The sequence below is a fragment of the Melopsittacus undulatus genome, chromosome 18 (genome assembly GCF_012275295.1).
Source record: "Melopsittacus undulatus isolate bMelUnd1 chromosome 18, bMelUnd1.mat.Z, whole genome shotgun sequence".
Classification (NCBI taxonomy): domain Eukaryota; kingdom Metazoa; phylum Chordata; class Aves; order Psittaciformes; family Psittaculidae; genus Melopsittacus; species Melopsittacus undulatus.
The window spans coordinates 3,444,677-3,500,111 of record NC_047544.1 but is presented as its reverse complement, the minus strand read 5'-3'; the positions used below and the strand labels follow the sequence as shown (position 1 = coordinate 3,500,111).

The 55,435-nt window shown below is 54.3% G+C and overlaps 5 protein-coding genes across 6 annotated transcripts; 1 reads left to right on the top strand and 4 right to left on the bottom strand.

Annotated features, from left to right (window-relative positions):
* Window positions 1-1,741: 1,741 nt before the first annotated feature.
* Window positions 1,742-7,727, bottom strand: GPAT4 (glycerol-3-phosphate acyltransferase 4). Its single transcript, XM_005140630.3, has 12 exons — window positions 7,299-7,727; window positions 5,496-5,565; window positions 4,970-5,267; window positions 4,738-4,812; window positions 4,480-4,569; window positions 4,288-4,381; window positions 3,782-3,897; window positions 3,555-3,610; window positions 3,213-3,298; window positions 2,944-3,072; window positions 2,787-2,866; window positions 1,742-2,601 (listed from the first exon to the last, which is right to left on the bottom strand). The coding sequence occupies exons 1-12, from the start codon at window positions 7,461-7,463 to the stop codon at window positions 2,493-2,495; spliced, it is 1,368 nt and encodes a 455-aa protein (XP_005140687.1). The 5' UTR covers window positions 7,464-7,727; the 3' UTR covers window positions 1,742-2,492.
* A 2,153-nt stretch (window positions 7,728-9,880) lies between these two features.
* Window positions 9,881-14,744, bottom strand: LOC101881725 (protein phosphatase 1 regulatory subunit 3C-B-like). Its single transcript, XM_034070398.1, has 2 exons — window positions 11,554-14,744; window positions 9,881-11,123 (listed from the first exon to the last, which is right to left on the bottom strand). Exon 2 carries the CDS (start codon window positions 11,094-11,096, stop codon window positions 10,236-10,238), a length of 861 nt encoding a protein of 286 aa, XP_033926289.1. The 5' UTR covers window positions 11,097-11,123; window positions 11,554-14,744; the 3' UTR covers window positions 9,881-10,235.
* On the bottom strand, window positions 10,986-16,902 carry GINS4 (GINS complex subunit 4). The gene is made up of 8 exons (XM_034070399.1): window positions 16,408-16,902; window positions 16,218-16,304; window positions 15,888-16,001; window positions 15,624-15,721; window positions 15,233-15,321; window positions 15,024-15,114; window positions 14,846-14,944; window positions 10,986-11,123 (listed from the first exon to the last, which is right to left on the bottom strand). The coding sequence occupies exons 1-7, from the start codon at window positions 16,510-16,512 to the stop codon at window positions 14,848-14,850; spliced, it is 681 nt and encodes a 226-aa protein (XP_033926290.1). The 5' UTR covers window positions 16,513-16,902; the 3' UTR covers window positions 10,986-11,123; window positions 14,846-14,847.
* A 97-nt stretch (window positions 16,903-16,999) lies between these two features.
* Window positions 17,000-21,105, bottom strand: GOLGA7 (golgin A7). 2 transcript variants are annotated; one of them, XM_034070401.1, is made up of 5 exons: window positions 20,918-21,105; window positions 19,820-19,972; window positions 19,406-19,507; window positions 19,054-19,117; window positions 17,000-18,294 (listed from the first exon to the last, which is right to left on the bottom strand). In XM_034070401.1, exons 1-4 carry the CDS (start codon window positions 21,026-21,028, stop codon window positions 19,070-19,072), a joined length of 414 nt encoding a protein of 137 aa, XP_033926292.1. In that variant the 5' UTR covers window positions 21,029-21,105; the 3' UTR covers window positions 17,000-18,294; window positions 19,054-19,069. The 2 variants fall into 2 exon arrangements, with proteins under 2 accessions (XP_033926292.1, XP_033926291.1); XM_034070400.1 differs by having other exon boundaries at window positions 17,000-18,291; window positions 20,918-21,104.
* Window positions 21,106-32,516: 11,411 nt separating this feature from the next.
* Window positions 32,517-46,439, top strand: SFRP1 (secreted frizzled related protein 1). Its single transcript, XM_034070540.1, has 3 exons — window positions 32,517-33,126; window positions 36,862-36,939; window positions 42,738-46,439. The coding sequence occupies exons 1-3, from the start codon at window positions 32,601-32,603 to the stop codon at window positions 43,058-43,060; spliced, it is 927 nt and encodes a 308-aa protein (XP_033926431.1). The 5' UTR covers window positions 32,517-32,600; the 3' UTR covers window positions 43,061-46,439.
* Window positions 46,440-55,435: the final 8,996 nt, after the last annotated feature.

Sequence of the window (55,435 nt, the reverse complement as noted above, 5' to 3'; positions counted from 1 at the left end):
GGCTGACAATTTTTAATGTACTAACTGCCTGGTCCAGTGAGCTGATGGATTGGTGCTGAGCAGATCAATAGGAAACAGAAAATTAAAACAATTTTAAAGTGATTAAGTACTTTAACACCTGTCTGATGCCACGTCAGGGCCGGGAGACAAATAAAGCAGGTGGCAAAGGGCCTGCTGCAGACACGCAGACAAATCACAGCCGCATCCCTGCGGCCGCATCATCCCCGAGTGGGTACCAAAGGGATGCGGATGCACCGTGGCTGGGTACCAGCACAGAGCCTGTGTTAGTGATGAGCACCAGCACCGGCTGCCCCAGCACAGCCGTTAGCCATGGCCCGGGGCCGGTGGGTGCAGCAGGGCCTGGCAGGCAGATGGATGGCAGCTCCGCTTCAATTCCGCATCCCTTTTCCCACAGACAAACCCCGTCGGATTTCCATAAATCAAAGCACCACACTGTTTAATAAAAATTTATTGACTTACAAGTGATTATTTATCAAAAGGCCATTAATAGCGGCTGCGGGAATGATGTGCTACTGGGTGGTGTGTGGAGACTAATAGCAAATCAATGCCAGCAGCCGGGCAGAATGCATATGAAGGCTCCCGGCCCCAGTGGGTGCATGGCTGCTGCAGCCGGAGCCGGCAGCCCCTACCCCGTGGGCCGCCCCGTGCCCCCCCCCCCCGGTTATTTATTGCTTACAAATGAAATGATCGATACTTTTAATCTAGAGCTAAATTTATTAACTTTCTCATCGGAGAGAGACGTTATTGACTGGGGGTGCTGGGGGGGGCGCGAGCCAGGATGGATGGATGCGGGGCTCCGAACCTGGCTCCCTGCGCGGCTGATGGGGATGGTCCAATGCTGGAGATGCTCTGGTACATCCCCATGGATCTGTGGCAAGGAGCACTTGGGGCTGCTGCAGGACCCCCAGCAAAGGGGGAGCAGGGGGGTGAGTGCAGCAAAGCTAAGGCAGGGCTGGATCATTGCCCCTGTGATGTACAGTACAGGCCTACTGTGGAGGGCAGTGGTAGCTCTTTGGGCAAGCATAGGGCTCAAGAAGGAACTGGAGCAGCACAGAGAGCTCCTATAACGTGTGGTGGAAGGGTACAGGTAAGTCTGCAGGCAACACACACTCCAGGTTAACATCCATAACACTACACCCAGTGTTCCTTATGCAGGTGAACGGTGATGGTCAAAAACCCAGCTGACAACGAGCCAAGGGCTGCACAACAGCCTCAGCTGGTAACAGCTATGGATGGAGGGGGCTGAGCTGGTGGTGGGAGCTGGGTAAAACCAAAGTGAACCTAAAACCTGGTAACAGGCCCCTAATGCCACAATAAACTGATGAGGCAACTGAGAGTGTCAGCAATGAGTACGGGAACATCAGCAGCACACTTCAACCCATTGGTGTTACCATGGTGTAGTGTGAGGCGTACCTGCTCATGGCAGGGGGCTGGAACTGGATGATCTTAAGGTCCTTTCCAACCCAAACCATTCTGGTTCTATGATTCTATCATCTCCTGCTTGGTTTTACTGCTCTGGGTTTGGTGTCTTAGGTGGAAAGGAAAACTGAATGGCACATTCGTGCAGGTAATGCATCCCTCTGTGTAGTTACCTAAAGAACCATACTTTGAGCACTGCAAGAAGCAAAAGTGAACCAGTTCAGTATAGAAGTATCTCCCCAATGTTAACAGATGCAACATAACAAAAGGAAACATAAGGAAAATCAGGTAGTCCATGGGATGGATGCTCAAATGTGAGCTGTTTTACTGAGTAATATACGCAAGGGGTCCCACCTCCAGCACAAGACTTCAGTTTCCTTGCAACAAGCTGAGATGATGTCTGTGCATGTTGGTGGCTTAACAAGATCAGACCCCACCATGTCCCTCAGGAAGCATTGGGAAGGGGGCTCTTGCTCCACCACTTGAGGAACCCCAGCAAAGAGGCTGTTACTCGGATGCTGGAGCAGCAAAGGCCTGGGCCAGGCTATGGCAGGAGGTGGCCAAAGGGAAAAAGAAAGGAAAAGGTTTCTCCTTCTGGAAGTTAAGCTGGAAATGGCCTCAGAGGCCACATCCTGCTCCTAAGGAGCTTCTGCTGCAGGCATGAGAGGCACAGGCTCACGCAGAGCCCATGGTTATCAAGGCAGCTGATTCCAGTGCAGTGATTGACACTCGTGCACATCAACAGCAGAGCTCCTGGGGCCCTGCACATACCACATGGAAGCGGACGACACCAGAAGTGTTTCATTTAATACTGGCCCCCTCAAGGGGCTTCACTGTACCAGTAACAAGAAGGCATCTTTGCCACGAGCCGCCCAGGGCCCCGGGGCTCCAGGCATCAATAATGGTGCCTCTGGGGAACAACAGCCAGAGGATGCAGGAGCAAGTCTAAGCAGCCAAAGTCCAAAGATCCGGAGCTGCTTCAGTCGAGCCCTGGCTCGTGCTGCAGGCAAAGGGCTCGGGCCAGGCCCAGGAGCAGCGCTGGAGGGGAGGGCTCAGGAGCGGCTCCGGTCCTCGTGGTTCCCTACAATCATTTTGCTGTAGAGCTTCTGCTGCTCCTCCTTGAACGTGTCCTTCACCTTCTCCCTCTTCAGGCCTCCATCCCTAGGGAAGAGTCACACCATGAGAGGAAACCTCAGCCGGGGCTGCTCGGAGCAGCTATGCTGTACCCCCCATTGCCAGGGCCTACTCTGCCCAATGCAAGACAAACTTAGCTCTGCAGCCCACAAGCACATACCAAGGTGCAGGATCAAGGAACCCCAGCACCAGAAACTCCTTCCTGGACTCACCAGAGCAGGTCCACAAGGCCTCCCTGCCTGGCAATGGCTGACTTCACTCGGTTGGCAAACTGCACAGCATCCTCTTCAGGCTGTGGAGAAGAAGAGTGGTTCAGCAGGAGCAAAGAAAGAGGCAGCAGATGAGGGAGCCCAGCGTCACCACACTTACCTGCCTGGTCATTGGAGGCAAGTACCAGACGCTGCAGACGATGGCCCAGCTGGTCATCATCCTCAGGAGGTAGGTCACCATGCCATACTTGCTGCTGTTCCAAAAGGCATCTCCAAACTGTGGGTCATACTGCAGAAGGCAGAAGAGCTCCTGAGAGGCTGGCACCCTCCTGAGGCTCCAAGTTCCCTCTAAGCCCTCCTTGAGGCCTCGACTTCCCCATCGCCCTGGACCAGGCTGTTGAGCCACAGCTTGGGTGTAAGGACATTTACCTTGATGGCTACAGGGTAAACCGTGGCTCCGATCTCAAAGCTCCCCTTTTTGAACATCATCACAGATGTGTTGTTGATGCAGGTCCCTGGAAGAGGTAAAGCAGTTCACAAGTCTAAGCTATATATGCACAGGCACCCAGGAACCACCCCCTCAGCCTCCAAACCCTGCTCTCTCTGTGCATGGATGTCACAGGGACATCGAGTATCTGACCTCACATTCTGGGCTCAGTCAGCTCTAAATGCCCCCTTTGCCTCAGTGAAGGGTCCCAAGGCCCTTGGCTGCATGAGAAGGGAAGGAACAGGGATGGTGATGGCCCTCTCCATCCTTGCTCCACAACTCACCTTCTGGGAAGATAAGGATGGGCAGCTTGCTCTTGTCCTGGACGTGCTCTGTGAGCCTAAACAGAAGAGTGGCACCTATTAGCACAGGGCACAAAGCCACTGCACAGCATAGGCCTTATCCTGGAGTCTGTGGGGCAGCAACACAGTGTCCCAGCACCCAGGAGGAGAGGCAGGGGCTGCCCCCCCTTTTCCATCCCTCAGACCCCCCCAGTGTGCAGCTCTCCCACCTTTTTGCCACGAGGTGACGGTCTTTGACCTCGGAGCGCTCAAACCAGACGTGGGGACAGGCCTTGACCATGGCTCTCTGTATCACCCCCATGAGCCCCCCATGGATCTGACCCACCTGAACAGGGCAAGAAGACACAGGTTACATGAAAGCACACACGAAAGCCAAGGCAGCTCCTCAGCTTCACAGACAAGCTGAGGTCCATCCTTCTACCCCTGCCCTGGAAAGGCTGAAGGGAGAAGTCCCAGGCTCTGATGGAAGGAAAGCCAGATGTAGCAAGCCCCAGTGCTTCCCACACTGCAGGGGATCCAACTGGGAAGTGCTTTGCTCTTCCATGGATAGCAAAGCCCAGAGCTCTACTTGCAAAGCAAAGCCTGGTGCTTTGAGTCCTGTGCACAGGGGCTGAGAGCACCCTGCAATGCTCCAAAGCCTCTTGCTGCCTACTCCTTGTCCCATGCCATGTGCTTGGTGCTCTCAGTGCAGGCAGGGCTGGGGAGCAGAGCTTACCATGGCATAGTAGCCATCACTGGCCAGGATGATCACGTCGATGGGAGAGGTGTGATTGGCCACGCAGATGCCTCCGTTTCGGGGTCTGTTTTCTCTGCATGCAAACCAAAGGCACAGGTGAGGAGGCAGGAAGGAAGTGTAAGGCCTGGCATGGGGCTAGGAAGGAGCCTGCAGCAGCCAGGGCCTCCTTACCGGTCATGGTAGGTGATGATGGCTGTGAGGGCACGCACACAGATCCGGTAACACATCAGGTGGACGTGCTTGCTCAGGAACTCTTTACACCTGCATTGAGGACAGCGACCATCACCCCCTGTCCTGCAACCCCCAATGTAACAGCACCATCCAGCCCCAGGCCACAGCATCCAGCCGAGCCTTCACATCTCTCCCATAGAAACACATCTCATCCAGGATTATGGATCCCGTCCCCTCCTCCCTCTGAGATGAACTCACCTTCCATTTGGCAAATATCCCACCACTGTAGTACCAGTCACCAACAAGCTGATGCCAGTGAACGCCAGGGCTATCCTGCAGAAAGAGGGAAGCTACACACTAGTACAAGGCCATAGGTGCTGCTCATCAAGTAGCCTGTCTCTCCTGCTCATGTTGAACAGGGTCCATGGGGCTTGGGGACCACGTGCACTTGGGGACCAGCCTCCAGCCCCATCCCTGCAGCACCACTCACCTGAGGGGCAGAAGGAAGCAGTAACGGATCAGCACACCCAGACCCCAGAGCACAGTGAGGCGCAGGCTGATGTACTGGAAGTTGTAGTTGGTCCTGCTGAGTAGATTCCAGGATTCCAGCTCTTCAGCTGAGAACCTTTTGGTCACTTCATCATCCATGATGGTCTCGATGCCTTTGCGGCAGAAATAGAAGATATCTGAGAGCTCAAACTCGGGGGTATCCAGGGATTTGCCGCTGCCGCTCCGGCGGAGCTCCTTGATCTCCTCTTCCAGTGATGTTGGCTCCTTGGCAATGATACCTGCAAGACAAGCAGCTCTGAACAGTGCTCAAAGACCCTCCATAGGTTCCCTTCCTCCTCCAGCCCTCCCAACCATCAGACTATTGAGCATTCCCTGTTTGCTTCCCACCCCTTCCTCAAGAAATGGACCTCTCCATAGCTCCCTCCAAGCCATCCACATGGAAAAGGCTTCTCAGCTCAGAGACCCCACATTTACTCCATGTGTAGCCACGCAGAGCAGGATCTTACCATTGACATAGGGCTTGTATAACGGATGGTTCTTCTCCTTGGCACCACGCTCTATTCTCAGTGTTGCCCACTGCAAGAGACACACAACAAGCAAGATTCAGCAGGCCTGTAGCTCCAACTCCTGCTAACCTGGTTTTACACTCAACTTCCAGGAAGACCATGGGTAAGGGGAGAAGACGGGGCTAAAGCAGCTGAGCATGCAAGTGGTGCTTTCAGCCCTCATTCCTTCCAAGCTCAAAGCAGAGGCTGTTTTCAGGCTGATGACAAGACGGGATCCTTCCATCCTGATTCAGGCACCAGCTGCTGCTGTTCCTCAGCTCAGCAGTCAGGACACAGACAGCTCGCTGCCAAATCCCGTGCCCCTTATGTGATTAATCCCCTTATCCATAGGAAACTCCCTCAGCCCTCAAGGGCACCACAAAACGTGCAGGCTGCATTTCTGGCCAGTTTTCCTGCCTGCCCTCCAAGTCACCTTCTCAGCTTCACACTCTGCTTGGCATTAGAAAGGAGAGGAGAACAAGCTCCTAAAGGAGGACGTGTGTACAACACACCCCTGGCTCCAGGCTACCTGGCATCCTGCTCTCAGCCCACGCCAGGGTTAGGGTTAGGGTTAGGGTTAGAGGAACTGCAGGGGTGCAGGAGCTCATCTGGATGCAGCCAGCCCAGAAGTCAAAGAGGAGCAGGGCAGACTTGAGCACTGCCAGGGATGGGGCAGCCACAGCTCTGCTGAGCTCCCTGTGCCAGCGCCTCAGCTCCTGCCTTGTCTCCAGCCTGACCCTGCTCTGTTTCAGTGTGAAACCATCACCCCTTGTCCTGTCATTACACCCCAGAGGAGCCATTGTTAAAGCTTAGCTCCCAGCTCAGTCGCTACATTTAAAGTCAGGACTTGAGGCGTCTGTGTTAGCAAAGCACTTTGTCAAGCCCAAGGTCCTCCCATTCAGACCTCAGGCTATTGGGAGGACTCAGAGCTTAAAGAGCTGAACCCTGCAAGCTCCAGGGCTGCCTTCCCAGTACAGACACCCCTGGGGCAGCAGCTGTACCACAAATCCTTCCTGAAGGATTGAAGGACACATTTAAGAGCCTAAAACCTCCCTATGAAGCACAGGACATCCCTTTTCCTTTAGCCTGAGCTGCCAGGCTGGTGCAGGATTTATGTACCAGGAGTTTGGCCAAACTTCTGGCCTCATCAGGAGCTTGTTCCATGGAGGAGTGTTGACTGGGACACAGGCCATGAAATCAGCTTGCCAAAGGCAGGCAAGGGACAGCACGAGCCCAGGCTGGAACATTCCACTTGGGATTTTGTCTACAGACAAAATGTAGGGTCTACAGGGTCACAGACATGAGCAGAAGGATGCTGAGAGCTCTGGGTTCTGCCCACAGACCACTCAGGGATTGCAGTGCAGCAAGTCCTGCTCTGCCTCCTGCTTCTGCTTCATCCAAACATGCCCTGGATGGAGCCTTGTCCCTCCCCATCACATCCTACACCCTTCTGGCTTCTTTCCACACAGAACTGCCTTGCCTGGGACATTAACCCATCAAAGCACACTCCTCTCAGCACCCTACCGTGCTACTGCATGCTTATGGGCCACACTCCTGCCACTTTACTTGAAGGCTTATGGATTAATTACAGGGAAACACAGACCCATGAGTAGTGGTTTAGAAATTGCACTGGGCTCATATGACCCAAATGGCTCACGTGGCACCAGCCCATCACCAACAAGCAACCTCAGTGAGGTGTAAAAGCCTCCCCCCCTCGCATGCCAGACCCTACAAAGCACAGCAAATGCTGCAAATGGGACTCACCTGAAAGATCTTTAACAACGTTTTCATGTAAACCTTGCGGATGCCAAAGGAGACCCCAAAAATGGCTGGCACAATGATGAACACCAGGAGCAGGGTGAAGAGGACAGTTATGGATATCCCCAAGAGGTTAACAACCAGGCTGTCAAAGGGGAGCAGGAGGAACATGGTGAAGGGCCCAGGCAAGGCTGGTGCCCTGCAGCCAGACACACGGGCTGCCCGCAGCGCTCACCCAGTCCCCCTGTTAGGCAGCAACAGTCTCACACGCACACTGAGTCCGCAGCCGGCTCCCAGACCCCATTCCAATGTTCACATCCTCTGGGGGCTCTGTGAGAGAAGGAACTCAACCAGAGCAGGGAGGGAAGATGGGGAAGCAAGCACAGAGTCTGCCAGGAGCCTGGTGAGTTCAGACAGTGCAGGCTGAGGAGCTCAGACAACAGGGAACACACACACCGGTTCCATGGGCACTGCAGGGACACAAGTGTGGGAGCCGATGTCCTCCTAAGGCGCCGTGGAGCGAGTCCTGCAGGAGGGCAGCTTGGGAAGGAGCCGGCAGCAGGATTCCTGTGTGGCTGCTGAGGGCATGCAGGGCCTCTTCACAGGGACAAGGTGGAGTCCATCCCTGAGCCGGCATTGGAGGAGAATGGAGGGAGTTGGCACTTGCAGGACAGTATCTGGAGCTATTCTTGTTCTTTCCGTGAGGACACAGGCACTGGGGCAGGTCCCTGCATGACGCTTGGAACAAGTTTAATTCCAGAGGCACCAGCTCACACCGAAGGGTCGTCCGAGGCAGGACTGGCACCCGAGTCCCTGGAAAGCTCTTCCCAACAGCAGCTTCTTGGCAGACGAGGCGCTCACATGCCAGCAGCACTAGTGGAGGAAACACAAACCCAAGTCAGGCAGATCAGAGGGACTCAGACCTGGTCACATCACCCAGTGCAGCTCCTGGGATAGCAGACACAGGTCAGGCACTCTGGAGACTGCCTGGCACTGGCACTGCCTTGGGAATATCGCCCCAGTGCCACTCGTGCTGTGTTTTCATACTGCCAGCTCAGGGTGAGCACAACCACGCCTAGAGCACAGGGTGCTGCAGGCAGGTCCCAGTACAGCCAATGGAGCGCCAGAAAAGCCGTCCTCATGACAAGAATCTTATCACCCCTCTCATTCCAGAGGCATCCAAAGGCACTGAGGAGCCAGGTACCCAGATTCCTGGGAAGGCATCACTTCCTCTGCTCCTGTACACGCATCTCACCCCGGTCACTAACAGGAAGTTAGCCCAAGGGGAGGATTACTGCTGATGATGAGCCAAAGTGGAACTTGTCAGGGCACAGGGACCAGTCAGTGCTCTGGCACCCGGCACTGCAGCCCTCCAGGGGAGGATGTGCCCTGCAGCACCAGGGTGAATGAGGCCACGGAGCATCACGCTAAGGATGGGGTTTAACAGGGACCTGACAAGCACACAGGAGCAGAGGAAAGCCTGGGAACAGCCTCCTGCTCTCCCGTGTGCTGCAGGTGCCGGCTCAGGGCTGCTCTACAGCAATGCTAACGCTGTCAGTGCTTCAGAGGAACAGCATAAACCATGTCCGGGGAGAGGCAGCTCCGCGGCCACGTGTGTCACTGCCCATTACACCGCACTGTCACCATGTCCTGCCCATTACACCACGCTGTCACCGTGTCACTGCCCATTACACTGCACTGTCACCATGTCCGGCCCATTACACTGCTCTGTCACCATGTCAAGCCCATGACACCGCACTGTCACCGTGTTCTGCCCATGACACCGCATTGTCACCATGTCACTGCCCATTACACCGCGCTGTCCCCATGTCCTGCCCATTACACCGTGCTATCACGGTGTCACTGCCCATTACACCGCACTGTCCCCACGCTGTCCCCGTCGGCACCGGGACTCGTGCTCACAAACCGGTCGGCCTCGGCCGCTGCATCCCTGCCGGGGTCACCGGCGGAGCCACGCGTGCAGCCCCGCCCGCTGCCACGGCCCCGGGGCGGGCAGGACCTGCGGCCTGGCCCCGGGCTACAGCTCCAGGCACTGCCCGGGACACGGCCCCCGGGCACAGCGAATCACGGCGGGGCCGGGGCTCGGCCCGGCGACCTTCGGCCTCGGCGGCTGCAGGGGGGGCTCCCACCGGATCCCCGCTCCGCTCCGGGGGCCGAGCGGAGGCAGCGGGGGCCGGGCCCGGCCGCAGGGCTCCGCGCCGTGCGTAGGCCGCGCTCCCGGAGGCGGGCGCCGGTTAACGGTCCGCGGCCGGGCCCTACCCAGGCACCCCCGGTGCGAACGGGGACCGGGCCCAGGGAGCAGGGATCGGGTGTACGGGGAAGGGGAACGCGGCCCCGGGACCGGACGGCCCGAACCGGGCCGGGAGCACTCACCTGCCGCAACCGCCGCCGGGCCCCGGCCCCGCCCCCGCCCTGCGCCGTGCGCGCTCCCGGCCTGCCGTGCGTGCGCTGCCGTCAGCGCGCCGCCCGCGGGGCCGCGCCCGTAGGGGTGCACTGGCACCATGGGGTCGGCAGGGGGCGTGGGGCACCGGTAGGGATACCGGTAACGGCAGAGAACAGAGGCGGACTCGAGAGTGCCATCACTTTATTAACCCCCCGGTACAGCACCAACGACCGGAGGCGCTCCCGCAGCTCGGGGCCTGCCCGCACGGAGCCCCGCAGAGCCCTGGTCCCGCTGCTGCCGCTGGCACGGCCCCGGCGGCTCCACACAAGGCACTTGGGCAGCAGCTGGGGCTCAGTCTTGGGTTAGGGCTGCTCCTCGTCGCTCCCCTGCGGGCAGGAGGCACAGGAGCCAGCAGGAAGGAGCTCCCATGGAGAGCAGCAGACCCCCAGAGCTGACAGACCCCTGAGTGCATCTTGGGCAGCTGCCCCCTCCCGAGACCCCCATGTCACAGTCAGAAGGGACCTGCACCCTCTGCTCTCCTACCAGTAGGGAGCCTGGGTCTCTGCACGCCGCCAGCTCTGCAGGTGGGACAGGACCAGGGCAGCTGCCCCAGGGGCACCAAGGGGCTCCCAGCCCGCACTCCTGACAGCACGAGAAGGTGGGCGCATCACCCCTGCCTGGCAGATCCTGTAGTTCCTCCCCTGGTTGTTGTCCCAGTGTGTCTTCTGTCCACACTGGAAGGAGATGCAGAACTCTGCAGCCCTACGGGAGAGGGACGGCTTGGGCAGGGAAAGCTCAAAGGAAAAGATGTCTGTGTCAGCTGAGCCATACGTGCTATGTATGTACTGGCAGGAGATGTCTCGGAAGCTCTTCCAGCCATCAAAGGTGATGCGGACCATGACCTTCTTCTCATACTCAATGTTTCTGACCTTCACCGTCCCAGACAGGGCACGGTCCTGGATCAGGCAGTTCTCCAGGCAGACAAGGTTGCTGTGCAGGCGGCTGCGGAAGGCCAGGTAGTCTGCAGAGGGCTGTGGGAAGTCCAGCACGTACCTGCACACTTCTGGCTGCGAGTCCCGCAGCCACGGTCGGAAGCAGGCGAGGTCAGACAGGGCATGCTGCAGGTCACACAGATCCTCCTCGATCTTGGAGAAGAAGCGGACGGCCGTCAGCGAGAGCCCCTTTGTGTCAGCGAACACGACTCTCTTCTTCTTCTGGCCCTTGTTGCTCCTGCTGCTCTCCCTCCGCTCAGGCTCAGGTTCCACGCTCGGCTTCTGGTTGAGGCAGGACCGGAGGGGTTTTCGCCCGCGGCTGCCCCGCAGCTCCTCGTAGGAGTTCAGCAGCTTGCGGATGGGGGGCGAGTGGCCCAGGCAGAGCCGCACGGCCAGGTCCACCGGCATGGCTGCGGGCGCTCAGCGGGCAGGAGCCTGGGGGCGACGATGGGGTCAGACGGGGCCCCCACAACCCCCGTTCCCTGCGCCCATGGCCTCCCACCGCCCCGCTCCGCTCGCACAGTGCGGCCCCGGGCGCGCCACGGGCAAGGACACCCCGCGCCCGCACAGACCAATCAGCGCCGGAGACACACCCCTGGCAGCCAATGGGAGCTTGGCCCCGCCCCCTGGAGGCCCCGCCCCCCCCGGTGGAGGAACCCCGGGGATATGGCCCTTAACGGGCACCGGGACCCCCCCCCGGCCCTACCGGTAGCGCCCCAGCTGCGGGCCTCGGACCGGGTGCGGGGCAGGGCCCTGAGGAAGCTCCGGGAACCGGTTTTACAGACCCCCCCCTGTGCAAAGGCTGCTCCCCGGGGCCCCGAGCCCAGGCTCGTCCCAAAGCAAGTCCGGCTCAGTTGAGTCTTACCCCAGATCCCTGCCCTGACAACGGAATCCAATGGCAGCGGAGCAGGCAGGAGACACCGCAGCGCCCCTCACTCCCAGCGCTGTCCCGGGCCCCGGTCACTGCCCGGCTCACATGTGACTCCTTGACAGAAAGGACTATCACCTAAATCAGATCACCCCCGCCCTGCACCACGGCTAATCTCTGCAGAGCCATTTAGGTTAAGCAGCCCCGATTGTTCCTGCTGACAGCACAGATTTCCATCAGCTCATGACACAACCTCCTTCTCGGCATTCACACGTGGCTGCCCATCACCATCACAACCTGAGGCATCCCTCACAGTATGGATGGAGGAGCAAGCTCCAGCCCAGTGCTTGGCTGGCAAAACCCCTCCTGCTCTGCCAAAGCAAAGAGCAGCGAGAGCCAAGGGGTGCATCCCTGTGGAAGAATGTGTGGCACTTGTGGCACTGTTGGCCTGGGGTGGAGCAGGACAGTGACCTTTGTGGGTGAGCAGGAGCCAGACCCACTGGTCTGGCTGGGCTGCAGGGCTGGAAGTGTCTTTCCTTCCACTAGAGCAGGTTACTCCGAGCCCCATCCAAACTGGCCTTGAACACTGCCAGGGATGGGGCAGCCACAGCTTCTCTGGGTACCCGGTACCAGTGCCTCAGCACCCTCAAATGGAAGAGCTTCTGCCTAAGAACTGATCTCAATCTCCAGCAGGTTAAAGCTGCTCCCCTTGTCCTGTCCCTACAGGCCCTTGGTGGGTCTTAGAGCTAGGCAACCAGCAGTAAACCTTCCCCTTAGTCCCTCCACTGCAGTGACTTGGGGGAGTCCTTACAGGCAGGAAAGATCCCCCCTGCAATGGGAGCCCTCACCCTGCCTTGTCCCTTGCACTCAGGAGAGCAGATCCGGCTCAGGGAAATCACAGCTCACCAGCAGTGCCCTCCTGGCGACCTCTGTCCCCATCCACCTACTTTGTGTTTAGAGCTAATCACTCAGTAAACCCAAGCCACCTCCACCTTGAGGGTGCAGACAACAGGGGATGTATTTGAGCCCTGTGGAAGCTGGAAAAGTGGCTCTCACTCTGCACTTTCTCTCCCAGAGGCACAGATTAAGGTGGATGGACTGACAGGTCTTCTCCATCTAAAAAGCACAAGCCAAGAGCATCACTTCCTTGACAAAGCCAATTCCGTTTCTCCCAGGACAGACAGGAACACTCTAAGGCAGTATCCATGCACAGAAATGTCCTGGTTTTAGTCGTGGAAGGACACAAAAAGCAGAGAGCAGCATTCTTAGGTATGCCACAAGAGAATCTCACTGTGAACCTGACTGATTCCAGCCTCAAGGCCATCCTCAAACCCCTGCACAGGCAGTGATGGCACTGCCATGTGCCAGCCAAGGGGCTCCAGGGAGGAGCTGTACTGAGAGCAGCCCAGAAACCAGCAGATCCAGCTGGGATTCAGCTCCTAGCAGGGCACAGGCATCCTTTCCACTCACACTGGCTGCAGGAGACACAGCAGAGGGGCAGGTACCGGTGGTGAGGACAATTGTTCAATCAAGCTTAATAGGGCCAAGGGGAAAGTCCCCAGCCGTGCCACCAGACACTGTTCTCACAGCTCTCCTGCAGCAGGGGATTAGTGATGACTTTGGCTGGGAGCTTCAATCACCTCTGCAGAGCTGCAGACAGGGGCAGGACCTGCAGTCCTTCCTCGGGGCCTGTCCTACTGATTCCTCAGGATTAAACCCAGTCTCCTCTTAACGTCTATACTTACAACAATCTTCTTTACCTAAATGGATTCATTAGGAGCACTATAAACCGCACATGCAAACGAGATGGAGTGTCACCCCCTGCCTGGCACAGCAGCACCAGGCTGCTCCTCACAGGCCACCATGTAGGGAAGACACTGCCTCAAAGGAGGAGCTGACTTCACCTCCAACTAGAACAGGCATGCAACAGGCCAAGAGGAGCTTTTCCTTTGCGTGACCAGCTGAAAAGAGCTGCTTTCGCCTTGCTCCAGCAACTTCAAGCAGAAGCACAAACAGCCCAAGTGTGAACCAGCTGCTCTGGTTAAGAAGAGGTTTGTAACAAACCTGCAAATGCTGCTCTGATTGGGACTGCATCATTCACAATCTGATCAGGAGGTGCTCACTCCTCAGCTCAGGGCAAGGAATGCCATCACAAGCACAAGTGCCAGGCAGCAATTCCAAATCCAGGCCTGCTCTGGAGGCAAATATCAGATACTTGCATGGCAAGGGCTGGTTACTGCCAAAATGCCAGGGAAAAGCTCCTCTCTGGCCACATCAGACACAACTGTATCCACACTGGGACTGCATGGGCAGAGCAGAGCTCATGCAGCCTCCCTTCCCTGAAGGCAGGGCCTTTCCAAGGAAGCACAGGCATGCTGTTCGGCTGCATAACAATGCTTCAAGGGAAAAACCCTAAATTCCTAAGCTCATGGGCATCTCCCAGCTGATAAACTCCACCTTCCCTTCCCATTGCAGGTAAGTGGTGCAAACACCCAACCCTTGGCCCTCCCATGATGTTCCCTTTGCTCTGAGCTGCAGTTTCCATCCTTACTGTGTTCCCAATCCCTTCTGCTCCTTCTGCAATAACCAAGATCTGCTCTGCCAGCAAATATCTTAACATGTGGTGGTTTTTTCCTCAATGCATCATGTGTCAAGGCTGGTTCAGAGGAATCCCCCCTCCACCCTGCCTCCGGTTCACCTCAGAGCAATCAGCCAGTTGCAAAACAGCCAGGGTTGCACAGACCCTGTGACAAGATCAAAGCCGATGGGGGAAGTCATAGTTTACACAGCTGGTTGCCACACCATTCGGTCCTGTCCAGCCTCACTTAAAGAACAGTGATAAACTGGAGCAGGGCTGAACATAGAGCTGAGGGTTTAAAAGAGAGCACCCTGCTATTTACAAAGGCTGTATTCACCTCTGAGGATAAATGCAATCTGTCCACACCTGCTGCCAAACCAGCCTGGGGTCTGGAGAGGCAGCAGTGACACTCAGCCCTTCCCTGGGACTCTCAAGGGGTCAGTAGCAAAGCCTTGTTGGAGGAGTGCTGTGACACAGGCTGCCCTCGCTCAGGAGCCTGGGTGTACTGCAGGCATGTCACAAGCCATCAGGAGACTGATGAGCTGTGGGGCAACCAGCAGCAGCAGAGGGGAAGATGCCTTGCTGCTTTATTTGCATGCTGTCAAGGGTACCCCTTCCAACACCACCAATGCCCTGACAAGACACGCCACATCCAAAGGGGATGTGGATGCAAAGACCCACTGCCCACCCTAGTCCTGGCCTCACACTTACCCTCAGATGAGCTGCACCGCTCCTGAGGCCACCAGTGGGGCAATGACCTTGTAGCGGATGAGATGCTGGGAGCCCTCCTCCAGGTCAATGGTGTAATCCCTGCCAGGGACAGGCATGTGCTCAGGATAGCTCTTCCACTGGAACCTGCACCACAGCCAGTGGGAAAGCACCCTCCTACCTCTGCTCATCAAACTCCGGCTCGACCAGGATATTCTCCTGCCGCTCCAGCACCCGCAGGAACACGAAGGAGTCCAGGTTGGGCTTTGGAACTGCAGGCAAAGAATTGAAGGGACAAGCTCAGCATTGGCTCAAGTTCCCCTGCAGGGCTGGGAGCTTCCCCCACAGCCCTGCTGCCATGAGATGACCCTGCAGTCGGGATGCACTCACCTGATTTCAGCAGAGACACCTTCTGCAGGTTAGGTGGCATGTGTTTTAGGCCCACGTTTTTCAGATAGGTCTCCATGTTTGCCATGTATCTGAAACAAATGGTTGGAGCTCTCAGTGGTTTCATCAGCTACAACTCTGTAGGGAGAGCCAAAATGCCAACAACCGACATATCCTGGTCCCAGGCATGGACAGAGACAAACCCCATGGCTTGCCCTGGTCACTGACTCAGTGTTATCACAGTTGCTTTATTTCCCTCTCTTTGTCCATAAGGAAACCTCCCAGTAAAACCTGTGATTCCCATTGCAAACAGGCTCCAGAACTGTCGAGGGCACCACACCAGTGAGGTCTATAACCTACAAAAGGGAGGGAGATGCATCCAAAACCTACTCACTCTTTAGCAAAAGCAAATTCCTCTGGTGACAGAATGGAAGGCTCCCCTTCGGCTCGAGACTTCTCCTTCTCCAAGACATGGGGGAAGAACTTCTCTATCTGATATCGAGACAAAAGCCAGGACTGAAGCAGGCTTCTCCCAGTTAAACAGGTATCAACAGTGTGATCCTCAGAGGACACAGAGTGAGTGCCTTGTTGAAGCAGGAGTAGAAATGACTCCTGAAGTGACCGTTCCTCGCCCGCTGTGCAGCACAGCAAGCCTTACCTTCACCAGCCTACACCGCAAGTAGCTGCTGAGCACATAGCGGATCCGTTCAATCTCCATCCGATGGACGCTCACCTTCAAGTCTCCTCCCTTTGCCCGTTTCAGGTTTGCCTCCTGTAACAACAGGCAAAGAGCCATGGAATGGTTGAAATGGCCACGAAGGACCGGAGGACGATGGGGTTTGTGCATAGAGCCCACAAAACCAGGCTGTGCTGTACCTCAGAGCCCCCTCTGCAAGACAAGCCAGAGAAGGCACCCAAAGAGCGTCACCTCAGGGCCCCACACAGCACCCGTGTCCCCACACAGCACCCGTGTCCCCACACAACCCACCATATGGTCCAGCTGCTCCACAACGCACTCGATGATCTCCGGTTTGCTCTCCAGCAGCTCCGGAGCGAACTTCTCATTCAGCCAGGCCTGCACCGGGGGGGGCACAGTGTAAGCCGGGAACAGGCCTGTACGTGCCGCTGCCCCCCAGCGAGGCCACAACCGCACGGCTCCGGGCCCCTAACCCACAGACCTGCTCCAGGCTGCGGATGAGCTGCGCCGGGGTGAGCTCCAGCTCCTCGCCGGCTCCGCCGCCCTCCGAGTCCGGCTCCGGCCCCTCAGCGCCCGCGGTCGCCATTGCACCGCGGCTTCCCCACGCTCGATGCGGCCGGTCCGCGCAGGCGCGGCCCCGCCCCGCGCAGGCGTGGTCCCGCGGGGACAAGATGGCGGCGGGCAGCGGCGAGGTGAGGGGTAACAAAGCGGTGTTAAAAGGGAACAGAACGGTACCGAAAGCGAACAAAACGGTGCCAAAAGTGAACAAAACTGTACCAAAAGCAAACAAAATGGTGTTAAGTGAACAAAACTATATCAAAAGTGAACAAAACTATATCAAAAGTGAACAAAACTGTATCAAAAGGGGACAAATGGTACCAAAAGTAAACAAAACTGTATCAAAATGGGACAAACGGTGCCAAAAGTGAACAAAACAGTACCGAAAGTGAACAAAACTCCAGAACCGACCCCAGAACCACGCTCTGTGCATTGACATCCTGCTGCTGCAGGCGCGAGAAGGGCCCCGAGATCGCTCCTTGGCGCGGAGCAGTGCGACCACATAGGACACAAGACACGGTTTAAGAAAAGATTTACTCATCCATTAGTCCTTCTGCCAATCTCGCAACAGATGTGAAAGGCAAACACTGTTACAGTTTAGAAAAAAAACGAGTTTTATACAATTAAAATATTAAATATCAAAAGAAACAAAAAAATTAATCAGTGGCTGAGTAAGAAGCTGGAATTTCAGATCCAGAATTAGCACCTGCAGTGCCACCGATAGCCAGAGAGCTCCTATGCTGCTTTCCCAGCTCCTTGGATTCCTTCTACAGCTGGACAGTGACGTTCAAACCCCAGACATCCTTGCTTTGATAAGGGAAAAGGATACGAGAGATAGATATTAAGCCAGCTCAGTTTGTAGGAACTTTACTTTGGCAGGTATTGCTGAGGAATGTCGATGCAAGGGGGATACTAATGCACAGTTCTACTTGCCAATAGTGTGCCAGCAGACAGGATTAAGAAACCATCTCACACGATATCTAACAGTTTGTGAAATCAGTGTTTTCCTTATAAATTATAGATAATAAATCCATAAAGAAACAGTTTTACACTTCACATATTAATCGGAGGAAGGGTAGGTGTTGTTATGTTTATTGGTTCAGCATCCATTTTAATGTACTTACTGGCTTCTGAATGAATAGACCCCCTCTTCTGGCGAGCACTGACAGATGCAATAACAGCACGGATACAGTAGTAAAAAAACCACCAGTATTCAAGTCCAGCTATTCCTCCCCTTCCCAGGGACAACCAAAACACTGAAAACAAGGAACACTTTGCCTTCGGGTTTTCCAGCATGGGAAGCGTTAAATGCTCGTTGCCTTGAGTCCCTTCTCACCAGGCAGAGGCACTGTGCAGTCCCCTCACTCCAACACTGACCTGGAGGGAGGGCCTCGTTTCTGAGAGATTCCCAACTCCAACTTGCAGCTTTCCAGAGCTTCTGATGGGCAGAAGGGTTTAAGAACTAGGGAGGAACAGCACCACGCGTACGTGACTAAAACTACTCTGCTGCTGGGCAAAGCGCCCCATTTCTTTCAGGAGAGTACAGAGCTTTACCACTTCTGCTTTTTCCTGGGGGACACTTCCCCCCTTAAAACCAAAACACACCTAAAAAGTGATCTCATTGTCTCATTGCTTAAAAGTTGGCCACAAAATGGATGCTGACCAGCTGGGTCACCTCACGTGGAGCAGTTTGAGGAAGTTAGTCCTTGTAGTAGATGGCACTGTGGATCTGGCAGCAAAGAAAGGAATGATGCTCTAAAGTAGGAGGTAGGGGAACTTTGATACAGCAAGTCCACTGTTGAGCTATCTGCTAGAAAAGAAGTTTCACATTAGTAGAAAGCATTATTAAACAAACCCAACAACCCCCTACACAAACCTTTCCGTGGCTGTATTTTGTTATCTTAGGAAGCAGTGGCAGGAAAGGCAGGGTCTGGATTCCATTTGTCTAACAGGAAATAAACCCTTCACTTCTTTCTGCATAACAGGCAGAAATATTTGCAGTCTGTTTTCTGCACACACTGCCAACAAGCTAGACTGAGACAAGCGCCCCAGGCTCTGCAGAGTATCTAAGACAAGGGAGCTGAGTCAGGTTTGAGCTGGTTTTAGCACCATCCATGATTTTTCTCATGCTGTTAGTATAAAAACTGCTTGGGAATCCAAACCAAGCATTTAAATAGTGACCTATTTTGAAGTCTAGATTTGTCTTAAGTCAGTCTGCTCGGAACCTTATGACAGACGTCATGACAATAAGGAAGATCCTTTTATCTACACACCAGAGGACAATGTTGGATATAACAGAGCAGAAGTTAGGTTTATGCATGTTTATCCAGTCAAGACCCAAATGTCCCTAAATGTGAATCTGGTTTTGTGTGATGTGCATTGACATTCAGTGGCATTATGCCAAGTATTGCTATTTCCACTCATTCAGAAAAGCTGGTCCACACAAGACTTGGGTGAACAGCCTTTCATTACACACTGTGGTGCCTCAGTATGACACAATCTACCCCTCTGAGCACAGAAAACAGCTTGAGACGGGTCAAGATTGACCTAGTACAACGTTAACACGTACCTGAGACTCCACAGTTTTATCTTCCGCTGGTCATACCTCTGTCTTCATAAATGGTAATTTCAATCTGCACAGAAAAGCTGTTAGGGACACATACTATAAAAAGATTGTGAAAATATAACCAAAAAGAGGGAATATGATATTAGAACCCTTAGTCTTTCAAGGCTCATTCAGAGCTACAAAGCAAACAGAAGAGCACACAAGAGATGCCAGGTCAGGTCAGTGTGTCCTGACAGCAAGAACACAAGATGCTGCATGTGCCACAGATAAGCATGACCAGAGGGTACCACACTGAGATCAAGCACATCACAAACGGACAAACCAGGAGGCAATGGAAGCCACCACAGAAGGATACAACTCTTAGTCCTCTTTCGATGGGGTCTGTCAGAAGGAGGCCCTGAGGAGCATAGATCTTCTCATTCTGTTCCTGAATGAACTTGGCAATCTTCTTTAGAACCTGGTAACAGAGCAGCACAGAAGTCAGTGAGTTTCCCTGCATCAGAGTCCGAGCCCCAGCAATACCAACATTAGAGGAACCTAGCACACAGCTCGAGACAGGACCTGCAGGATTCCTGATGTACAAGCAATCATTACATGACTCAACCCAAGTCTGATATATCTATGAAATCACATTGCAACAACGTCCAGAGTCTGGCAGGGAATCTGTCTGCAGGTCACAACAGAAAACCCACCAAGACACAAGGGTGGCTGCAGCCCATAGGACTCACTCACATTGCCTTTGCCTACCGGGGCAGAGAAAGCAGCGCACCTTTTCATAGTGCGTCTCCATGCACAAGAAGATGGTGTAGGCAGTCAGGCAGGCAAGACATCCTTCAAGGTAGGATTGGCCCCCAAGTTTTTCAGCTTCTGCATAGAGGTTGTTCAGTGTCCGGACAGTCTCTTCAAACTGCTGCCTATCAATCTGCAAGAGAAGTCACGTTCAGTTGTCACACCCTGCACGTTAGGAACTCACTGATACCTTCAGGCATCTACCTTCATTTAGTGCTTATCTGCACTTGCACACTTTGCAGCCGCTGCTTAGAGCCAAGGTCTGAAGGACACCGAGTTACAGACCCATAGCTCAGTGTTAAGGGTCTGCCCAGTGATGAGACCAAGTCTTGGTTCCAACACAACACAAACGCAAAGCAGTTAAAAGTAACAGAACTAAAGCAACATGCACTTCATTTGGGGGGGGCTTAACTCACATGCAAGGAGAACGGCCTGGAAGTGGACTGAGAGAGGCAAGTCTTTTGTATTGACATTATACCAGTAACACCTTGGTGCTGGTCAAACAGGCTCTCAACACAAAGCAAAGCAACAAGGAAGAGAAGCATGAGCAAGGAGTGTCTGTCGCTGTCAGTTACATCCGAGAGCATGAAATGAAATGCAAGTACTTGAGACAGTACTTGTGGGGCTCGGCACAGAGAGGACAGTGTCAGCAACTGCCACACAACACAGGCTTTGTTCTCGCATAACAAACACACTCTATTTTCCTACCGGAGAACACAGCTGTGTGCCTGAGGAGTAAACCTAGCTCAAAACACCAGCATTTCACTGACACCGAACAGAAGCATTTTTAGGTACTTTACACGTGGTTTTTCACTGCAAATTCGAAGTGTTTCCTTACCATAATTGCCCAAAACCACCATTTAGACAACAAAAACAACCCCAAACCCGGTTTTATGCCCTCCGACAACATCCAAAGCAGGATGTGCCTTTGGATCTCGAGATCGTGCCTCTCCCCGTGCGCGTTCAAACGCGTTCGCCACCTCAGGGACGGGAGCCGGTGGCACAGCACCGCCGGGCCGGGCCTCGGTGTGGGAGCGAGCGGCCCCGGGCCTGCCCGCACCGGCGGCACCCGCCTTACCCTGTTCTCCAGCTCGGCCGGGAACTTGCTCTGGAACTGGCACCGGGTTCCGCCGCTGTAATCCCGCTGGATGAACACTTTGCCCGACACGGGCGCCTGCTGCGGCCTCATGGCTCCGCTCCGCCGCCGCTCACCTACGGCTGTCGTGAAAGCGTCGGGAGCGCCGCCGGGAAAGGGCGGAAGAGCCGCCCGGCGCAAGCGCGGCTGCCTCACCGGGATGCAGTGCGCATGCGCCTCCGGTGGCTTAGTGACTCCCACTTCCCATCACACACATACACACGGATCACCCCCGCCTGGGACACGTGGTACAGCCCCTCCCATGGCGCGGCCGCGGCACGGGCAGGCACCAAGAGGGGTCCGGGGGGAGGCACCGGGAGTGCCGCTGCCGGTGTGCATCCCACGGTGTCCGGGTGTAACTAACGCGCTGTGTCCCTGCATGGGACAGGGATGGGCTCATGGCGATGGGGACCCCCGTGAGCAACATGAGCTTAAAGCAAGGGGCTTGGGAGGGCTGAGCGCTGCGGGTACATGGCCCCTGCATCTCGGGGTAGCGTTTAAGGTGCAGGTGAACCTGTATGGGAGGTACAGCAGCAAGTGGGGGGCATAGAACCCTTCACACTGCAGGAGATGGAGGTTCTGCAGAGCAAATGGGATGCTCCCTGTGTAATCCTCGTTCCTAATCCTGTCCCTTGTGCAAATGAAGCTGATCTCTGCCCTTCAGCATTCCTGGGAGTCTTTTTCCTCCTCTGGAGGTTGTGAATCAGGGGATGATGGGATCCTGTTCCAAGGTTCGGAAGTCAGCTCGTCGGGGACGTGTTTATTTACACGATTAATGGGAATCATCCCTTTGTGAGCAAAAAGTAAAGGGAAGCGAAGGCTTTGGGGCTTTCATTGTGTGCTGAGTGCAGCTGCTTCTCCTCAGCCTCCCGATATAGGGAAGAGCTCCCAGACATGCCAAGGAGGAATGAACTCCAGTGCAGACACACTGCCCTGGGCCTTGCTCCACCTCTATTGGGTCAGAGCAGTTCCCATCGCCGCATCCCTGTGGGAGCATCAGTGGTGGTGATGCACAATGGGAGCACAATGAGCAAGGTCTGGACCAGCCCTGCCCAGGCCTGGGGTGGGTGTCTGGGTCGTGGCACCCGCTTGGGGCACCCCAATGCAGACACACAGAGCCCAGCCCCATGGATCCAGTCCTGCAGGTCCCTGGGCACTGGGAATTCCCACAGAGAGGGGCTCCTCTGCACAGTAATTGGGAATGCTGGTGCCTAATGCCCACCCTCCAGGGAATCCCTCTTCAAAGCTCTCAGCACTGACTCCATAGGGAAATCACCCTCCTAAACATCACACAGGGTGGCTTTTAAGTGGAAATGAATGGTTTTTCACCATTAGATGGAGCAGATATAATCAAGCAGGGGACCACAGCATTGTTATCTTGTACCTGACAGGCAGGGATTACTCCATTGTGCTCTGCTGTGGTCTTCATTTCCTCTTGCTAAGAAGCTGATAACCTTTGCTTCCCCCATCCCAGATGTGTTTTCAGAGGAGCTGCTCACTCTATGGAGCTTGGGGGCAAAGAAATCCCATTTGTGGCTGCTAGGCTGAAGAGGGAATATGCAGAAGGGTGGCAGACTGTGCCTATGGCTGCTGCGGGTGTGGAAGAGGCACAACACCTCTTTCTGTTTGCCTTTAACCTTTGTCTTTGTGCCCTTGAAGTGGAAACTGCACTGATTCCTATGGGAGGTTACATCCAGCAAGGGTGGATCTCGCCATCCCTCTCTTGGTCCTATGCTGAGCACGGCTTGGGAGAGCTGGGGCCCAGCTTGGGAGGGTCTGAGGCTTCCATGAGCCCCATGGTGTTAGCATTTGCAATTCCCTTCGCTGCTTCATTCACGTCACACCAGAGCCTGGTGCAAGGCATTGTCCTTCCTCCGCAATGGGACTTTTGATGTCCAAAAGGAATTCAATGCCCGTGGAACAGCATGGAAACATTAACCCTTAAACCTCAGCTTGGGGGGGCACCGAGCAGTCAGAGTGCCCTGGTTGGGGTGGCAGAGAGAGGTTACAGCTTCCCTTTTGGATGTGTGTGCATGAGGGCTGCATGGCTCCAGGACACAGCTTCCACATCCACTGACCCACCGGTGTCCAGCACAGATCCCATGATTGATGCAGGGTGATGGAATACCCCTGCCACAAGCAAGGAAGAAGAGCCCAGGCTTGTCTTGTCTAGCAAAGCAGTTTGGTTCCTTAGGCTGCAGGTCTCCCCTTGCCACTCTGTATTTACAGAGGGAGAAGGTTTCTGATGGAAACAGGCAAACCTGGATATACATGAGGAAGGCAGGAGTTGAATGAACTCATGGAAGAGTGATGAACTGCCAAACAGCTTGCTGGTGGCCAGCAAGCATCCTCTATCACCCTGTGTCTCCCTGTTTCCAGGCTGGAAGGCTGTAAGCAGTGGGTTGGTGCAGGAATCCCTATGTGGGCTCTCTGATCTGCAAGGGTTCAACATCCTCACATCCATCCGGTGCTGAGGTTGTGGATGTTGAACCACACTACAGTTCAACACGGAAGGGATAAACATAGGAATGATGTGTGCAGTTTATGCTTATAATAAGCAGCCTCCGTGTCATGCTCTGGGCAAAAGAAGCAATTTTGCAACAATCTATATAAAATATACGTATATGTATGGTATAGATGTACATTTACACATATATATTGTATTTATCATATACAGAATATATTATAAACAGTGTTGTCCCTGTCACCAAAACCACACTCCAAGGACACATCTGCACAGATGTGAGGAACCAGGGCCAGTGAACCTGCCTATTGGGCTGCTGCTGATCTTGCCTCATCTTCCTGCCCACCACCCTCTCCCACAGGAGCAGCCTGAACTAATTAACCCTCTCACACTCCATAATGAAGGCTAATAAACACCTAATGGCTTTGCTTGAACAAACAGCCAGGCACAGGCCAGAGGAAGCCCCTGCTCCAGTGGTGCAGTGCTGGGGAGCACAGGGCTGGGGTCCCTGGTGCTCCCCTCTGCACCCTTAAGCCAGACCCCCCTTGCTGCTCAGTGCTGCAGCCCTGTGCTTGCTCCTCTTGCCTTGCCTGGCCATGGGTCACCTCCCTGCGGCCAAGCTCTGATGGAAACACACTCCAAAATCCTCTCCTTAAAACAGGGCACAGATGGACTGCGTTTCCCTAACCTATAGCTGGTTCCAATGTGCAAACAGTTAAGATCATGATGTTAACATTTTCTCGGGTGCTTTTATGTGCAGAGAAAATGCTCTCGAAGAATGTGCTTTTGAATGCAGGGTTTATCCAATTGCAGCTTTCCTGGAATTTATAAAACCATGCAAATATGTTTTCAGGGTGTCTGAGATGCTGCTGGCCTCCGTGTAGTAAACTCTGAAGCCCTTGCAGTGGAATATAGCTACTACTGCATTGGAGATGTCTCTGGAATTCTTATGATGAGGGAAATGCACTGATTCTTCAGTCCTGTGTCTGCTCACCTCTGAAAGCAGTTCATACATGGCCTGTGTCTGCACTAAATAAGGTGGTTGAAATTACATAACAAAGTACATGAAACCATAAAGGAAGGTAAGAAATTCCAAGGCCAGGTTGGACAGAGCCTTGCTGTGAGGTGTCCCTGCCCATGGCAGGGGATTGGAACTGGACCTTAAGGTCCTTTCCAACCCAAACCATTCTGTGCCTCTGTGTTTCCATGCTCCCAGCAGCTTCCCCAGGACAGGACCACCTCAGCTCGAGTGACTGGATTCCTCCTGCACTGCTGGTGGGAATCCATCCCACCCTTTCCCCAATGCAAGGAGCCACTGAGCTCTGGGATGCGTTTTGTGCCCAAAGCCACAAGAAGCCTGTTTGAGCAGTGGGATAAGCCCCTGGCTCCCACTGCTGAGCTCAGCTGCCAGGAAAGTTCCTCGGGAAGCAGCACAATCTTTGTTTGGCCATTAAAGCAGAGAAAGAGCCAGGGAATCTTAGGAAATGCTTGAAACGATTAGGTGATCTTAACTCTAAGGAGCTAAACAGATGCAAAGCAATTCCCCCCGCCCAGCCCCTCGTGCTGCTGTAGAATGTAATCTCATTTCTAAACACACAATTACAGCAAATAAAAAGCAAAGAAAAGGAGAATTAATTTCTGCTTCCTCATGCAAATCCTCTGACCAATCATTTAGGGATCAGGGGCTTCAGCTTCTTGTGCAAATTCCAAACTGAAGGCACCGAAAAAACAACCAAAAAAAAGGGGAAAAGCAAGTGAATGGATTTACTTTTCTAAGAACCAGTATTAACAAAGGTTCCATTTTGCATGGTTCTGCGCCTGGCCAGACAGCCCTTGCTGACAAGCTCTCAAAAAACATGTGTTGGGCTGTTGAAAAGGCCCCAGTGTTGACTGACAGACAATTGAAGTGACAAATTGTTCCATTGTACTTGGCAGGGAGAGCGCTGTATTAGATAATTACGGCGAGGAGGGAAGCGGCAGGGCACAGGTCAGAAGACACGTCTGACCCTGCTTTCTGAAAGCCCTGAATGGAGCCCGCGCCCGGGAACGCAGCGTGATGCTTCTCCTTCCTTTGCCATGATTAAGAGCTAACGAAGATGGAGCAGGGCCCGGCTCCCTGCGCGCCATGGGATCCAGTGGTACCCAAAGCATCACTCGGCTGTGCAGCACGGGCCATGGCACGGCGCTGGGCATCCTTTGGGGTGAAGCGGTGAGGATCCTATGGGAAAACAAGCAAACAGTGGGACAGGCTGAGGAATGTGCCACTCGGCTCAGACCCACTCGCTCCACACAACCTGGGAGCATCTCGGCAGGTCCATGGTTTGAATTGGCAGCAAAAGGCACAGCATCCAGGCTGGAATTCCATCCCAGGACATGGACACCTTCCTCATGGAGCAGCTCAGTCCGTGGGCATCAGCACGACCAAACTGCTGGGCTGTTTTTTGCTGGCTGCAAATAGTACAGCTAATAATTATTGAAGCCTCTCTCCCACCATAGAAATGAAATATGGCATGGAATCACAGCACAGCTACTCCATTGAGAGCGCTGCTCGGCTGAGTAATACCAATAATTCAAAACAGATGAGCCAAAGGCTTGAGCACTATAGACCCAGTATCCCGATGTGCCCTGACCCCAGGAACTCGCTGAAAGTTACCTTGAGACTCGCCAGAGCTCTTTGTAACTTCTGTGAGGGTTATTTATTGCAAAGTCATAAATATTTGCTATGGATTTTCTCCATCAATCGCCAGAATGAATGAGGTTAGAAGAAATTTATGTCCTTGGATTTTGGGCATGTGTTTCTCAGGCCGGGGAGGAAAAAGTGGGATCTCCATTGTGCAGAGGACGGGCTTCAGGCCCTGTTGCTAATGAATTCCCTTCCTCAGATGGTTTAACATGCACAGTACTGTTGAGCAGGGGGAGGGAGGGACGAGGCTCTTCTTGAAGTCTCTCTTAAGGTCCTCCATAAACTCATTTATGGGGAAGGAAAAGTCTTTTCCCTGTTCTCCCGCCCGGATGACCTTCGAGCCCATTGAAAACCTGACATATGGGAGTGGTGGTGCCCAGGAAGGAATCAACCTCAGTTCTCTGTGCTGACCTTTCTTGGTCCCACATCACCCCATGTCCATGAGCATGGACTGGGATGGGGAATGGGCACTTTGCCCCCTCATTTTAATCCCTGTGAGAGGAGGATCCTGCACCTCCTTTCCAAGTGCTGTGAAGTGGTTGCATGGGACACGCTGGCAGCCTGTGTGTCTCTATGGTGATTCACACAGTCCCATGTCCGTCTGTCCAGCCACCCAACAGCTCCTGAAAAGGTTTGCATGAATGAGCTGATCTAGCTTTGTTCCTGCTCCCGTAGCTTGCCCTTTACCCTCTGGCCTTTGCCCAGCTCTTTGGCCAGGGGAGTGAGGGTTTGGCCACAGATCACTGCACATCTGGCCAGATGCTCCCATTGACACAATGAGCCGGGGCAGGGGCAGCACCAGACACAGCACCTTTATCCTGCTGCAGTGTGGGTCCAGCACTGGGGAAATAGGTGCTGCTTCCCCCATATCCATCCTGCTTCTCTTCCACTGTGCCTGTGTGAGGCCTGGCCAGCGCTCACTTTCCCTGCACTGTGAGCCCTTGGGTAGACATGGCAGCTCTCAGCTGCAGGATGCTGTGTGTGTCACTTGGCTGAAGAAGCATGGCCCCTTGGCTTGGCTTCATCTAGGAGCTTTGTCTTGCCTGCTTGGTGAGGCTCCTGGGTCTTGGCCTGTTGCAGTGCATGCAGTCACAGGATGCTTTCACATCCCTCGTACCCCTGAGCGATGCCTGGCACTGACCAGGCTGAGGAGCTGAGTGTGTGCTGCATCCAGCCCATTAGAAGACATTCTCAATTGCCTCCTCTTCTTCCACTTGCATCCCTAGGAAGAAACAGCCTCTTTCACTTCTTGCCCGTTGCAATGGGGAAGTCTGTCCCATGCAGTTGATTGCAGTTTCCCTTGCTCACAGGTCATAGATGAGATGGGAATGCCGGAGCCCTGTGTGGATTTCATGGTGTAGCTGCATATCCATTGGCATCTGGATCACAGCACCAACACATGCAAATCCAACGTGTGCTTCATGAGTCTGTGCTGGGTAATGTGGTAGTGGGAAACGTTGACAGAGGGAGCATGACACCAGGAGCTATTTGCCCAATCAATGATTTACCAGATGTGTACACTGTACTAAAGGCTTGTAAACATCCTTTAATGGCCAGCTGTAAATCCCAGCAGGAGCAGTGCCAGCTTCATCTCCATTGGACGTCCTTTAGGAACAGCAGCGAGAGGGCTCTGAATCACTGCGTTATGGGCTCTGTCAGCTCTGCAATTGTGTATGTAAATCAATGAACTAAAGTCCTTAGGCCAGAATTATGTGGATGTCAGGAAGGGTTTTATGATCAGCAGCTTTCCCTTCCCTGCGTTCCCTGCAGTTTCTTGTCTTCCACATCTCCAGAACATGGGCTTTCCATCCCAGTGCCCCAAGTGCATGGCTGTGTTTTCACTGACCAAGTTGGAAGTCTCTTTTGTTAACCACTGAAGCAAAGCGTCATTAGCGAGAAGTGCAGAGCTACACAAAGAGGAACTTGCCAAATTACTAATAAGCAGAAACTCCATCCATCTTAATGAGACAGGGTTAAGAAAATAGCAACCTAGAAGATACACAATGGAGCCTTTCCAGGCTGTTTATTTATTCATGTTAGGAAGAGCTTCAGACACTCCATTGCTGGTGCTGCTCGGAGGCTCTCGCGTGGTTTCTGAGCCAAAGGCTGCTTCTGCTCTTGGGAGTCATTCAGCATGAGTGGGTTAAGTAAAGAAGGGGATGGATGGCTCCAAGGAATGGTTGGAGGGAAGGTGAATATCTGACCTCCAAACAGATGAAACGACACCGCAACAGAAATGCTGCTTCCAGGCCAAGCTTGTGCTGGGCAGCAGATGAAGTGCAGTGCTCATGGTGGGAATGGGAACCAGTGCTGTGGGCTGGGGAGGGGATGCTGCATGGTGCTGCTTATATCAAATCAGAGAATCCCAGACTGGTTTGGGTTGAAGGGAGCTTAAAGCTCATCCAGTTCCAGCCCCTTGCCACAGGCAGGGACACCTTCCACTGGAGCAGCTGCTCCAAGCCCCATCCTTGAACACTGCCAGGCATGGAGCATTCATCACTACTTTGGGAAACCTGTGCCAGCACCTCAGCATCCTCACAGGGAAGAACTCCTTCCTTACATCCAACCTGGCCTTCCCCTCACTAACACAGCCACAAGTCCCTGTCTGCTCCATCACCATGGGCCCAGGCCCCACCATTAGGGCAGCACTTCCCATGTTTCTCTGGCAGCACGGAAAGGGTTTGCACCATTCCGAGGTGCCTCCACACCTGTGATCCCAGCCACATACTTCTTTTGTTGGCTAAGGAACGACCTGCAGCCCATTTCACACGAGCAGCTCAGCTGCTGGCTATTTTACAGCGCTCGCTGTATGTTATTCAAACTTTATATACGCTACAGACCCTCTCAGCAGCCTGCACCTGGTCCAGGGCAAAGCTGAGCCTCAGAGAGAAGAATGTGCTGTAATGCAGCAAGTTATTACAGGATAAATATTTATAAGCCCCTGTAAATATTTGCCATCAGTTGCCTCCTGGGACGAGGGGCAGACGGTCAGAGTTTCAGCCGTGCTGAAGGCATTAGCTGCTGTAGTTCTTTATGTGCTATCTCAGCTAGTAAAGCTCTTGTTGATTGTGTTCAGTTATAGCATTTAATGGTGCTAATTTCACACTAGCAGGAGACAGCGGCTGCAATTGGTGCGTGCCTTGATCCTGGCCCTGCTTGGTGGCAGCATCCTTTGCTTTGGGATCTAAAGCAAATATCCCCTCAGGAGCCCAGGAGGAGGTGTGGGAGCCCCATGATGCTGCGGTGACAGAGGGTATCCCATGTGGGGATGTGGTGGGTGGCTGCATCCCTTCCCTGGAGCAACGTGGGTACCATGAGCCCTGACTGATCCCATCTCCACCATCACTGCTGCCTCTGTTGGGGCTGGGACGGTGGGAAACCATGGCAGAAATGCCAGGGCAGGCAAGGCCATGACTCCTCCATGCCCTCGAACACAGCAGTAAAACAATGGGCCTGGGCCCTAGCGCTTGTGGATTGTTGCACGGGACTATTTGGGGGCTCCACTTTGCTGCTCATGCACGAAAGGCAGTCATTTGGCAAAAATCAGCTCAGTTAGCAGGCATTGTTCCTAAAGAGCCCGGAGCTGAATGGGCTCAGGGCTAATATATTCTATTATCCCACGCCTGCCTGTTTCCCGGGGTGGCACGGAAGGAAACGCGCATTCCAGGGCTGTATGGCCAGGGCAGAGCAGGGAGGCCAGGAAGGGGCAGAGGGGCACGTCCACCCCAAGTGTTCCTTCGATGCTGAGTGCCCACTGATGGGGGATGTGGATGTGGACATGGACATGGATGTGGATGTAGACATGGATGTGGATGTAGATATGGATGTGGATGTGTATGAGAATGGATGTGATGTGGATAAGGATAGATGTGGATTTGGATGGACATGGATGTGGATGTGATATGGATGGATGTGGATGTGGATGTTAATGTGATGTGGATAGATGTGGACATGGACATGGATGTGGATGTGGATGAGAATGGATGTGGGTGCCAGTGTGGATGAGAATGGATATGGATATGCATGTGGACAGGTATGAGAATGGATGTGGATGTGGATGGATGTGGAGCAGAGGGATTTGCGGAGGGGGCAGAGTGCGTGGTCCAGCACGCTGTGGATGAACAATGGAGCCAGGAAGCAGCACAGTTAATGGGGCTGTTCAAAGGGGAGGGGAGCACTGGGAGAGCCAAAACGGGGCACAATGCAAAGCTTCTCGTTATTCCATAAGAACATGTCCATCCCTGTGGGAGCGGCAGCAATAAATGGCTGTAAAGCAAAGTGAAACGATGGCATTAGAGACTATGCAGAGATTTCATAATCAGTGGGTGACATTACTGTGAATGGGAATGGCTGCACAGGCTTCCCTCTGAAAAGTTACTGCCCAGTTTGGAAGGGGTTTGTTGGAAGAGCAGCCCTTTCTGGGCAGCTGCTATTTAAGAGGCTTGTACTGTGTATTAAGCAATTTAGTGGTCTAGACCAGAGCTGTTTGCTTTTTATTTCCTTTTTTCCCTTCTGCTTTGGGGATTTTTTGGGGTTTTTTTTTGGAAGAAAACCCATTTTCTGGGCAGTTGTATTCCAATGGACAATTCCTTCTGGGATGTTTTCCCTGCTCCATGTGGTATTTGCTAAGTCCCCATCCTACCTATGATGTCTCTGTCACTGTCATCTTTCTATGGCACTACTCAGCCTGTAGTATGCTGCTGTCACACAGAGGATGCTGCTGGGGATAACCAGAATCCTGGCTGGTTTTATCACAGTGTTACTGCTGCCTTTGGAGAGCTCTGCAACTTCCCAACCAGAGTCTCCCAAGTCCCCATCCTATCTATGATGTTTCCATCACTATCATGTTTCTATGCCTACAGGGACATTGCTGCATTCTCATGAGATGTCTCAGTGTTTCCAAACTGATTTGGGTAAAAGCATCTTCTAGGCTCTCAGAATGACCCAGGGGATGAGAAGTCCATTCTGCAGCAGTTCCTTGGTGCTTTGCTCCCGTTTCCTGAGCCCAAGCAGCAGCAGAGGGTCTGCTCCATCCACTTGCCTCTTAAGCTGCTGGCACCTATGGTGTAGGCTCCTCTGGTTTACTGCTGAATTCTCCACTTCATTAGCAGTGCTAACTGGCCTCTCTCTTCTGCAGGCCCACAGGTGAAAGTGGCTCTTTCAGCTTCCAGGCAGCAGAGCCTCTTCCATTTACCTCTCAATGAGGTGTAGTTCCTGTCTTAAACAGCACAAGCTGTTGAAGCAAAAGGCAGCAAGAGTAAGGGGAGTGTTGTATGAGTTCAGGAGGGAGCTCAGGGGAGCTCCAGGGACACATGGGCAACCCCATGGCCAGAGCTTGGGCACATGGGCACTGGGATGGCTCCTTCTGCCCCATCTTGGGTAGAGGGCCACAGCGTGCCCAGCTCTTGGCTTTGGAGGGCAGCAAGGCACCGCTGGCCCTCGGGAGAGCAGCAGCCCATGCCTGCCCACTGCGGTGGGATGCGTGGCTGCGACTGTGGCCTGAGAAGCTGTCCCCCCATTGATCTTTCGACCTGTGGCTGACAATGCTGCTCATCCACTCTACACATGCCCTTTTCTTGCACAAGGGGGTGAGGGACCAGCACTGCTGCTGCTGGGGAGCAGAGGATTCTGCTGTGGGACTAGAGGTGCTGCTGTCACACAAAGGATGCTGCTGAGGAGCAGAGGATTCTGCTGTGGGACTAGAGGTGCTGTTGAGGAGCAGAGGATGCTGCTGGGGAGCAGAGGATGCTGCTGTTGCACAGTGACTGCTGCTGTTGCACAGTGACTGCTGCTGTTTCACAGTGACTGCTGCTTTCACACAGCTCCCGCTGCCCTGGCAGGACCGGAGCCCTCTTTCCCAGGTGCGATTCCTCTTTAAGAAACAGACCAACTTCTCTCCTGCTTGTTTTTTTTTCCCCCAAATTCCACAGGTTTTGCTGGAATTTGTCCACAGGGAAATCACTGCACGGCCCAGTCCAGCTCCTCGCACACATCTGCAGCCTTGGCAAAGCCGCTGCCGAGCGCCTGGGCCTCGGGGCTGTGCGCTCCGGTACCCCCGAGCCCTCCGCTCGCACACGGCACCTGCCGGTGAACCGGGACCCATGGGGGGGGCACCCGGGGCACGCAGCTCCCTGCCCGGGGCCGCTCGGCGCCGTCGGGGCCGCGAGGGGCGGGGCGGAGGCTCACGGAGCCGGCCGCTGATTGGCTCTTGGGGTCATTGATTGACAGCCGCGGGAGAGCGCGCGGCGGGCGGCGCCGCTCTGATTGGCTGCCGGGGGCTCACAAACCCGCGGCGCGGAGCGGTGGGGCCAGACCGGGGCCGGGACCGGGGAGGGAGCGGAGGGGTCGGGGTTGGCTCCGGACCCGTGCGGGGGGCTCCGGCTGCGGGCAGGGAGCGGGGGGGGCCCCGGGCAGGGAGCAGCGGAGGGGCCCCGGCAGCCGGCGGTGCCGTCGGGGCTACCGTGGCTACCGTGTTGGCGATGGGCAGCGTGCGGGGCGCCGCGCTGCGGGCGCTGGTGTCGGTGGCCGCCGGGCTACTGGCGTGCGGAGGGGCGAGCGAGTACGACTATGTCAGCTACCAGTCCGACCTGGGCCCCTACCCGGGCGGGCGCTTCTATGCCAAGCCCCACCAGTGCGTGGCCATCCCCGCAGACCTGCGGCTGTGCCACAGCGTGGGCTACGATAAGATGGTGCTGCCCAACCTGCTGGACCACGAGACCATGGCCGAGGTGAAGCACCAGGCGAGCAGCTGGGTGCCGCTGCTCAATAAGAACTGCCATATGGGCACCCAGGTCTTCCTCTGCTCCCTCTTTGCCCCCGTCTGCCTGGACCGGCCGGTGTACCCGTGCCGCTGGCTCTGCGAGGCCGTGCGTGACTCCTGCGAGCCCGTCATGCAGTTCTTTGGCTTCTTCTGGCCCGAGATGCTCAAGTGTGACCAGTTTCCCCAGGATGATGTCTGCATTGCCATGACAGCCCCCAATGCCACCGAGGTCTCCAGGCCCAAAGGTAAGGTGTGAGCGGTGCTGCAGCCCTGCTCCTGGTGCTTGTCTCTGGGTGGATGGGGCAAGTGCTGGCCCAGGAGGGGCCGTGTGGGACTAAAAGGGTCTTGGGGCAGGAGGAGACTCACCTGAGCTCTGCTCCTGCAGCCCATGAGGAGGGCAGGATCCCTCTATCCCAGAGCCAGGCCCTGGGGCAGATGGTGCAGGGGCATGAGGAGTGTGTGGCTGCTCTGGTTCCCATAATGGACCAGGGCTCTGGTCCTCCATCCTCAGGTGCTGTTCTGCCCTGGCAGTGGTTTCTCTCCCAAGCCAGACTCCTGCTGTTGTTGGCAGCACAAGGATGTGTGATGTGTTCCCCTTGTCCCAGAAATCCCTGTCTGACCAGGGTCAATAGTGACAGTAACACCGGCACAGTGTTGAGCCATCCCTGCTTCCTGAGCAGCCCCGGGGTGAGAGAAGGGGCTGGGGAAAGGGGACATGGTTCTTGTTTGCTGCCGTGTGTGTGGCAGGGCTGTTGAGTGCCAGCCTGCCTTGTTTGTGCGAGTTGCAATGAGCGTGGCTTGCTGCTGAGAACTTCTACAGTAACTGGTTAGTTATCCTGGTGCCGCTCCGGCATTCCACATCGGAGCGCTCGGGGAGGGATGGATGCAGACGGCTGTACAAGTGCGATGCTTTCCCGTGTCCAGAGCCCCATTGGAAGGGATGGGCATTCCTGGATTCACTTGCAGGCGCTTGGGGATGGGGAGAGGGACCTGTTCATGGGGCTTCTGTGCTGTGTCCGGAGCTCATCTGGAGGGAAGTGTCCCTTTGCAGTGGCCACTTGTGTGCAGTTACCATCACAGACAAAGGCTTCACATTGTGCTGGGCTGGGAGCGCTCCCATAGCCCACCAGAGTTATCCCAGTCATCCCAGTGGGACTCATCCTTCAGAGTCATGGAATAGAAGGGGAGCAACCTGTTGTGTGTCAGCAGGGGCATGTGGAGGCAATGTATGTGTGGACTGGGGTTTGGCTGCTCCCTTTGGATCCATCCTCTCCCCTGGCAGCACCGATGCTGGTCTCCTTGCCGTGGCTGGAGCAAGCTCTTTGTTTTCCAGGTTGGCTCTAAGTTCATCTGTCCCCTGTGAACCTAGACCCTTGGTCAAGACCACAGCCGAGTCCTGTGCTGGGGTACGAAGGTCACTTTTATTCCATAGGGATTGCAGCCAAGCTGCTCCTTGGGCAGCCGGATCTGAGCTTGCTGAAGAGCTGCCCCTTCCAAGGTCCAAACCACTCTGAGCCCTTTGCAGGTCGTTCATTCATGTCTACATTAATCACACAAGACCTGGGAACAGGCTTCTAAATAAGCAGCATCTGCAAAGCTTTTCCTTGTGGAGTTTAACTTATTGATCACCTGTCTTGATAGCAGCATTGAGGTGGGACCCTCAGGTGGGTCCTGAGCACTGGGGTGTCTTCCATGGGGATTCCAAGCGGGTCAGAACCCAGCAGTGTCCCCCTTTTCTCTGGGCTCTCATAAGAAAGGGGCCCTTTCACTGTGCTTTCCCCCCCATTAACACCTCGAAATTGGAATTTGTTCCTGCCTCTCAAAGAGCTGACCTGCAGAATTCCTTTCTCCTTAAGCAGAGGCGGTAAAGCCTGCAGGCCCACAGGATGCATCAGGGGAGTTGCAGATTAATATAGTATTACACATTCCTTCTCCTGCCCCTGGAGTAAGCTGGCTCTAAAGCCAGGCATTAGCAAATGGTCAGCAGGGAAGAAGCAGGCGAAGGCTGGGCTAGGAGTAGAGGTGTCAATGGCAGGGGATGGCTGTGCTCCTGTGTGATGGGGTGTCCCATAGGAGGGAAGCATTTCCTTCCCCTTGGCATGGGACAGTGTCCCCGTGGGCTCTGCAGGCACATCCATGCCATGGTGAGCGCTGGGTACCACGGCACCCCATGGCACAGCAGGGATGCAGCAGTGGGATGCGTGCATGGTGGAGGCTGCTGCTGGGACATCCCCAGGGAAGAGGCTTGTCCATGGGGAGCAGAGCTTTGGCAGGATGTGTTTGTGGGAAGGGGAGGGATGTGCTTCCCTATGGATGGCTGCTGGCCCTGCTGCAGCACGGTGGGATCCCTTGGTGCCAGAGCCTTCCTGGGGCTGCTGGAGCAAAGCCCGTGTTCCACCAGGGAACAATGACTCCGAGTTTCCAGTTTATTCCTATTTCATTCCTTTGGTTGCCTGGAAAGCTCCTAGGGTGGGCGCAGAGCCTTGTCTGTCTGGCCCATATGGGCTCAGCCACTGTCCTAGTGCGCCCTTTGGCTGCTGAGGCACATGGAAGTGCTTTGCACAATGGGATGTGTGGAGATGAACCGATGCTGGCAGGTACCGTCTGTTCCCAAGGGTGGTCCCCAGCACGGTCCCTATCTCCTGGCACTGCTGGGGCTGTCGCATCCCCTCTCCCTCTCATCCAATGTGCAGCCTGGGGAGGAAGCATCCTGATGCTGATGTTAAATATAGAGCGGTGGGGACGTCATCACATCCCCAAAGCCTGGCTCCTGCCTCTGTCTCTCTGGGTTCAGGCGGGTGAATGTGACATTAGGGTCGTGGAAAAGGCATTTCCCCAGGAGATGGGAGGCTCTTAGGGATGGAGGCACCAGCTTTTGGGGCCTGCAGACATTGGGGCCATTGGAGGGCCCGTTGCTCTGCATGTGTGATTAATAAAGACATGGTGCATGACCCCAGGAATTAGCATTTGGCACAGGACACATGGGGAGGGAGGCAAGAAAGCCACAGAAAACAAATGTCTCGCCTGAACCCCGTGGGGCATCTGTGGCTGGGGAGGCTCTGCTCTGTAGGTGGCATGGGTCATGGCTCTGCATCCTCCCTCTGGGAGAGCTCTCCCATGTCTGGTCCAGCAGTGCTGTGGGTTCTGTTGGATGGGGTGAGTGCTCCGTCTGCACGCAGGGACCTGCAGATGTTTCAGCCCCAAGAATAACTCCCTTGTGTGGGAATGAGCCCTCATCCTGCTGGACCAGGAGCAGCATCTCCTGGCTCAGCCTCCCAGATCTGTGCCTCTGGGTGGTCTCTGCTCCACTTGGAGATGGGAGCCTGGAAATGGATCTCAGTGTCTGGGTGATGGGAGCTTTGCTCCCGGGATGATCCCAAGGAAACCTCCTGGGCTGGAAACCATCATCCCAAGGGGACAATGTGGAGGCTCTGCTCCGCTGGAGCCATGGGGCTGTGGGGTGTAGCCAGGCCCAAAGCACAAACAGGAGGATGTCTGCTGGTGGGGTTGTGCTGGAGGAGCTTCTATAGCAGGGTGTGAGAGCTGTGGCTCCATCACCAACCAGTGCTGCTCTATGGGCTTGCCATGCGGCAGTCCCCAGCACTAAGGGGGAGCCGATCCTGACCTCCCTGCCTGGCTCTGGGGCAGCCCCTCGGCTCGAGGGCACCATCCTGCTGCCGGGCAGGGCTTGGGCACCGTGTGCCTGGCTTGGCACAGTGCAAGGAGGGAGCGTGAGCAGGCTATGGGCCATGCCCTGCAGTGAGAGGCTGCCCTCAGCCGAGTGCCTGGCCCTCAACACCCCTCTCCTTGCCAGCGCTGCCCTCGCTCTTGGCATTGCCTGTGCCTGGCCATGGTGATGCTGGAAAGGGGCCGGCAGGAGGCTGTCCTGACCCACAGGAGGAGGCTGGCACCCCATGGCAGGCTGGAGGGCAGCGGTCCCTTGAGCCAGCTCCTCACCACCTCTTCTCTCCTCTTGCCAGGAACAACCGTGTGTCCCCCTTGTGACAACGAGATGAAGTCGGAGGCCATCGTGGAGCATCTGTGTGCCAGCGAGTTCGGTAAGGAGGGATGCTGCGGGTACCGGAGGGATGCTGGGGGTACCGGAGGGATGCTGGGGGTACCGGAGGGATGCTGCGGGTACCGGAGGGATGCTGCGGCTGGATGCTGGACCACTGTGTCCCTGTGTGTTGTGACCAGCGATGTGGCCATGCCTGCAGGCAGCACTGTCCTTCCCCGAGGCCAGCGTGCCTCTAGATGTCAGTGTCGGCGCGCATCAGTGGCAGATGGGACAGGGCTGGACACATCCAGGATGTGTCCGGTTCCTGCAGCCCTGTGCACGCAGGGATGGGGACAGTGGGTCCCAGTGCTTGTGCTCCTCCATCACCCATCTGCAGTGCTGAGCATCCCAGTGTGGGATCATGCACTGATGCAGGGATGCTGTGGGGCCCCTGCTGCAAGCAGGGAACTGGGTGGTGTGGGTCTGGGGATGGGGCAGAAGCGGCAGTGCCTGTTTGTGGTGGGCTCAGTGGGGTTTGTAACTTAACCCTGCTGCTATATGCTTGCAGGACTGATGGGTAGCATGGGCTCTCATTCTGCTTGCTTGGAGGAGCAAAGCAGCTTCCTTTAGGCTGTTACTGCTGGGTTTCTCTTTATCCAAGTGCTGATGTCAAACTTAGGTGTAAAACACCCAAAACCAAGCTTAAAGAATGCAGAGCTACTCGAAAGCTGTCTTAAATGTATAATGAGAGTGAGTCAGACAATTATAGGTAAACAGATCTTCATGTAAAAGCAGCAGCATCGCAGGGACAATGATTGGCTTTCGGAGATCAAACCCAGAATTAACTGGTTTTGACATCGTTCCTGGGGTATGTAACTTTCCCGGAAGGTTATTAAAGGCATATTGAACAAGGTGTGCATTCCTTGGGGATTAGCACTTGGATATGCCCTGCGCCAGAGCGTGCTGTGCGAACCCAAACCTGCTCTGTGTGCTGGCGCGTTCCCCTCTCTGCTGGGAATGAAGTCTGCTCTCCTGCGGGTTTGGGATGCCAAAGCACCAATGGGAACACCCATGTAAGAGTCCTAGGAATGTGCGTGCTCCTGGCTGGGTGATGGATGTGTGAGCTTGGTGGCTGGGAATGGGGTTTGCTCTTCACCATGGGGCTGAGCAGGATGAGGTGAGCAGGAGCTGCCCCATTGCATCCCTGGGCAGAGACTGGAGGCAGCTCCATGCTCTTGGATGGGGTCCCCAGCAGGCTTGGGGACCTCTGCTGCTGATGGGTCACTGCAGTACCTGATGCATCCCCACATAAGGAGCAAGCTGAGGTGGTGCCCTACTGATGGGCAAGTGCAACGCAAGTTCAACCCCATGCTTGTCATCAGCCTCTGCTGCTAAATACCCTCCCTGAGCTCCAGGCCAGTTACACAACAGGGAGCAGGGGCCAAACCAGAGGAATTCATGGCCTCGGAGATGCTGAATTGCCCACAGAGCGTGTTGGTTATGGGGAAATATTGTGGTGACAGCATCCAGAGGATGGAAATGTTTCTTGGCAAGCAATGGGCAGATATAGGGTTACCGTGTACCAGGAGCAGCGAATAGAGGGGAGAGCTCTCACTCTGCCTTCATGATGGAAAACTGGTTTTTCACTGATGCAGGCTCCATTGCATTCCTCCTCCTGTCACTGTGGTTTTCCTCCCATCCAGGAGGGTCCTGGCTCTGGGTAAGAGCTGCCTGTGGATGTGCCCAGGCTGAGAAGCTGGAGCAAGGGGAGAGATGTGATGCTGGTCTTCCCTATGAGGGAGGGCAGTGCAGGATGCTCCCGAGGGTGTCCCAGCATTGACTTCAGGATGCAAAGCACAGTGCATGGCCCTCAGATCTTTGTTTAGTCACTGTCATGGGGTGATTCCTCATTGAGAACTGTTTATCTGGTGCTAGAATAAACTCCCAGCCCTTGAGCCTGAGGTTTCTCCTGCACATCCACCAAGGCAAACACTGGCGGTTGACAGGTTACAGACCCTCATCAGAGCCAGACGTGTACAGTAAATGTTTAAACTAACGTGTGCTGCGCTGGTCCCTGCAGCAATGTTCCTGTGGGGTTTCACTTCTATCCCAGTTACAGATGGGACACGAGGAGCACTTTGTCCACCATGGATGTACCAGGGTGAGAGGTGGCTGTGTGACAGCCCTAGGAGTGATGCTGGTCTGGAGGACCGTGAAGGAAGAGAGCATCCAGCTGTGAGCATGGGGAGACTGGGAGGAAAGGGACCAGGAGAGGGCCTTGGATGAGCTGCTGGGGCAGCATCCTCACAGTAAAGAGCTTATCTCCAACCTGAACTCCCCCCGTTTCAGTTTGAACCCATCACTCCATATCCTCTTGCTGAAGAGCCCCTCCCCAGCATCCTTGCAGCCCCCTTCATATACTGGAAGGACCGGTTTGGGGGCACTGGGCTAACTGGAGCTGAGCTTTCGGTGCAGCCCTGGGGGATGCAGGCTGAAGATGCCATCACCCTCCCATGCCCCGCATCCCCCAGCCTCCCTGTGCTGCAGCCAGGGCTCATTCCTCCCTCCTTGTGCTGGGCTGGCCCTGGCTTCATTCCTCTCTCTGTTTCTCTTAGTGATGTTATTTATTGTTTCTGCCCTTTCTCCGGGGTCCAGGGGGATCCTGCTCGAGGGCTCTCGCTGCACTGGGGACTGCAGTGCAATCAATACACGCTGTTTATTTTCCCCCCTGACTGACAGCTCCTTGCCTGCAGCCTTCTCCCGTTACAGCCCTAATGTGTCTTCTGGCAGGTTTCCTCCTTCTGAGTGATTTCTAAAGGAAGGAGCAGTGAGGCTGAAGGAGCAGCAGAGCTTTCCCTTCTCCCCTGCCCCTGAGGTGCTGGAATGGGGCCCCTGTCTATGCAGGCAGGAGAGCAGCAGCAGGGATGCTCCCAGGCTGCAGTGTGATGATGAAGAGGGGCTGGAGATGCCTGTGGTGGTGCCTTGGGGTGCATCCATTGGGGATGTGGAGAGGGCACCTGAGTGCTGGGGTTGGGGTCAGCAGCACTCACACAGTGTTCCTGGTTTGCTGGGATTCCTCTTTCCCCACACTGGGAAGCAGGAGCTGGAGGGAGATTGATAGGAATTGTTCCAAGTGATGAAACACGAGTTGTGCTTTGTCAGGCTGGACCCCAACCAAAGCTCTGCGGGGCCTTCGGTGCTGCTGCTGCCAAGAGTAATTTGAGTCCGAGTGAGCAAACACTTTCATACACACAGACTTGTATTAGCGGGGATAAAAAGGGACATTTTTATATCTCCAGTGCTCCCTGTTCTCTCTGCATCAGGGATAACAGCTCTGGTACCATCTCATATGAGCTGTTTGTCACTGGGGCCCCATTCCTGGCTTGGTCCAGGGGGGTGCATCACTGCCAGTGGGAGCTGTGGCTGGTGATGGGGCAGCCACCACTGGGATCAGAATCAACCAGATTGATAAAGACCTTTAAGGTCATCACCTTCTCTTCTCCAGACTGAACCCCCAGGTCCCTCAGCCCTTCCCCATCACCCTTGTGCTCCAGGCCCTGCATCAGCTCCATTGCCCTTCTCTGACCCCCCTCCAGCCCCTCAGTGTCTTTCAGCTGGTATCCATAGCTGAGGATTGAATCTGTGCCTCCAAGCGCATCCTGGGCTCTCAGAGGCAATCCCTGCTCTTCTGCTCAGCACTGACCGGAGCCGGTGTGGCACAAGGGGAGCCGAGAGCCTGGGGCTCCCCAGGAGGAAGCTGTTTGCTTTGGCAGCTCCCTTGCATCCTGGAGCCAAGCCTGGATCCATCCTGCCTGAGCCTTCCCCATTGCTGGCGGCGGCATTCCCAGGGCCGGGGGATGCCAGGCGAGATGCTCCCCATGCCAAACCCTTTATGCCTTAGGGAGCCAAGGGCTGCCTCCTGCTGCGGTGGTGGATGAGGTCCTGAGCTGGGTGTGCAGGGAATGGATGTGCCCTCAGGGTGATGGATAGGAGGATGCCAGAGCTGCGGGTCCAGCCCTGCTGCAGTGACTGTTGTGCCCATAAAGCAGGTCTGAGCTTGGGGAATGTGGCTTGAATAGGGGAGCACTGCGGGGCCGGGAGCCAGGTCACTGGCAATGGGTTAAAAACTGAGCAGTGGTTGTAATGCCCTTGTTCTGGCTTGTGTGACTGCTTAGTCCACAGCAAAACCTGGTATTCCTTGAGCCAGGCTGACTTACCTGGGTGGTTGTGCAGACTCCCTCTGTTATAGAAACACAGGATGGTTTGGGTTGGAAGGACCTTATGGGCATCACTGGTTTGTGCACAGGGAGCAGCTCCTGCAGCTTAGGGTCACTAGACCCTCTTTGTCTCCCATAGGCCGTGGTACTTGGAGCTGAACAGTTTCTCCTCTGCCAGACTCTTTTCATCCTTTAGTACCAAGGATCGAAACTTGCAGTGATCAGAGCAGAGCAATTTGCAAACAAGCCAGTTTGGAAAGGTCTCTTATGACTGGTATTAAACCATTCCTCCTGCTCTGGCAACCGCTGTGCTTGGAGTCAGAAAGGATAAAGAAACAGAGGCTCACATTGCGGGATGCTGCTGCCCAATTAATGTCACAGAGCTTAGAGCTGCCTGAAAATGACTTGCTTCATTTTCCAGCTCTGTTGCAAACTGATCTGGTTCAGTGTCTTTAGCTCCTTAAAACTGGAGTCCTGTCTGCTCCTTAAACATCCTCAATTTGGGAAACAGATGCAATGAAAGCTTCACTCAGGTTTCCAATCCTGGACTGCTTTCTTGTACAGGAGCAGCACAACACGAGAGGGCTCTTGGCAAGGACAAGCAGGTGCTTTTGGCACACGGGCAAGTAAATCCCATTGCTCAGGGCAGGAGGGTGATCCTGCTGCCTTAGGGTTGTCACTGTGCTGACATTCCTGTCTGGAATGGTGAGCAGAGCTGCTGTCCAGAGAGCAATGGGCGTTCATTGCTCCGAGCTCCAGCAGAACAAGGCTTCAAGGAACAATGCTGCAGGGACCAATCTCCCTGCCAGAGCCGCAGGATGCTGCACATTGTCTGCTGCACAGGCTCTGAGAGGCAAATGAGAGGGGACAGCAGACAATTCATCACCTCTCTGAGCACTATTCATCCGCAGCTATGGAGTGAACTCCCAAATGATGGAAATATGTTAGCAATTTGTTGGCCACATGTGCTTTTCCCCAAACCCGAGGCAGAGCCAAGTGGCGCAGAAGTGATGCTTTAATGTACAACACATTTCCATCATTTTTCCCATGTACACTGAATTCCTCTTCATGGTCATGGCTGAAGGAACAGTGGGATTTGAGTGGAATTAACTGGGGGAAAACGCTGAAACCCAAAGAGGAAAGTATTTTTCCATGGAGGATGTAGGTGGAAGGGGCAGGCACGTGGCTGCTTCTGCACTGCTCCCATAGGCACGGTGCTTTGCTGCTCCAATGTGGAGATGCTCACTGCTTGGAAACCTGTTCCACAGCCACCCAAGGGCCAGGAGTGACTGCAAACAGATGCTTGAGGCCAGGCTGACCTTTTAAATGGCCCTTTCAAGAGTCTCCATGCGTAAAGAGCAGGGAAATCACCTTGTTTGCTCAGCTAACGTTGTGATAGCAAAGAGCATATCCCTGCCTGAGCAAGTCTCCCTCTCAACTAAAAAGCCCTTGGAATGCTTTGGGGAAGGGAAAAGGAAAGGACATCAGTGTTTTACCTGGTCATGGGGATGGCTCCACTTGTGGCCAGCTGGTCAAGCCATCACTGGGAGAGGGGAGCAGGGGGATGCAGAGGCAAAGGCTTCGTGCCAGTGAAGTGCTCAGGAGTCATTGGTTTTCCCCTTCTCTCTGGCTTCTTTTCCAGCTCTGAAGATGACCATAAAGGAAGTGAAGAAGGAGAACGGGGACAAGATGATCGTCCCACGCAAGAGGAAGGCGCTGAAGCTGGGCCCCATCCGGAAGAAGAACCTGAAGAAGCTGGTGCTGTACCTGAAGAATGGGGCTGACTGTCCCTGCCATCAACTGGACAACCTCGGCCACTACTTCCTCATCATGGGCCGCCAGGTGAAGACCCAGTACCTGCTGACGGCCATCTACAAGTGGGACAAGAAGAACAAGGAGTTCAAGAAGTTCATGAAGAAGATGAAGTCTCCCGATTGCCCAACGTTTCCATCTGTCTTCAAGTGATGGGCAATGGGGGAGCCGCTGCCTGGACCTGTCTCCCTCCTTATGCTCCTTGGAGCTTCCCTTGCTGACCCCAGGCTCCCACCTCCATGAGTGTGACATGCACCAGGCGCGGTTCACGCCTGCAGCATCCAGCATCCTGCTCCTGTGTGGATGCAGACGTTCATTTAAGCAGCAGCTACCAGGTAAAGAGGGCAAGCAGAGCGGGGCCAGGTTATGTCAGGAGGTGACAGAAAGGACCCTCGTGACTGTCTGTGGCTGCAGGACTGCCCTAAAGTAACTCCTGTTTGAACCAGAGCTTCCCGATTATCCTCACAATTAAAGTTAATAGTGGACAACCTGTTACAACCTCTGATAAAACCTCCTCATAGCTAATTGTCCTCACTGTAAAAAAGCCCCATTGTAGTGTAAACCTGCTTAGTTTAAGCCTTAACCCTGGGGTCCTTATGATGCCTTGATAGAGCTGGACTGGGGAGCTCTCCCTGATGAGCATCTCCTGTGATGTGCCACCGGGATGCCTGCGCTGGCCTCTGCACCCAGCCGAGCCTGGCCCCGTGCTGGTCCTGCCTGGTGCGATGGAGCAGCAGCCACGTTCAGCTCAGCATCCCCACATCACCTTCCATGGAGGGCTTCCCATGCACGTGTGGCCTTTGCAGCCCAGGGCTGTGGCCAAGGAGAGCTCGTGTCACTCCCTGCCTTTACCAGTGATGCTTTCCTAGCTTCTTCAGGCTGCAGGTTCCAGATGGACCAGGGCTTGTCCCTATGGAGCGCTATGGGAAACGCATCGTCTCCATCTTTACCTCTTTGTGGTTGCTGTGGGAGCTCTCAGTTTCCAGGTTTTTATGTGTGACAACTCAGCTTTGTGTCATTCTGGGCTCGGGTGGGGTTTTTTTCCCTAATCAAAATGTCATGTTAGCATGAGGTCAAATAGTTTATGAAAGACAAGGAATATTGGATCCAAATGATTACATTTATCGACCAAGCTGAAATTCATTATTCTGTTAATTGGACAAGTTCTCTTTTCCATAGACCCCTCTTGCTCCACATTAATTTTACTGTCCTCCTTCCATTCACTGTTCTCATCAATCACAATTGCTCTTTAAGGGAATGAATCTCTTGCCATCTGAGATAGTCCTATTGTATTGCAGTTAAGTGAAACAACAAACCCTCCTTCTGGAGGTTTCAACCCACCCCACTCAAAGCTGCTGAATCAATTGTTCCTTAGCTCGGGAGTGCTGTTTGTTCCCCACGTGGGAATATTCCCCGTATGGGAATAAACAGAGCCATGGACTCAATGGTAGAAGAATTCCATGAAGGAGCCAAGTGCACTGCGGAGGGATGTTTTACAGCGAACGGAGATGGATTTAGGACGTGAGCTCTGTAGAAGGTCCCATTAGGCTGGCTTAGGCCACCACTTGTACTAGCACTGTTTGATGCAGATTAATCATTGTAGATAATGTGCTTTATCAGTGGATTAAAGAAATAGACTGTGGGCTTCAGCATCACAGATTGATGAGGTGCAGTCATGGGGAAGGTGGACAGATCCAGCCTGGTCCCACAGGTCAGGACCTGGAACTGAGCTGGAACATGGTTATCCTGGAGCATCCTTGGCAACAGCACCCGGATCCTCCTCCCATTGCCTTTGCTTCCACAGCTGAAGAGGAATTGGGTGTGAATGAGGGATGCTTAACCCTTCCATAGTGCTGGGGCTTTATGCTGCCACCCAGGCTGCTGGTGGGTGTCCTCTAGCACCCTGCTGTTCATTTACTGCATTGAAAACACACACTTCAGCAGGAAGCAGCCAACCAAAGACCAAACCACATCCCATGCACGTGGAGCCCCTTTGCCAAGTCTTGGATGCAGCAGTGGGTGAAGTGATGGTGCAGTGGCCTCTGCCACAGAGCATGGAAGGATTGGGTGTGAGTTTCTTAATGCCACTGGTGCTTTCCTCTGCACAAGCAGTTCAGAAACAATCAGTTCTTTCCAACGCCCCTCTCACAGTGGGTGTTTGCCTTTGAGAAACCAATTGGAGCTGCTGGGGAGGTTGGGATGTGGTATTCCAGACACGGGGATACCTGGAAAGTGATTTTACCATTCTCTTGCCAAAGTGCTCCATAACTTGGCAACTGCTTCCATTGGGTCAACCGGGCATTGCTCTCCTTTCCCCCGGGCTCTTTTGGTACATGGAGGCTTTTGGTATCAATAGCAGCACCAAAAGGAAAGTGTTTCATGTACCATTGTGGTGTAAGCCATTCTGGTGCCTTTGCAATCTGTTTTGATGCAACTTTAAATAGCTCATTTAGAAAAGTGTGGCCAATGAGCAGGCAAAACCTGGTGGTTATAGAGTTCACAGGAGGCCATAAACCCTGTGCTGATGGACAGTGCTGTGGGTACCCTCCTGATGCACAGACAATGGGTGATGCTGCCAAAGCCCCTGAGCCAGAAACAGCATCCTGTGTACACCGATGTGTCCGTGCAGCTGAGACCTTCTGGGCATGGGGAAGGGAAGATGCTTTGTATTGTCTGAGCCCCCAGCTCCTCCATGATACATCCCTGCTGTGGAGCCAAGGCCAGGAGACATTTGCCATGCAGCATCGTGCCTCTGAAGAGGTCCAGGGGATGCAGGAGCCGTACAGGCAGCTTGTGCAGGGCTGGGATCAAGGGGACCCCCATGGCTCAGAGCTGTGTTACCATGGGGTAACACCGTGTTCTGCCACTGCTGTGTGGCTGTGCAGGGACCGTGGGGCAGGGTGCTCTGCTTTGGGTGCATTCCAAAGGGAGGCAGGTGCTTGGGTGAGGTGATGGGAGGGAGGCAGGTTCCCACTTGCCTTGCCAAGCAGGACCAATGTGTGGGACATCAGCAGAGGCAGCAGGGGAAGAGGCTCATGTGGCTGTGGGCAGCATCCCTGCTCCCATAAGACAGCAGTCCCTACACATGCTCATTGGGAATAAAAGGGGTGAGGGGCTGGGTGTGCTTGGCAGAGCTGTGCTCAGGTTTAAGGGCTTTACTTGCCTCGTCTATGTCAGAGATGTGAGAACAGCTCAAGGTGCATACGAACTATCTCTTGAAGGGCAAATACTCAAATAGGATTCATGTAGAAGCTGGTAAGGAGGGGACACAAAGTGCCTCAATGCAGGCACAAGCATGTGAGCAGAGCAAGATCTTGGTGTCTTGGGAAGCTCTTGCACGAGCACAACGCCTGCTGCAGCAGAGCACTGCTTGCCTTTCTCACAGTGTATTTAGATGAAGAAATCTGTACTTGATTGCTCTACTTTGTTTTAAACTTGTGGTTGATATAAACACATTATGGCTTCTGTTTTCTCTCTCCTGTGATTGGAACAAGAAACTCCTCAATAAAATGCCTTTTTCTTTTCTTTGGAAGTTGTTTTTACTGTTCCCTTTATGGCATCGATTGCATTACTCATCCCATGTGGTGCTGACATCCAGGGCCCCAGTGCATCGCCTCCTTGTGAGCATCTTGCCCCTGCTGCCTAGCAAAGGATGATGTAAAGGTTTAAGTATTAGTTCCACAATGTTAGAGATAGAAAGATCTACTGTCAAATTACTACTACTTGATTACACCAGTTTATCTACACAGTTGTTCTCCACTACATATCCCTGTTGTACACCGACCAGCTGAAGCTCGTTTTAGCTGACACTGATGCAAAGATGGGAGAGCAGCAGGCAGTACTGTCTGCAGGGATTGCCTTCCTCCCATCTCCGGGATGCAAGGAGAGGAGCTTCCTGGGACACTGCCCTCTTTGGCCTGGCTTCAGCTCCCAGGTTATCTTGATCCAAGCCATTTACCCACCCAGCAGGAGTGAATGGCCAAGGGGTGGGCATGGCCCCAGGTGAGGTCTGATAACCAGCAGGCTCTTCCTGCAGTGCTTTTGGCCATAGACCCTCACTGCAGGTAAGGTCAGTGCTGCTCCCAGCTCAGTTGGTTTCTGGGCTAAAGGCTGGTTCTTTGCATTGTGCTTTGCTGCTGGGTGTTGTGTAGTTACTAACTGAAGCATCAGGTAGGGATGAAGAGATGCAGGGAGCTCCTCCATGTATGTACTGGAGTCTTCCAAGCTCAGTTCCTTTATGGGCATTTAGTAGCATCTGTCTAGAGCAGGGAACTGGCAATTCTTGCAGTCAGCTGCTGCATATGGGTGCCTTTGCTGTCCTTGTGTTTGTTGGGTTACTCTCTGCTGAGAGAAGCCCATTGAAGCCTGCAATGTGGGCAGTGTGAGCTATGGGGAATGCTTGTGCTTTATAGAAGGTCAGGGAGGTATTTCCTGAAACCTAAAAGCATCAGAGGCTGCTTGAATCAGACCTTGGTGTCTGTACTTAGCAGAATGACTGATGTTTGTGCACTTCATGGTGTGTTTTACATCCAAAATCAGTTCAAATACTGATTCTCTGAGTCTGCTCTATGGGGGTTGAACCTAATGCTCCCCCTGCTCCTCTCCTTGTGACAGGTCATGGATGAGGGGCCTGCATCCCGACCCCAGCCACAACTGGGGCTGGAAACAGCAGGACCTGGGAGCAAGGGCACAGGTAACCCAATCCTGCAGAAATAACAGGGAAAATACCCCAAATCAAAGCTCCTTCCTTTGGCTTTCAAACGGAGCTGCACTGATGCTGCTCTGTGCCGGGTACAGTGGGACAGCAGGGGCTGGGGTGTACAGCAGGCTCCATGGCTCAAGGGGCTGCTGTGTGAACAGAGCAGAGGAGGCCTCTTATGTTCTCCAAAGCCCACCCCAACACCAGTAGCATCACAGGGAGAGCACTCGCCTGTTTCAGTGCCTGTTCCTGTGCCTGTTTCAGTGCCTGTTTCAGTGCCTGTTCCCCCTTTCTCACTGGATCAAGCTGGGTGACCCTTAGAAAGGACACGTGCACACGTGTAATTAAAGCCAACCTCCAGCCCAAGGCTAGAGCTGTGCTTGGAAACCCTCATTCCCTGATGCACAGGCTCTTTTTTCCCTTGCCAGCCAAGCAATACCCAGCCAAACCCTGCACATGCCACAGTGGAGCAAGGCCTCCATTAGATCAATGCTGGGGGGGGGGGGGAGTCTTCCAGCATCTTTACAAGTGCTTTTAAACCCTCTGTTTTGCAAAGGAAAGCATTGCTTTATCACTGTTTCTTCTCCAGCTGATTCCATCCAAGCCTCTGAGCATGCTACCCCTTGGCTAAGCTGCTTCCCTCTGTCAGTCCATAGGTATCCAAGCTTTATGTCCAATGGGATGAGCTGGGTGGTTCCTATGCCCTTGTGAGGCTTCTGGTCCATGCCGCAGGCAGAGGACAATGTGTGGGATGCAGGGGCTCTGTAGCATCCCTGAGCCGCATCCCGGAGAGCTGCGATGGAGCAACCTGTCCGGGTGGCCGGTGGCTCCGTGGGAGCTTCCCAGCCTCTGGAAAATGAGGGCTTTGTTCAAGAGCTTCCCATCGGAGGCTGGAATCTCCTCTGGACCAGCAGCCTGCCACAAGAATGCTGCCTGCGTGGCTGGAGCGGGGTCTGCTGCAATGGGATGTGCCAGAGACCACAGCACCGGGGTTGGCCTGGCCCCGTCTCCTCTCCAGTGATGGATGTGGCTCTGCTCGCAGCCTGCCAGCATCCCTGGAGCAAACGGTCCCGCTTCCTGCAGCCTGGAATGTCACTGCTGGCGGTAGCGGTTCCCTTTTGGAGGGGTTTGCTAAGCCACAGCTCTACAGAGGAACAGGAGGGAAGCCAGGATGCGGTTGGAAGGAGCCGTACCTGGGAGCAGGATAACGTTCCCTGCAATGTGGGTGAGCAGGGAAGAGCCACGTTGTGATCCAGCTCCTGAGTGATGCCCTGGAGCCGTGCGGAGCTTTCCTCTGGGCTCTGATGCACACATCCAGGCTGATAGGGCTTTATGTGGCACGTGCAAAAGCAGATATTGAAAGGGCACCTTTGCCATAACACAGGGTGCTCCGCAAGGCTCATAGCAAAGAGGTGGATGTGTCTGGATCCAGTGTTGCTGACAAGAGGGTTCTCCCTGCTCTGAGTCCATCACCGGGAGCCCTCAGTGTGAAGGGTCCTCAGTGCATTTACTGAAGCTGTTCTGCTTTCCCTTGGCATAGACACCAGGCTGGGATCCGAGCATCCTGTTGCTGTTGGGTTTGAAGTTGTGCATTAAATGGTCTTAATGAAACATCAGCATCAGGCTAAATGTTTCTTGAAGTCCCTCCCTTCGAATTGATGCTGTGGGAAAGCTGAGGCATAATGATGGGTGATGCTGCTTTAGTTCTTAAACCTTGTGCTGCCCAGCTGAGTTAGCGGAGCCCCAAGGAGCCTGCTCCAGGGGGTTTAAAGCTTCTTCCCTATTTCATCCTCTTTCACTCCTAAATGTTTATGGAATAATCCTGGGAGACCCTTTTAAGCTTCCTGGGCTTAATGTTTGCTAAACACTCTGTCACTTCCCTGCTATTGATGACTCCTGGGCTGCTGCCCCACAGCCGGGAGGATGGGACAGCCTCCAGCCACTCACCTGCATTCCTGGCCTTGGGAGAGAGGGGTCATCCACTGGAACAGAACCAAGGGGGAGGCTTGGAGGAGCCAGACCCACCCAGGACCAAAGGATGCACATTGGGGCCGTGCATCCCTCATCTATGCAGGGTGCTCAGGAACCCTGCGAGCATCCTGTCCGCATTGCACATGCGGATGCAGGCATCCTAAAGGCGATGCTGTACATACAGTGTACATGGGGAGCTGATGCAAGGGCTCATCGGCTGCATCATCCCGCCTGCTTGGTGCATTACCTCAGTCTCCCAGCTCTCCTTGGGCAGTATTAGTTTCAGCAAATCCATTTTCCTTCACAAAAGCTTTTGGTTACTTTGGGATTCGGGGCTGTTTAGGCTCATTGTTTCCCTGAGCTGCTTGTTTTGCTGTAATGCTTAGACGCTTGGGCTGCAGGAACTTAATCTCCCTTCTCCTCCAGCAGCCCTGCTCAAATCTGTTCTCTGCTCTAGTGCAAATTGTTGATGGGAGATAGCAGCGGGTCTTTCTGCTTCTATTTAACGTGTCAGCAGAGAAAGACATCTGCTTGCAATTACAGGCACGGCCCCGCTGATGGGTTGGCGCGGTAGATGTTGTAAGATAATAGGAAATCTTTATCAATTCCTAATTCCTGGTGTCGTGCAAAGGCGCAGATTTCATTTAAAACGTTTGTGGGGTTTGTTCTTTCTGCTTTACAAGATTATGGGACAAAGCAGGAGATGGGTATCAAGGGAAAATGCCTGGTGCCCTGCGAAGAGCCCCAGGTTTCCCATACTAAAGGCTCCTTCCAGCCTTTCCATGGTGCACATGGAGCTGGGTGGGAGCCTCCTGCCTGGGGCACGGGAAGGGGCTGCTCCCTGCCTTGATCCCCTGTCTCCCTTCAAGGCTGCTCCTGGCAGGGTGTGCTGTCAGCACAGCTATTCTTGGCCTTCCTCAGCCCATTCGTCAGCCCTCTGGGAGGCTGCTGTAATCTCCACTGAGGCTCAGAGCCTCGGAGCATGTTCAACATCATTGAGGAAGCAGGAAAATGGTCATAATGATAATGGTAATAATGGTACATGCACAGTGATGAGCAGGGGCTGCATCCCCTGGCTCTGAGCTTGCTGTGCTCACTCCCCAGCAGCCCCAACTCATGTTCTGTATCCTGTGCTTGGACACAGATCCCCATCTCTGGGGAGAGGCGATGGGTGCATCTGAGTGCAGAGACCATGGGTCTCTAAGAGAGGCCATAAGGTGCTGGCAGCTCATCTGGCTGATGTGGAGATGCTCTCCCTGTTCACAGTGGGATCCAAAGCAAAAGGTCCAGTGGGAGCCTGACTGCAGACACCTTGGGGTGCCCTGAGCATTCAAACCCAGGCAAAAGCATGGCATGGCCAGGGTTAAAGTGGCTGCAGAACTCAGTTGTGCCCATCTCCTGCTGCCCTGGGCTTTGTGTCCTCTGCTGTCCTGGCTGCAGAGCTGCAGCTTGGCCCCTTTTCTGCATTAGCATTGTGTTCCCATCACTATGAAGGGCATCAGATGCTGTGTCTGCAAGTGTGGGCTCCCATTGATGGCAGCTCAGCACAGTGCTGAGGACAAGAGATGCCCTAAGCAAGGTACCAGCGATGGGGCAGGTTGGGGTTTTGGGGAGCTGGCTCCAGTTGAGCCTAGTGAGGGCTTGCTCTGGGGATGTGAGGTGCATCCTATGTTCATGGCACTGCAGTGCACGTGTGATGCACGCACATGCTGCCACTCAGCCTAGGGAAAGCCAGCGAAGCAGCAGGAACTTCAGAGAGACGAGACCCAAACAAAGGCATGGAAAAGCCTGGAATAACTTGTGAAATGTCAGGAATTCCTGGGTGCTGCTGAACCGGCCAAGTCATCACTGGAGGAGGCAGAAAACAGATGGCAGCGGATGCAGGCAGAGTGAAGGGCTGTGTGTGTTGCTGGGGCACCCACTGTGTGTTGTTGGGGCACCCACTGTGTGTGCTCCTCACAGAGCCGCAGCAGCAGCCTGGTTTTGTCTCAAGCTCCCAGATGTGGCCATGAAGCAAATTCAAAGCATCTCTTTTGTCTTTAAGTTCTCAGACATGAGATGTGGGGAAGTTAATTCCTGTGCTGCTCACAGCCCCTTCTGACTCCATGTCCCTAAGTGGCTGTGAACCAGGTTGAACCCTAGCCTTGCAGATGGCTTAGCTTGTGAATGGGGGCCTGGCTGTATCTGGGGATGCTCAGAAGTTCCCTGTCCTCTGGCAGCACTGGGAATGGGATGGGATGCTCTGCATGGTGGCACTGGTGCACTGCTCACTGTCTCCTGCAGTGCTGTTCCAGTGGGAATCCACCGTATTATAGAGAAGGGAAACGTGCTGAGAGCTCTGGGCTTTGCATCTCCCTGCAGTGCTGGGATGCTGCTGGGCCTGTGGGACCTGGTGTGCTACAGAGGGCAGAATCCCCCTTAATCGCTGCAGATTTAGGGCATGAGAAGCAGCTTCCACATCAGAGCATGAGCTGTGATCTTTGCTTAACTGAGACTTCCTGAGCGGTTTGATGCTGATACCACCAGCACAGCCCTGGATCACTCCAGCTGCCTGCTGCTAAGCTGAAAAGTCCCTGACAAGCAGAGCAGGTTTAATGGGAATGGGGCTGTGAGCACCCTCCTGTGTGTGCAGTTGGCAGGGCTTCCTTTGGAGCACCAAGCAGCCAGGTTTGGGCAGTGTTTTGGGGTTTATCACTTAGAAGACAAGGATATCATCACCCATTGGGTGACATGGGGTTGGGTTGGAAGGCACCTTAAAACTCATCCGGTTCCATTCAACCAGGTTGCTCCAACCTGGCCTTGGCAGCCTGGAAGCAGACACAGACCATTCCCTGCGGATCCCAACCTCATGGAGGGGTTGGTTGGCACCTCCTGGCTGATGGCACTGGTCTGTTTGCCTTGGGAAGGCAGCAAAAGGGGGGGCTGCATGGTTTGGGGTGCCTTGTTTGGGGTTCAGGGCCCCCTGAATGGGACAGCAGCGCGTGTCTGTCCATAGGGATGCGCTTTGGATGGTGCGTGGTCCCCTGCTGATCCAGAGCAGGCGATTATAGAGGCTTGAGCTTGATTCCTTCCCCCTGCTCGCAGTTTGAGTAGCTGACAGTTGTTACCAGCGTGAGGTACTAAGCCTTGATTCTGAATGCATGAGTTGGGCCTCGTTAATCACTTCCAAATGCCCCGTCTAAAGGCTCGTATTGTTCCAGCATTCAGGCACTGATTTTTTGGGATCTCTGAAATAGGACTCTGCTCTCGCCCATGTGCTGGAGGAGCCGTTCCTTTCCGCTGTGCTTCACAAATATACATGTGGTTTAATTCAGCAGGAGGGCTGGAGGGGATGGTTTTCCACCCCTTTTTCCTTACCCCCGTCTCATTCTCTTTAGAGCTGGCTCTGCCAAACCACCAGGCCCTGTGCCAGCGGCAGCCCCTGGATGATCCCAAATGCATTTTGGGGTTAAAAAGTGTGTTTCCAGGAAAATCCAGCCCTGTGACAGACATCAGGGTGCGGGTACCAAAGGGAGACCAAAAGGGCCTTCAGACAGGGGTAGAGTTCCCAGCAGCTTGGGTGAGCTCATGCTGCTGATGTGCTGATGTGAGAAAGACCCAACTCAATGGCTTTGTGCTGTGGAAGCGGCTGGAGAGGCTGCAGAGAAGTGGCAGTGCCTTCCTATGGACAAACACAGCTCCACAGGCATGGGAAATCCATGGATATAGCAAAGGAATGGGATATTATGGGTCAGAAATGACAAGTAGGGAGGAATCCTGCCAGGTTTACAGCCCTCATGGGACTTGGTTGTGTTGAGGCTTAGTGGTCCCAAGGAAACATCTATTTCATCAACTAAACCTGCTATTCCGTCCCCTAGCTTTGGTAGGTCTCTTGATCCCATCCCAGTGCTCCATAGGGTCTGGTGGCCATGGGAATCACTTTAATTCCAGCCAGCGGGCAGAGGCTCCAAGCAGAGGATGCCTCTGGATGGACACTGGAGCTGCATCATCGCATCCTGATGGAGCTGTGTGTGTGCTCAGCACAGCCGGGGCTGAGCCAGGTCTGCTCCTCCATCCACAGCCCAAACCACAACCCTCTCTGTGTGTCTGAAGCTCTTGGAAGCTCTGGAGCGTGTCTGAGGTGGTTATGTCCTGTGGGTTTGCTGCTATTATAAATAGATGTTGTAAGTGAACATGAAAGAATTTGTGCTGACCAAGGGTTGTTCTTATTAGAGGTGATGAATGAGGAGGAGCTGATTCCTGCCAGGCTCTGTGCCTGACATCATGCTGTCCTCCCGTGGCCCTGATGTCCCACAGCATCCTGAGCGGGATGCTGGGATGCAAACCAGCCACAGCAGGACCCTCTCCCTGCCCACCCTGTGTAATCTGTGTTGTCAGAGCCTTAAACCCCCCAGGACTCAGATGAGAGCAGAGGCTTTAGGATTATGGGCTGTCTTATACATAGCAACTGCACTGCATTGATTTGTGATTCAGCATCACTGCCCTGCTCACCAGCAAAGGTATCCTAATGCTGTGTTAAAACAAGATATGGGGAGCTTGGTTGGAGCATTGCTCAGCAGCAACAGTCGGGATTTTATCCATGGGATTTCAAGTCAGCTGAAGGGTTAACATGGAAATCTTCCATATCCATTCCTGCGGGATGACCTCTGCAGGGCCCTCCCGGAGATGCAGCTATCTTTGTCTCCTAGAGCATGGAGACATCCTTATCCTGAGCCTGACAGTGTGCTGCTGTCTCAGCAGCTGGTTTTCATCACCATCACTATGTGGTACCTGCTCTTGCAAATGTGGCATCGTAAACTGCTGAGAGATGGGAGATTTACATGATGTCCCCAGCCAGGAGCTAATCCTTGGGGGTCCCTGCTCATGGGCATTCCCATGGGTGGGTCTGTGGATCAGCCTTTTCCATGCCAGAAGCCTCTCAAGCAATGGTCACTTAATAACAGCCTTGAAGTAAAGCAAAAGCATCCCCAGGAGAGGAAGGGAAGGACCAAGTCGGTGAAGTTCACGTTGGAAAAGAAGCAAAGCCCCAAGCCACAACTAGTGCGCTCGGAGCCTCTCGATGACAGAATCCAGACCACACTGGTTTGGGAGCATGAAAACACAGTGACAGGTTAAAGCAAATACTGCAAGAAGGGAACTTCCCATCGCAGGCTCTCGGACTGCTGGAGCCTTCTTCCCACTGCTGAAAGCATCCTTTCTGGAGCCTTAGGCTGGACCAAGCACCTCTTCCCATGCTCTTCAGGGTCTGCATGGGCTGAGTGTTTCCAAGCTGCATAAGATGCTCTGAGTTGCATCACTGAGCTCTGTCCCGGGGCTGCTTCTCTGGTCTTCCTCAAGAGCAGCTCCATGCACAACATGGGTCATTGGTGCCTGTCTGCAGCCAAACTTGGCTGTGTAGCTGCAGAGAGCAGCGAGGGAAGTGACTTTCCCACCCGCATGCCCAGGGGCTATAGCTGGAAAGGGCTCTGCTGTCCAAGTGAAAGCTGGATGCAAGCTGAGGGAGAACAGATGGTTCCAAGATCGAGCCCATCACATGAATAAGAGGCCAAACTGCTGATGGATGGGGCAGCGTTCGGCTCGGGCATGGGGCCAGGTGTAATGTCCTTCCCAAACTGCAGGGCTGCTGATGCCCAAGAACACAAATGCTTGTTCAGGTCCTATACCCACAGCATGACCTGTCTGCACCGTGTGCCATGGCTTTGTATTCCATCCCTGCTGCAGCACTGTTTCACTGTGTATTTACATTGCAGTCAGGGGGTACCTGCTGGTGCTGGCCCATCTAAGGGGGATTTAGCTGCCCACTTATGGCACTGTGACTCTCTGCAGGCAGTTACACTCTGTGGCTGCTGTGTTGCTGC

Coding starts and splice junctions, on each gene's coding strand:
- GINS4 (XM_034070399.1), bottom strand. CDS start 16,512: ATGGCGACCGCGGGCGCTGAGGGGCCGGAGCCGGACTCGGAGGGCGGC. Junction 16,002..16,217: donor TGGAGCAGCTGGACCATATG/GTGGGTTGTGTG, acceptor CTGTTGTTACAG/GAGGCAAACCTGAAACGGGC. Junction 15,115..15,232: donor GGTGTCTCTGCTGAAATCAG/GTGAGTGCATCC, acceptor CTTTGCCTGCAG/TTCCAAAGCCCAACCTGGAC.
- GOLGA7 (XM_034070401.1), bottom strand. CDS start 21,028: ATGAGGCCGCAGCAGGCGCCCGTGTCGGGCAAAGTGTTCATCCAGCGG. Junction 19,973..20,917: donor CGGCCGAGCTGGAGAACAGG/GTAAGGCGGGTG, acceptor CTTCTCTTGCAG/ATTGATAGGCAGCAGTTTGA. Junction 19,508..19,819: donor TGGAGACGCACTATGAAAAG/GTGCGCTGCTTT, acceptor CTCTGTTACCAG/GTTCTAAAGAAGATTGCCAA.
- GPAT4 (XM_005140630.3), bottom strand. CDS start 7,463: ATGTTCCTCCTGCTCCCCTTTGACAGCCTGGTTGTTAACCTCTTGGGG. Junction 4,382..4,479: donor ATCATCACCTACCATGACCG/GTAAGGAGGCCC, acceptor GTTTGCATGCAG/AGAAAACAGACCCCGAAACG. Junction 3,299..3,554: donor CATCCTTATCTTCCCAGAAG/GTGAGTTGTGGA, acceptor TACCTCTTCCAG/GGACCTGCATCAACAACACA.
- LOC101881725 (XM_034070398.1), bottom strand. CDS start 11,096: ATGCCGGTGGACCTGGCCGTGCGGCTCTGCCTGGGCCACTCGCCCCCC.
- SFRP1 (XM_034070540.1), top strand. CDS start 32,601: ATGGGCAGCGTGCGGGGCGCCGCGCTGCGGGCGCTGGTGTCGGTGGCC. Junction 33,127..36,861: donor CGAGGTCTCCAGGCCCAAAG/GTAAGGTGTGAG, acceptor TCCTCTTGCCAG/GAACAACCGTGTGTCCCCCT. Junction 36,940..42,737: donor TCTGTGTGCCAGCGAGTTCG/GTAAGGAGGGAT, acceptor CTTCTTTTCCAG/CTCTGAAGATGACCATAAAG.